Source organism: Rutidosis leptorrhynchoides, chromosome 7 (genome assembly GCF_046630445.1).
Source record: "Rutidosis leptorrhynchoides isolate AG116_Rl617_1_P2 chromosome 7, CSIRO_AGI_Rlap_v1, whole genome shotgun sequence".
In the NCBI taxonomy this organism is placed as follows: Eukaryota; Viridiplantae; Streptophyta; class Magnoliopsida; order Asterales; family Asteraceae; genus Rutidosis; species Rutidosis leptorrhynchoides.
Genome location: NC_092339.1, coordinates 85014203 through 85086291, shown reverse-complemented (window position 1 = coordinate 85086291; position 72089 = coordinate 85014203). Strand labels below are relative to the sequence as shown.

The following is a 72089-nucleotide window of genomic DNA, read 5'->3' as shown; positions in this document are numbered from 1 at the left end:
AGTAGTGGAGATCGAACATGGTGGTTTGTGGGTTGGTGATCCGTTATGGTTTAAATTTTGTCTCGGTTGAGCTTCGATTAACATAATATGAAACACGTAGTAGTAGCTAAAAGTCGAATAAGATGGTGATCGAGTAGTAGGTTTAGAGTTCTTGGTGATGGCTGGTGGTGAATTATGGGGCGGTGTCGGATGGATCGAGAAAGATGATGGAACATATATTTATATCCTATGCTTATGTAATACTCCATGTATATATTTATGTTAGATAAGTTTACAGGAAATCAATAGTGGCAAGCATACTCAACATATAGATCTTAATAATGTCTAAAAAGGAAACAGTAATTTATAATATAAAAGTGTAAAGAAAATAAACGTGTAGTAATTAAAGAAATCCTCAAATTATTCTGCCGACACTATTTTAGGGACTAGTATTTTGTACTCTGTTGATAATTAGTGGCGGACAAAAGTCTTCGAAAAAATCTCAAAATTTTAAATTAAATGTCTTTATTTATTTTGGTCATTATGGTATAGAATTCAGTCACTAACTATTAAATAAAAAATTACATTAATTATTCACTCCCAACCCTAAGTAAAATATAAAAAAAAAAAAAAATTCAATAAATAGTTTCTAAATATATTTTAAATAAGCCTATAATTTATTTAACTCATTTTCGGATCACCGTTTATTTTAAAATCACATAAGTTCGAATTTAACTTGCTTAATATCGATCAAATGACAATTGAGTGTTGCTGTCGTTTACTAGATAGATTGGAAATCACAAAATATTTATTTAATATACTTTATTTATATATAAATATGTTTTAAATAATAACTATCATAATATTATATTTTTATTTAATTTAACAACATATAATATTTCAAATTATATTTTCAATTATTATTTATATATATATATATATATATATATATATATATATATATATATATATATATATATATATATATATATATATATATATATATATATATATATATATATATGTATATATACACACATATTTATTTACAATTAAATGTTCGTGAATCGTCGGAAATGGTCGAAGTCAAATGAATGTACGAAAATAGTTCAAAATTTATGAGACTCAACCTAACAGACTTTGCATATCGTGTCAAAATCATTTAAAGATTAAGTTAAATTTGATCGAAAATTTTCGGGTCGTCACATTTTTCTCATATAGACTCAGTTCTTCAAGCTCCGCCCCTTATTGACCCTTATAATATTAAAACACACGCACTTGAATGTCGTTTATTTAAGTACCATAAACGACAACTAGTGAACAATGTCAACTAAATTCTTTTATTACTATTGAGATTTTTAGGTATTCTTTTACTTTTCATTTTTATTTCAACAATTAAATATATATTATTTATTAATAGTTTGTGATTAATATATACCTACGGTTGAACTGGACTATTTTTTTTATTTCATTACATTTACTACGAGCAAAATAGTCCAATGAAAATCATATCATATATTTTTTATTATTCATTGATTTCTTTATTATATTTATAAATTATTAAAATAGCGATTCATATTTAGTACTCCAACAGTTGAAAGTTGAAACAGAGTATTGTTTTTTGGTTCCTTTACTCCGTTAGGTTCACTATATGTAAAATAATCAAATAGAATCATACTCCGTATTGTTTTGTTTGGATCATTGATGTGTATTATAATTATAAACTAGAATTTTTTTTAAAAATGGTAATGTTTTTTACAAACTTTACAGAACTAGAAATTAGAAACCAAAGTTTACAAATCTAGTATAACTGGTGTTTCAAACGCCGGGTTTACATGTGTCACTTCCAAGCCGGTGTTTCAAACACCGATTTCGACCTTTTTCTGCCACATCTTCACATGACCGAGCACTATTTGCCACCAGAGCCCTAAACCGGTGTTCAAAACACCGGTTTGCAGAGGAATCTTCACCTTTTCTGAAACCGGTCTTTGAAAGGCCGATTTCGCTTTTTCTGTATATTTTCCCTTATCACTTTGATGTATCACTGTATGCTTACTATATCCTTACTGTATCACATTGAAGTATCAAGCAAACGTAGGATTTTTTTTTCTCTATTTATACTATCATAATCTTCAATCAAATAACATCACAAAAACAACACAACTGCAATTCAAAAACAACAAAATGTCTAATTCTGAAAATGATGGATGGGAATACCTTCTTGATATCGATGATTCCGACATAACCTATATTGGTTCGCAACGAACTCAACCTGTACCCCTTACTAGTCACGCTCAAACCACTTTGGTGTCGACCCCGTTTCCGACTGGTTCAACGACCCGGTCGCCACTTCACCCCAACCTACTCGTAAAAAACAAAAGCAACCAGAACCTTTTACACCACCACGACCTATGTTGCACGGTTCTGGGTCTAACAAAATGAACAAACTATCGTAGCGTATTCCCGGACCGGCTGGTGTTTTCCAAGATGCGTACGAACTTCGCAATAATGAGAATAACGTTGTGGATGAGAAGTCCACGCAAGATTTTATAAGGGAAGTGATAAACAAAGCTGAATTTGATGATTCCTTTACAACAGCTTCGTGGATTAACGCCATGGAGTTTGCATATCCATACGGAGGTAAACAATAATATTGTGTTTTGTTATATAAAAAACCTAGAAAAATCTGTGACATTTTATTTAATTTTTGTGACTGCAGGGAGGTCTAATATAGCAGACATTCTGTCACAACGTAAGTGTTACTGGGTCGATCAGGTTGTTGGTGTTATCAAGACTTATGCTCCAAATGTTGTAGGCGATCTATCTATAACGCTAAAAGTGAGTTTAAACGATCCATTTATATTTTTTCAAAAATTGTATGGGTTTCACTAGAATGTACTAATGTAAGCGTTTATCTTTTATTAGTAGGACACTACTGGTACAATCAAGGCATTAATTAGTAGCAAGATCATTGATGGTGTGCAAGGAAAGTATGAAGGTGTTAAAGGCATACGCGAGGGAGTGTTTTGGTGATACAAAATTGTAGCATTTTTTGTCCATCGAGTTATGTCCACTACCTTAACATTATGCGAAGGAGATTAGTGAAAGTGTTCTTGAGAGACGGCGGATCTGCGTAGAAATTTGTTATCTTTATGTTTATGTTGTTGTTAAAAATAAAGCTTTTAGCTGTGTTTTGTGGTTTGAAATTTGTCGTTTAAAATAAAATTAAGTTGTTGTATTAGTTGTTAATACTATAATTAATTGTGTACTTTAATAATATAATTAATACGATTTTAGAACTTTATATAAGACATATGAATTTAAAATACATTTTCAAACATAAAAATTACATTGTTTCTGGAAATTAAAATTAAAATACAAACAATCAGTGCCCATGACGTCCTCGTCCCCGTCCAGGTGGAACGCGTAGGTGTCCACCGGTTCCACACAATGTTGGTCTTCTATTCCTCTCACCCCTCCGGACTTGTTGTTCTGGGGTGGTATCGTCATCAGCTCCTATATCCGCTATGTGGTCATCGTCAACTCCTACCTGTGATGTACCTCCAAAATCTCGCTGTATGATCGGACTATGACTACGGGTACCCATGTTGTAGTTGAAAAATTCATCCATGTTCGAATTATGAGGGGAATTACCTTGATTTGTTTGGTGAAGGTTATACTGAGAGGATTCACCCTGATTTGTTTGGTAAGGGGTATTTTGAGTTTACGAAGGATAATAGTTAACATTATCCAGAAAATTGAAGTTTTGTGATGAATAAAAATGATAGGGATGTTGCGGGTCATTAAATTGTGTGTAGTTGAAAATTTGATTTGGAATGTCAAGAAATGGTTGTGGGTTTGGTTGACTGTCCGGTTGCATTTGAGTTAATGCGTGTCCCCGTATCCTCATAAGCCCCTCCTCCTGCATATTAGTTAAAAGTAATTGAATATTAGAACCAATATAGTTAATTTAAATATTACAATTTAGTTACTTACATAAACATTAGTAGTTCCTGCCCATCTAGGATATGTGTTGGCTGGTGGTACGTTTCCAGGATTTGTAATGTGTGTAACCGTGCGCGCATTATACCACTGAAAGTAGTCAGCAACCGTGCCCAACCCGTCCACACCACGATGCAGATGCTGATGTCGGTCCCTCCAATGGGGAATGAAATTGACTTGTGGGAAACTTTTCATCAAATCGGCGTTTTGTTTGGACTTTAGGCTTGTGTTGTGAACTATACGATGCATCTCCTGAGTGAACAACATGTCCGAATTTGGAATATCTTGAATCTAACCGAACTGTCTGTTGACCCTATCTGGTAGATGCAACTCAATAGTAGACCAAAATATAATTGGACCACGGTATGACCACAACTCCCTATCAGCTAGACATTCATCGGGAAGTGGGCTCTGTAAGTTATCATCATATGGACACCAGCAAAACTGCAAAAACATTCCACATACTATAAAAATCAACTAATTTATAGAATATATATATATATATATATATATATATATATATATATATATATATATATATATATATATATACCTCTCTGCCTCTTAATGCCGCAAGTGCCGACCGACACGTTTCTAATACATGTGCGGGCGTATCTCTGTGTGTCCTTTTTCTATGCCACCTACATACCAATTATATTTATTGATATATGTATATATAACTATATTATAGTTGTTGATATATTAAGAGAATAGTGTATATTTAATATACCTCGAACCATACGGTCCTTCAATGGGCGGCTGTCCCATACCGTTTGGTAGCGGGGGCTCCAAGAGTACATCGTGTCTGAGTTTTGGCGCGAGGGTTTGTATTCTTTCATACGCCCAATGTTGTAGTAAAAGCGACACACCATTGATGCCCTTTGCATCTTCAGATTGAGCGGCACGACACAAATTTCTATAAAGGTGTGCTAGAACCGCACTACCCCAACTCAAACGAGGCTCGGGACTCAAGTCTATGATGTTCCAAATATAGTTCAACGGGAAATCGTGGGCATTAGCGTCAGAGAATAGAACGCCACCCATTAGTGCCAACATGTAGACTCTAGCCCGTTGTTGGATACGTTCCTCAATCTCTACAACTTCTCTATTCAATTCATTGATTAAACAAGATATTTTGATCTTTCCTGTCTGTATATCTGCTTCAGCAATATGGTTATTGGCAATCCCTAAATATTGAGTAACTAATTGTCGCCATTGGGCATCTTCCATAGAATGCCATATTCTGGTAACAGGGGGGCCGTCTATGGGTAAACCCCATAGAATTTGAATATCTTGCAACGTTATAGTTGCTTCTCCTACGTAAGTTAAATAAATAATACGTATACATTTATGTAATATATAAAAACCTAATACGTAATATAGAAATGATTATTATCTAACTTTTTATCTAATACGTAACATTTTATCTAACTTTTTATTTAACAATATAAAATCCAAATGATTATTATCTAACAATTATATCCAACATTTTATCAATAACATTTTATCTAACAATTATGTATCCAAATGATTATTATCTAACTATTATATTCAACATTTCATCAATAACATTTTATCTAACAATATTATATCTAAATGATTATTATCTAACAATTATATTCAACATTTTATCAATAACAATATTATAATGCTTAACGATTTATAATCACAATTTATCTAACAATATTATATTCAAATGATTTATCTAACAATTATATTCATATGATTTTTCTAACAATTATATCCATAATTTATCTAGCAATATTATATCTAACAATTTATCTAACATTATAATCATAATTATATCTAACAAAATATATGAAACAAATTATATCTATAATTAACTCTAACAATATAAACATAATTAAAAACATCAAAAAATACCTATTGGGAAATGGAAAGTATGCGTCTCCGGGCGCCATCTTTCAACCAAAGCTGTAATTAGAGCGTGATCCAATCTTTGTTTACCGAGTTTGCACACTAAACCCAAACCCTTTGCATTAAGATAACCTTCAACCCGTGCATTTATTCGTTCATTTGGAAGATCACTAATATGTTGCCAAAATGTTAAATCACATCTTTTTGGCTTTATAAGTGCATCACTAGAAATCTTTTCGGTAAATATCGAATACGATCTATGTGAGTTTAGTGATTGTAAAAATAATAGATCCGGATTAAGAGGGATAGATCTACCACGCACTTGATTATCCATATTTATTTGTATTAAGGAACACAAATTTTAACGAAATTGAACAGAAAATCGTTTGAAAATCGTTTAAGTGGAGTAGTTTATGCAGACCGATGGTTGATTGATCGGTTATTTAAAATCTTCGAAACCGGTGTTTCAAACACCAGCTTGCTACGTGTCATTAAACCAATACGTCTGTAAAAAGTTGGCAGGTCTTTGAAGTTAATGGAGCATTTACTGTTTTTTTATTGAAACCGGTGTTTCAAATACCGGTTTGGTTGGTACATGTTTTTTTTTTAATATACTTATTTGCTATTTTTCCCTATAAATATTAGTAAGTGTATGATCATCATTCATTATAAACTACAAATCTATCATGACTTCAAATATGGTGTCAATTGAAGTTCATCACGGGTGTGATCTTGATTACGAAAATAATGAAATTCGTTTAACAGAAGGGGAGATATCTACGTTTGAAAACGTAGATATATGTGGCTTTGGTATGGAGAAGTTGGAAGAGTTTCTTCGAAGTAAGTTACCGGAAGATGAACGTTCGATGGACATCTACTATTATAAAGAAGGAATTACTGAACCCGAGGTAATGATGTCTGATGAAGAATGGTACACAATAGCGGGGAAAGCATGTATACGCCGTGAAAAAATTATTTTGTATATTGTATTTGGAGTTTTTGAAGACGCCATTGAATTCGACACGCTCTATGATCGTGATGGTGAATACTATCACGCACCTAGGCCTTATTGTACTTTAAGATAATTGTTTTATATAAGTAGTTCGTGTGGTGTTCATTAATAAATGTTGTATTGTTAATAAATGTGTCTTGTTTATTAATAAAATTATTGTAAAACTAAAAATGTCTAAATGGTATCAGTTGGTACGACTTGCTTAAGTCGATTTAGGTTCTAAATATTTTTGTGTACTATCATTGTGGTAACTACTAACACTTGCCTTTGGTCATTTGTTAAACAGACACTCACATATTTTTCTATAAAATGGCGAAGTGGACAGTTTAGTCATTTAATAAATGTTGTATTAGTTTTGTTTATTATTTCCTAGATTTATAATAAATAATACTTAAGTTGAATAATAATTTTTGAACAACACTTTTATTCATAGACATAAACACGGTTACATTTTATTGGTAACAAAATACATAATTAAAAACGTAATCAAATCACACATAAACATAAATAAACTAAATAAACCATTACGTGAAATAACTATGGAAACCTAGTAGGACATGTATTTCTGTTGTGGCCTTCTTCTCTGCAGATACCACACTTTGGTTTCTGCTTTTCACGTTCATCCATCTGGCCCGGAAAACGTTTCGATTTCTTCCTTCCCCTGTGCTTGATCAATCTTGTTGGATCAGCCTTAATTTTCCTGTCAACCGTTGCCCAATAACTCATGTCTCTGAGTAGATTAAAGAAATGGCTATATTGTTGTCTCCATACAGTAGTTGTGTACTTTTTACTACCCAACACGGTTGCATCTTCATGTAGATGGCTACAAACAGAAATGGCATGAGAGTAAGGTAATCTTTGGTGTTGCCATCTTCCACATGAACACTTTCTAGCAGCAAACCTTACGGTGTAATCGGTGCCACCTTCACCGCTTCTTTGATAAGTTGACTGGACCTTGTACACACGTCTCTGGTAATCGTAACATGTTGTTTTGTATGTTTGGGATCTTATTTCTCGTTCGCGATAGATTTTCCAAATGTTCTTGGAAAGTGGTGAATTCCATTGAAAAGCTTCTCGATATTGATCGTAAAAGTGTTGCCTAGTGTAGTCAAACATATATTCAATACACGCTCTAATCGGCATCATTCGGGCATGACGCAACACGTTGTTGAGGGATTCAGCAATGTTTGTCATTGTGTTACCCCAACGACTCTTTTCACTATCCCTATAGACAGTCCACATTCCTAAATCCGCATCTACCAAATAATCCCAAGCCTCTTGACTAACCCCCCTAAGTGCTGATACAGCATTCTTGAACAGTATCTGATTGGCTGTCGAACCGACTGTCCAACACAACTTTTTGATCGCTTAAATTTTATAGTGTTTCATTATGTTGCTACGAATATGGCGCAAACAATACCTATGTTCCCAACCATATGTCTGTAAACTCATGGCATGTAGGATACCCTGGTGGCGATCAGATATAACACACAGCTTCCTATTGCCAACAACATGGAGTTGCAACAAACCCAAAAACCAAGTACAACTCTCGTTACTTTCATTGTCAACAATTGCGAAAGCAACTGGCAGAATTTGATTGTTAGCATTTTTGCCAACTGCGGTAAGCACCTTATGAAAGGACCCGTTCATATACATTATAAACGATTCACAATAGTTGATTACATTGCTAGGTATTTGACTTTATATGATACATCTTACAAACATTGCATTCGTTTTTAAAAGACAGACTTTCTTTACATCGAAAATTGACAGGCATGCATACCATTTCATAATATCCACTATCTAACTATAAATTGATTTAATAATAATCTTTGATGAACTCAATGACTCGAATGCAACGTTTTTCGAAATATGCTATGAAAGACTCCAAGTAATATCTTTAAAATGAGCAAATGCACAGCGGAAGATTTCTTTAACACCTGAGAATAAACATGCTTTAAAGTGTCAACCAAAAGGTTGGTGAGTTCATTAGTTTATCATAATCATTTATTTCCATCATTTTAATAGACCAAAAGAATTTCATTTCCAGTTCTCATAAATATACGTCCCATGCATAGAGACAAAAATAATCATTCATATGGTGAACACCTGGTAACCGACATTAACTAGATACATATAAGAATATCCCCTATCATTCCGGGATCCTCCTTCGGACATGATATAAATTTCGAAGTACTAAAGCATCCGGTACTTTGGATGGGGTTTGTTAGGCCCAATAGATCTATCTTTAGGATTCGCGTCAATTAGGGTGCCTGTTCCCTAATTCTTAGATTACCAGACTTTAATAAAAAAGGGCATATTCGATTTCGATAATTCAACCATAGAATGTAGTTTCAATTACTTGTGTCTATTTCGTCAAACATTTATAAAAGCGCATGTATTCTCAGTCCCAAAAATATAAAGGGTAAAAAGGCAAATGAAACTCACCATACTGTATTTCGTAGTAAAAATACATATAACGTCATTGAACAAGTGCAAGGTTGGCCTCGGATTCACGAACCTAAATTAATTATATATATTTATGTGTTGGTCAATATTTGTCTTACAAATTAGGTCAAGTCATAGTGTACCACAATCCTAATGCTCGAGACTAATATGCAAAAGTCAACAAAAGTAAATTTGACTCAAAATAATTTCCAAAAATCTATACATGATTAATATATAGTTTAAATATCGTCATTTTATATTTTTAAATATTTTTTAAAAGATTTATTAGAGTAAATAATATAATTTATTTATTAATAAATAAAATTTTATATTAAATTTATATAATAAAATATACTTTTATATATATTAAGTAATAAAATTTATAGGATTCATTTAATATCATAAAGATAATATGATAGGTATTATTAAAGTAAGTTATTACACGTAGTAAAATATGTTTGTATCACATATTTATTTGATAAAATAATATCTATAATGATAGTAAGTGATAGTGCTCTAAATGAACATATATTTAGTAGCAATATCCTCCCAATATGTAAATTATTTAGTTGTAATTGTCCTATTTTAAGTTGTAATCGTTTATATTAAATAAGTGCGAAGACAAAAGGCGAAAATGACGATTTGAAGACGCAAATGACCAAAAAGCTCAAATGTACAAGATACAATCCAAGTGGTTCAATTTATTGATGAAAAACGTCTAAAAATGACAAAAGTACAAGTTGCGGAACGCAAAGTACAAAATATTAAATTGTACGCAAGGACGTTCGAAAATCCGGAACCGGGACATGAGTCAACTATCAATGCCCGACGCAACGGACAAAAAATTACAAGTCAGTTATGCACAAGAATATAATATAATATATAAATAATTATATTAATTATTTATATTTTATATTTATATATTTATTATGTCGACAAGCTAGGAGCCAAAAGTTTTTGAGCTGGATTTTCAAACTCTACGACTCGGGAGTTTGAAGGCCAAAAACTCCACGACTCGCGGAGCTGCCAAATTCCAAAATGCCTATAAAAGGTCACGAATTCTGCGAGTAAAAAATAACATAATAATAATAATACTCCCTAGTATAATATAAATAAATATATATAATATATATATATATAGTATAGGGTAGTTTTATATTAGATTAGTTCGGGTTATGTAAAGGTTATTTTACGGGTTTTTGAAGTCGAAATTCTGTTCGTGTAACACTACGCGATAAATACTCAATGTAAGTTATGTTCTCCTTTTTAAATTAATGTCTCGTACTTAAGTTATTATTATGCTTATTTGAGCCAAAGTAATCATGATGTTAGACTAAATATTAAAGACGGGGTAATTGAGCTTTGTACCATAATTGGGGTTTGGACAAAAGAACGACACTTGTGGAAATTAGACTATGGGCTATTAATGGGCTTTATATTTGTTTAACTAAATGATAGTTTGTTAATTTTAATATAAAGATTTACAATTGGACGTCCCTATAAATAACAATATACACTCGATCGGACACGATGGGCGGGGTATTTATATGTACGAATAATAGTTCATTTAACCGGACACGGGAATGGATTAATAGTCACTAGAATTATTAAAACAGGGGTGAAATTATGTACAAGGACACTTGGCATAATTGATAACAAAGTATTAAAACCTTGGGTTACACGCAGTCGATAACCTGGTGTAATTATTAAACAAAGTATTAAAATCTTGTTACAGTTTAAGTCCCCAATTAGTTGGAATATTTGACTTCGGACATAAGGATAATTTGACGAGGACACTCGCACTTTATATTTATGACTGATGGACCGTTATGGACAAAAACCAGATGGACTTATCAAATAATCCAGGACAAAGGACAATTAACCCAGGATAATAAATAATCAAAACGTCAAACATCATGGTTACGGAAGCTTAAATAAGCATAATATATTTTATTTCATATTTCCTCGTACTTTTATTTATTGTCATTTTAATTATTGTTATTTATTTTATATTGTTATTTAAATATCGTCATTTACTATACGCTTCGCTTAAAATATAAAATCGACAAACCGGTCATTAAACGGTAAACTCCCCTTTTATATATTATTATATATAATTGTATATATTTTGTACAAATATAGTTGTTTAAAAATATAGTGTGCAATAAGCCCGCTCCCTGTGGAACGAACCGGACTTACTAAAAACTATACTACTCTACGATTAGGTGCACTGCCTATAGTGTTGTAGCAAGGTTTAGGTATATCCCATTTGTAAATAAATAATTAAAACTTGTGTAATTTGTAACGTATTTCGTAGTAAAATATAGTACTATCACGTACCCCCACGCTACGACATCAAGTTTTTGGCGCCGCTGCCGGGGACTCGGCGAAACGCTATATTTTTAATTTACTTTTGTATAAATATATTTTTATATATTTTTAGAAAAACAATATAAAATTTAAAAAAAAAACAAAAAAAACAAAAAAAAACGTTTTTTTCAAACTCCACGACTCGCGGAGTTTGCAGGCTTAAAACTCCACGACTCGCGGAGCCGACCTGACCAGCCTGACCAGAAACCCTATTTCACATTAATTACGGGGTATTATTAATTATTATTATTATTTAACCCTAATTACTTTATTATTATTATTATTTAGTTTAAGTTTTTAAATTAATTAGTTATAATTAATTGTATTTAGTTTTAATATATAAAAAATTAATACATTTATAAAATATAAAAATAATATTTTTTATAAAAATAAGTAATTTTATCACTTTTTATAATTTGTATCCTTTTATTTAGTGTAATCATAATATTTTATATATTTTTCGTTCGCAATTAGTTTTAAAATTAGTTTTTCCGTAGTTATTTTATATGTATAGATTCTTAGGCTCTGCCGTAAAATCCCTTAAGTGCTATTTCTTTAGACTAAGATTTAGGTGCTTTAGAATTTTGCGACGATTTTAAAATTTTAGTGCCTTTTAAGTCACGACTCGCTACTTTCTTATTTTTATTTTTCGACGTTTTTCGACACGCATTCTTTTTCTTTCTTATTTCTCGACGCTTTAGTTTTTAGGACTTAGAAATTTTCTCTATTTCTTATCTACTATCTCAAACGGAAAGAAAAATTATTTAAGTGGTTAATTTAATGGACGTTGACAATTTTCTGCTTCGTAGTAATAGTTGGATTTGTTAGTGGCTGAGTTGTGAGCTTCCGATTTAAAGGGTTCTGGCTCCCTGCTGCATCTTTTGGCTATTCGAAACGTGGGCAAAAGCAGAAAAGTCTATTAATTGGACAACTTATATAAGTTTTTCTATTTTTATAACTAATAGGATAATTAGTAAATGCACCACATTGTAGCTAAAATTTGGCCATCGCAATAAAATAGAAAATTTTGAAAACAAGGCTATGGAAACCCTTTTTGATATCCAAAATCAATTAAATCAATACTCTCAAACGAGTGTTGATGACAATTCGTTCGGTCAATCTTGGATCACGAATGACGAAACAATAACTGGTTGTGAAATCTGTGGAGATTATCACTCAACATGGGAATGTTATTATTACGTTCCTATGGAAAATTACGCACCCACGGAACCTGAATGGAATGATTATGAAGAATACAATTCAAATTGGGATTATTCCCAAGAATATTTCCAAACTCAACAACCAGTAGACGAGGAAAATTACATGTCTGAAAATTTATTAGACAATATGAAAATCAAACTCGAAGAACTCGATGCTCAAAATGAACAAATGAGAGAGTTTGTAAATCGGCAAGCTGAAACTCTATCAGATTACACACCTGTTGATCTGAGGAGTATTGTGCAAGAAAATCTCATATCATCGAATTTTGATGAATTCGAGAGCTCCGAAATCACCAACTATCCCGATGATACTTTTTATTCAGTTTTACCAATTTCACAACATATCGACACATTAGCCTCTACCGACAAAATCATCGATCCATCAATGAATGAAGAAGAAGTAAGGGTGACAAATTGGTACTCTTGGGAATACGATAACGTTGAAAATTTTACCCCCGAGGCCAAACCGAACTTCACCATTCCACAACCTTCCAACCCAATATTCTCAATAGACGAGTCATCCACCGGAAATGAACTACGAGCTATAATAGATAATGACACCTCGAATTTCACCCAATTGGGTAATAGAGGTGAAAACTTTGATCCTGAGAATAAAAAGAAGGAAATATTAGGAATTGTCCACCCTATAGAAATAAGTATGTCGGTGTATATCGATCCATTTGACCAAGAACCAGAAAAGAGACATATCCATTTACTAAAAGCTACACTTAAAAAGGAATTAAGTAGTGACGATCTGGTGAGTCTAAACTTTAAACCCATTGATATATTATACACCACCCGAAATGTAAATAACTGACTCACTACTCTAATTCGTGGAACTCATTCTACCGACTTCACATGTCGTCAGCTAAGTGTGGGGAAGTCTAACCCCACTTAACGTTAAATTAGGGGTTCGGGTTAGTGCATAACTCGTTAATAAAAATGCACGATTATGGTAAAACACGCATTTTCAAATATTAGCAAACAGTTCAGAAAAGCAACCGTTTTTGAAGAAAAACATGTGTGATAAAACAAGAAGGAATGAACGATGAGGCGCGCCATCTATCATTCGACGAGCTTTGTAATTACAAACTGGGTATTTTTAATTACTTTTCTACACTAATCACCCTCATGAATTTATAATTATAGTCTGATTTCATGTGAATGAGGGCATTGCATGATCTCAAGTGTGGGGAAGGGTTATAAATTCTCTCGGGTTTATACTTGGTTTATTTGCCAAATTTTATGAAAATTTGAAAATTTTTCAACTAAATGAATTTAAAATCATGTTTATACATATTTATGAACGATGAAAATTAGGTATTAATACCGAAATTATCGTTACCTCGGAAAGGACATAAATTGAGAAACAACTAAAACGCTTGAATTTATTTATTAGGATATAAAAAGAAGCATGAAAAAAGCCAAGTGTGGGGAGAATGTACCAAGTTGTTCAATTAAAAACTATCTATCACATGTTTCTGTAAAGTTTATTGCAGGTGCTTTTGTTTTGGACTAAATTAACTGTTTTACCCGATTTACTGTAATGAAAGATGGATCTACACGATGAATCAATTCCATCATTAAAAGGAAGTAAAGTCTTCCGAAAAAGACACGCGCTTCTTGACTTAGGTCAAGAAGTTGTCGTCCAGACCAGCTGTAGGTTGACGAAAAATCTTGAAAAGTCATCACTAAAATCAGCAGGAAATCCACGGACCTCAGCATCAAACAGGGTCGCCAAGTGGTCAGACTTATCCTAACCATGAGAGGATCTGTCTTGTAAAATGGGGAGGGCGCCGTGCAAATTAGCTTGATAAGACTAATGAATCAGATCCCCAGAAAGGATAATCTCCTTAAAGATTAAAAATCAGCTTTTAAGACTGATATTACTCAATCCTTGAGATTGACCTTAAAGATTGAGAATTACAAACTCATGGAATTCGATGATATCTAAACTCGAGCTTGAACGAGAAAATATTTTAATCAAAATTTCAAACCGATTCGTTTTCTAAAAACCCATTTTCAATGCGTTCATTACCATTGAACGTAAAATCCTAGGAATTCACCTGGAATTCATTAGGTCACCTGAACCAAATCGGGTGTCAACCGTAAGAACGGTGGTTGCATAGCATGGTCGAAGACAGGACCTTGTGCCAGACCGAAAAATTATAAGGGTGAGCTTTACTATTGCTCCTACAAAGGATAGTAATTACGTCCGACACATTATAGACCATAATTAAAAGCATGTCAGGGGACATTGCCTTTACAGTTTCTTGTTCATCGCTTTCCTTTACAACCGGACGGTAGTTTGCCGAAAGGTAATATACGGGACAAGTAAACTGGACGTGTTGCTTTCCTAATATAAGGTTAGCAAGTGGGTGACACAAAACCATAAGTTTTGAGCTAAAATTTTCAAATCTGAAACCCACAAATCTCACAAAAATATTTTGCAACACCGGTGAAGGGTTATTCTGGAAAACTTATCTAGGGTAAAAGCTAGATTGAATTTTCAAAAGATCAAATATTTTCATAAAGATCCAATTTCCTTAAGGATCTACATTTTCATAGTCATGTGGGACTGTAAACCGCCTTTCAAATGTGCACTTTGCTTTGGAAACCGAAAGTAAATCGGCTATTTGATTGCAAGTGTCGTTGACCTAAACCCGAGGCAACTGTGGATGACACACCCACCTTTAACCATGGTTCTATCGTTACTATCATTATTTATACCGCCATATCAAAATCACTGATGTACAAAGTGTGAAGAATAAAAAAGTGATTCGTGTGATGTATTATATTATTTCAAGTTATGTATTGCTTGAGGACAAGCAACGCTCAAGTGTGGGGATATTTGATAGTGCTCTAAATGAACATATATTTAGTAGCAATATCCTCCCAATATGTAAATTATTTAGTTGTAATTGTCCTATTTTAAGTTGTAATCGTTTATATTAAATAAGTGCGAAGACAAAAGGCGAAAATGACGATTTGAAGACGCAAATGACCAAAAAGCTCAAATGTACAAGATACAATCCAAGTGGTTCAATTTATTGATGAAAAACGTCTAAAAATGACAAAAGTACAAGTTGCGGAACGCAAAGTACAAAATATTAAATTGTACGCAAGGACGTTCGAAAATCCGGAACCGGGACATGAGTCAACTATCAACGCCCGACGCAACGGACAAAAAATTACAAGTCAGTTATGCACAAGAATATAATATAATATATAAATAATTATATTAATTATTTATATTTTATATTTATATATTTATTATGTCGAAAAGCTAGGAGCCAAAAGTTTTTGAGCTGGATTTTCAAACTCCACGACTCGCGGAGTTTGAAGGCCAAAAACTCCACGACTCGCGGAGCTGCCAAATTCCAAAATGCCTATAAAAGGTCACGAATTCTGCGAGTAAAAAATAACATAATAATAATAATACTCCCTAGTATAATATAAATAAATATATATAATATATATATATATATATAGTATAGGGTAGTTTTATATTAGATTAGTTCGGGTTATGTAAAGGTTATTTTACGGGTTTTTGAAGTCGAAATTCTGTTCGTGTAACACTACGCGATAAATACTCAATGTAAGTTATGTTCTCCTTTTTAAATTAATGTCTCGTACTTAAGTTATTATTATGCTTATTTGAGCCAAAGTAATCATGATGTTAGACTAAATATTAAAGACGGGGTAATTGAGCTTTGTACCATAATTGGGGTTTGGACAAAAGAACGACACTTGTGGAAATTAGACTATGGGCTATTAATGGGCTTTATATTTGTTTAACTAAATGATAGTTTGTTAATTTTAATATAAAGATTTACAATTGGACGTCCCTATAAATAACAATATACACTCGATCGGACACGATGGGCGGGGTATTTATATGTACGAATAATAGTTCATTTAACCGGACACGGGAATGGATTAATAGTCACTAGAATTATTAAAACAGGGGTGAAATTATGTACAAGGACACTTGGCATAATTGATAACAAAATATTAAAACCTTGGGTTACACGCAGTCGATAACCTGGTGTAATTATTAAACAAAGTATTAAAATCTTGTTACAGTTTAAGTCCCCAATTAGTTGGAATATTTGACTTTGGACATAAGGATAATTTGACGAGGACACTCGCACTTTATATTTATGACTGATGGACCGTTATGGACAAAAACCAGATGGACTTATCAAATAATCCAGGACAAAGGACAATTAACCCAGGATAATAAATAATCAAAACGTCAAACATCATGGTTACGGAAGCTTAAATAAGCATAATATATTTTATTTCATATTTCCTCGTACTTTTATTTATTGTCATTTTAATTATTGTTAATTATTTTATATTTTTATTTAAATATCATCATTTACTATACGCTTCGCTTAAAATATAAAATCGACAAACCGGTCATTAAACAGTAAACTCCCCTTTTATATATTATTATATATAATTGTATATATTTTGTACAAATATAGTTGTTTAAAAATATAGTGTGCAATAAGCCCGCTCCCTGTGGAACGAACCGGACTTACTAAAAACTATACTACTCTACGATTAGGTGCACTGCCTATAGTGTTGTAGCAAGGTTTAGGTATATCCCATTTGTAAATAAATAATTAAAACTTGTGTAATTTGTAACGTATTTCGTAGTAAAATATAGTACTATCACGTACCCCCACGCTACGACATCAGTAAGTAAAAGTTGTATTATTTTGTAATAATAATTATTATTATAAAAATATCAATATTTATAATCACTAAGATGATATTATGATAAAACGATAATTCTAATTATGATAGCTTTAATATTTACGATAATTTTTAATATTATCTTTAAAATAATAATTCTATTTAAAATAATAATAATAATAATAATATTTTATAGTAACAATGACATTTCTATTAAAATGATAATTTTTGTTAAAATGATAGTTTTAATACTAACGATACTTTTAATAATAATAGTAATGATAAAAATAATAAGAACGATAATTTTATCTAAATCAATATCTTATAATATTTTAATTTCATCATGATACTCTTACTCATTATTTCCTAATCGTTTCGTTTAATAGCTTTTAATCATCTTTTATATCGTGTTCATAATAATGATAATAATAGTAATCAAAATAATTAGGTGTTACAAATATTTGTTTTAATTACACTAATATTAATAATGATAGTTACTATAACATTATTAACGATAATACTAATAATTATCTTAATGATAATATAGTAATAATAATAATAACAATAATAATAATAACCATTTTTAAATAATGATATATATATTAATAATGATAATGATAATAATAATAATAATAATAATAATAATAATAATAATAATAATAATAATAATAATAATAATAATAATAATAATAATAATTGGATAATAATAATACTAATTATAACTTTAACGATAATAACGATAGTAATAATAAAAAAAATAACAATTTTTAATGATAAATTCCTTTTATTGATAAAGATAATAATAATCATAACAATAAGATAAAACTAGAACGACGATAAAAACGACGATAATAATAATCATTTTTAATAAAAATATCGAAAATTCAATTGATTATAACTTCTAATCCGTTCATCAAAACCATTCGATATCTAAAGGAAAAGTTCTTAATTTTTCGCTAGCTTTCCAAGGACATGCATATCTTATACCTTATCTCAACCGCAAGTGTAACTAATTCAAGATTCAACCTAACCTGTCTAAGGGCAATATCAAAAGTACAAGCATGCATAATCCTAAATACTCGAGCACTAGTCAGGGATACACTATTAGTATGTAAAAGTTAAATTATGAGTACTCACGTATCAATATTTAGATTCAATATTGCAGGAAAGGTACGTAGACGCAACGGAAATGATAAACACTATATTGACCTCACGAGCATACCCATGAACCATACTCAATCACCTCCATAGCTATAACCCATAATTTCCTTAATCCTATCCTACTCGAAAAACAATTTCGAAACCACTCGGACAGCACTCCGTCGTAATATTTTATGTATACTAATAATATCTTGAAATAATACGGAGTAAATATATATATGTAAATCGATTGAGATAGTTTAGAGAAAAATATTTTCAAGTTTCTATGAAATAATGAAACCTATTGAATTCTATTTATAATAGATTTTTGAATTATTAAAGTGAATTATTAAAGTATGAATTATTAAAGTGAATTATTAAAGTATGAATTATTAAAGTGAATTATTAAAGTATGAATTATTAAAGTGAATTATTAAAGTATGAATTATTAAAGTGAATTATTAAAGTTAAAGTAAAGTAAAAATAAAGTAAAGGTAAAGTTTAAGTATAGTAAAAGTATAAAACTATGTACGTATAATACGCGTATAAATATATATAATATTAATTTAAATCGTTATATATATTTAATAAAATAAAATATAAATATCGTTATCTTTATCATACTAGTTAAGTAATGAGTTGTCAAAAGTGGTTCTAGATATTTATAAAAGTTATATACGTTTTAATAATAAAGTTCTTTTTAAACTAAAAACGTTTTTGTACGTTTGAAACTAAATAGATCAATCGAGTCTTTATGAGATTCAATCTTCCACTATCCTTTGTCTAGTTCTCAATGATTGACAATTTGTTCTTATTTATAAATCACTTTACCATTTTCCAAATATTGTTAAAATGGAAAGATTTCTCAAATCAACGTGGGCCTTTCAACAGAGACTTGTAATCATAATTCAATATATCTGATAATTCAATTATTTGATCTTATCTTCTAATTCCATTGATAAACATTTTGAAACAGATACAATCATATAAAGTATTTAATCTAATATTTTGTTTACGTTTCAAGTTATAATATATATACACATATACATATATAATCATATTCGTTTAATGGTTCGTGAATCGTTGGAACTTGGTCGAGGTTGAATGAATGTATGAAGATAGTTTAAAATTCTTGAAATTTAACTTAACAAATATTGCTTATCGTGTCGGAAACATATAAAGATTAAAGTTTAAATTTGGTTGGAAATTTTCGGGTTGTCACAGTACCTACCCGTTAAAGAAATTTCGTCCCGAAATTTGAGTGGAAAGGTCGTGAATGATAATAAGTATGTTTTCATGATGCATACGGGCTGAAAATTAGAGTTTTATCATCAGCGAATAATTTGGATAAACAATCCATTTATATGAAGAGTACGAATGAAGCTAACATAGAAGAGTGAAATGAGTAAGTGTAGATTCATCTTATCATTAGACGTAGATATGATTGATTCCCAGATTTCAAGGGATTTGAAGAAAATCTTCTTAATAAAATTTGACTCTCCGGTAATCAAGGGAATTAGGATCCGCTTTAAATGCGATCGTCCATTTTAATTGTTCTGTCGGAGATTTTCTTATAAATTTATATCCTTCATTTCCTTACAACTCACACCTTCTGTTGATGCATTTTATGCAAGTCCCTAGACATGTACCCACGTCCATTGCAGGTACAACAGTTTACAGGCCACCATGATTGCTCATTATTATCCTATCCGTGTTTGTATGTGGTTACAGGAACTGCAGGAACGAGATTTGGATGTTTGACTATGTTAGACTTAGTCAGACGTACGAGTGAAGCCTCACTAGTACGGCTGACAGGCTCATACGCACGGTTGATGCTGAGCTAAGTCACAATTACAACCTAAATGAGAAGACACGAGTGAGTGATCACCCGTACGGCTGATGAAGCCAACTCGTACGTGTGATGGATGAATCGTACGGGTGAGTCAACAGCAGGGGTATATAAAGTCTTATATTCTTCATTTTTAGGTTAAGCCTCTCATTTGTTACACACACTCAGATCTGGTGAGCTCCTTCGATTCTCTCTCAGTCCAAATCACCCAGGTGATTAATAATAGCTCTAGGTGTTGATCTAATCACACTTGATTTAGTTGTGATTTGACTAAATTAATCAAAAAAAAAAAAAAACTTAACCTATTCACTAGAGGGTTTGATTCACTTATTCCGCCATTGTGTGAGTTAAATCTGTTGATTTCTAAGTTCCTAGTCATGTTTCATCACCTTCTATTCTTTCCCCCTCAACTCATATTTTAAAGTATTCATCAATATGCTCCATCCAGTTCTGATTCTCGATATACTTCTAACTTTCATATTGGTCATTCTTCTTTTTCATCTACAGCCGGAAGAATCTATTTACTTCTACTATACTCTTGGGTTTATAGTGTTTCTAGTTCTCCCGTGTCTTTATATTGCTATATGCATCGATATATATATGGTTTATAATTTCTGGTTTGTTGTTGGGCTTTATATGTTCCCTTATATTTCAAAGTCTCTGCTTCTGTCTTCTATAATCATTATTATTCACAGTTAATACTCTCTTTTATTTGCTGCAATTTATACCCCAATTTCTATTTTAAAGTTTTGTCCTTTTGTTTCTTCTTCTTGCGATTAAGCACCACTTGTAATGGTCCAGAATTCACAGATATGAATTTCGGAATGAACATTATTAATGTTCTAGGAAGAAAATTGTGATGGCACGATCTTGACTTGTCAAATTACTAGAATACCTTGGAAAAGGCCGAATCATCAAGAAATATTTTCTTGATATTTTAGAGGTTAAATAGAATACAAGAGTCGTATAACATGGCACATGATGATGTTATGATCTGTGAATCATCACGTTCCATTTAGAAACTCAGCATGACTTACTGTAATATAATCACATTGATTAAGTGTCATTATATTATACTAATTCATGCTTCAGTTCCCAACACTACTTCAAAATATTCCTATTTTAAACTTAAATGTTTCAGAATTTAGAAACTAAAATAGTTTCTTTTATGATGTAATACAGATAGCGCGAAGAGGTAAATGATTTCAAATAAGAAAAATTAAGAAAATATCTTCAGAAATATGGAGGATATTTATAATGAAAGATATGATGATATTTTAGAATTTCTAATATCAGAGGATGATGAAGAATATTGTCCGCAGGGGTTTAGAGTCAGGAGCAAGGTATTCGTTAATGACTTCAGCAGGTACTGAATCATTTGGATCCTTTGAAGTCAGGTTTAGTCTTTGTAATTTGTTCACAGCCTCCTTCCTACTTTGCTCAATCCGTTTTCCAGTTCTAAAACTTCTCTTTTTCTGCGCTTTGCCAGCACACTTCATCATTATCATCCAGCTTTTACCGTTTAAAGTCGTTTATAGTTTTTGCTGCTTCATCAGCATTTTTTTTTCGGAGAACCAATTCGTAGTTCGGAGTGTTTTTCAGAAACTTCACATTCAAATTAAGTCCAGAAGATAGACGTTATATATACACACATAACTGTTGGCGTAGACATGCTGCGAGATTTCAAAATACTGATTGCTAATTCCCAATGATTCGTATGGCAATTCTCATTACAAGATGCGAATGAGTAAATGATGGGGTTTCAATGAATAATTATAATGACTTTGTTTGGAGAGGCTAAAGTCAAAAGGGTAATGAAGTTGTTGGTACATCTGCTAATAATGTGGTGGAATGTAAAAGGTTCCCTGGTAATGATGGTGTATATCTCAAGGTTATAATAAGGTTAGTCTGACTGAAAAGTCAAAGTTGACTTGCTGGAGCTGTGACAAAACTGGCTACTTTGAATCGGAGTCGCAAAGTTATTTTTGCTAATAAATGCCAAAGAATCTGACGCGGATACGTTGTTTAAACTTTTACTTTGGTTTCAAGAGTTTTTCGGGTACATAACTGTGGGTAACATGTGGTTGGATCATCATCTCGATTGCTCATCATTCGAAGTGTCTTCAGAAATTTTCGAAGGGTTTGAACACAGATTGTAATCGTTAACATACATTTGATGTTCTAACACAGTTTTGAAGTCAAAATATAGCTTGTGAAAGATGTAAGGATCTAAGAGTGATGATTTTGGTCATATCTCAAGTTGAATTTTGAGATTTCAAAATCAGAATATGTAATTAAATTTTGAATGAGTATGGTTGTTTTGATTTCTATAAAAGAATGTATATTGTTGTGAAAGTATAGAGTATAATGGATGATTTGCTGAATCAGATTCGAAGAATGTAACATATTAATTGTGAATTTATATATCTCTCGGGTATTACCTACCCGTTAAAAAAAATTTCACAATTAATATTTTGTACAAAAGAATTTTATTACAGTCTTTATGAAAATATATATATGTATATTTTCTTCAGATGTAACATAGATTTAATGAGTTAATGTTAAATTAAACTCATTTGATTTACGGTTGAAACTAGAATTGAATAATCCCTAAAGGTTTTAAAAAGTATATAACTTTTACGCAGTATTTCTTTAATGACATTGAAATTATGAATCAATACTTCGTTATTTGTTGATGTATGATGTTCGGTTCGTGGAATTCTTGTGAATTTCTCAAAGTACGAATGATGTTATCTGAAAAGTTTCGGGTACATCGATGATGAAAGTGTAAAATCAAATATATACTTGTTTTATTATGAATTGGAATTTGTTGAATTGCGACAGAGATTGTAGTTAACGCTGGTTAAGTTGCGGCCGAAGGACGTACATTATTGCATATTTGTAATATGAATTAACCGAGTAGTTAAGATTCACACACAATAGCTTAGCACGGAAAGATTTATTTCAATATATATATATATATATATATATATATATATATATATATATATATATATATATATATATATATATATATAATATACATATAATTTCTTCAGAGGGAATGAGTTAATTCTTCATAACTCGTTGATACAATATACACGTTATTGATTCGTAATGATGTCCACAGTGATTCTTGAACTGACGGAGTTTGTGATGTTATCTGTGTTATTGATTCGGATGTTGACTGTACTGACGATGCTGGTAACGCTGACGGTACTGTTGATGCTGTTGGTAAAGCAAGTTTAGCTTGTTAATCACACACCATTTTTGTCAGGGTTTCTTCTCTTCCTTCTATCATTTTGGTTCGCTTAACTGATTTATGGTTATGGCTAGATTAGATAATCTCTAAGACTTTAGATATTACATAATCGCCGTGGAATGTTTCTCCAATGAAGTTATGAATTAATACTTCGTCAGTTATTGTTGTTGGTACTCCTTGGTATCTATGGTGCGTATGACGTTGATGCTCGTGGGACAGATTGTGAAGTTGAGGTTTACGACGCGGTTGTGGTTGGAGGTGGTAATGGTACTGTTGGCGTTGATGATGGTGGTACTGGTTATGCTGCTGATGCTGCTGCTGGTGTTTGTAATCTCTGCACCATATTCTCCAAAGCCACTACCCGAGTGCGAAGCTCGTTGACTTCTTCTATTACACCGGGGTGATTGTCGGTTCGGACGAGCGGATAAATAAAATCTAAAATTTGATGTAATATATAATCGTAACGAGATACTCTGGAAATGAGCGAGAAAATGGTGTTTCGGACAGGTTTGCCGGTAAGTGCTTCAGGTTCTTCGTCAAGAGGGCAATGTAGTGGATGGAAGGGATCACCTTCTTCTTGTCTCCAATGATTGAGGAGGCTACGAACCCATCCCCAATTCATCCAGAATAGGTGATGACTGATTGGTTGATCCATTCCGGTCACACTGCTTTCGGAGCTTGAGTGAGATTCCATTTCGGAATCCGAGTGACTTGAACTAACGACGAATTCCATTTCGTACGATTTGATAAAGGATTTTTCGATATAAAATGATTTTTTCGGTTATCGGGTGATATTCTATTTACATAGGATATCTATATATATAGATCAAAAGATTTCGTAGATTACGGAGGAATTTGCGGGATATGTCAGGCAAAGTTTAAAGTAATAGATACGATAAGATATGATTTAGCAGATACGCTAAGATATGAATTTTGTCTATACACTACTCATGCAATTAATGTAGCAAGACGTGTCTAGACTAATAATGATAAGTAGGTAATTTCATAAGGATGAAAAGCAGATGATTTCCGACTAGAATGATAAGCAAAACTTTTGACATGCAGACACGGTCGAAGTCCAGACTCACTAATGCATCCTAACGACTTATAAGTTAGACCCATTAATGCAGACCTGGTTCGCTAAGACCAGTGCTCTGATACCAACTGAAAGGACCTGTTCATATACATTATAAACGATTCACAATAGTTGATTACATTGCGAGGTATTTGACCTCTATATGATACATTTTACAAACATTGCATTCGTTTTTAAAAGACAAACTTTCTTTACATCGAAAATTGACAGGCATGCATACCATTTCATAATATCCACTATCCAACTATAAATTGATTTAATAATAATCTTTGATGAACTCAATGACTCGAATGCAACGTTCTTCGAAATATGCTATGAAAGACTCCAAGTAATATCTTTAAAATGAGCAAATACACAGCGGAAGATTTCTTTAACACCTGAGAATAAACATGCTTTAAAGTGTCAACCAAAAGGTTGGTGAGTTCATTAGTTTATCATAATCATTTATTTCCATCATTTTAATAGACCACAAGAATTTCATTTCCAGTTCTCATAAATATACGTCCCATGCATAGAGACAAAAATAATCATTCATATGGTGAACACCTGGTAACCGACATTAACTAGATACATATAAGAATATCCCCTATCATTCCGGGATCCTCCTTCGGACATGATATAAATTTTGAAGTACTAAAGCATCCGGTACTTTGGATGGGGTTTGTTAGGCCCAATAGATCTATCTTTAGGATTCACGTCAATTAGGGTGTCTGTTCCCTAATTCTTAGATTACCAGACTTTAATAAAAAGGGGCATATTCGATTTCGATAATTCAACCATAGAATTTAGTTTCAATTACTTGTGTCTATTTCATCAAACATTTATAAAAGCGCATGTATTCTCAGTCCCAAAAATATAAAGGGTAAAAAGGCAAATGAAACTCACCATACTGTATTTCGTAGTAAAAATACATATAACGTCATTGAACAAGTGCAAGGTTGGCCTCGGATTCACGAACCTAAATTAATTATATATATTTATGTGTTGGTCAATATTTGTCTTACAAATTAGGTCAAATCATAGTGTACCACAATCCTAATGCTCGAGACTAATATGCAAAAGTCAACAAAAGTAAATTTGACTCAAAATAATTTCTAAAAATCTATACATGATTAATATATAGTTTAAATATCGTCGTTTTATATTTTTAAATATTTTTTAAAAGATTTATTAGAGTAAATAATATAATTTATTTATTAATAAATAAAATTTTATATTAAATTTATATAATAAAATATACTTTTATATATATTAAGTAATAAAATTTATAGGGTTTATTTAATATCATAAAGATAATATGATAGGTATTATTAAAGTAAGTTATTACACGTAGTAAAATATGTTTGTATCACATATTTATTTGATAAAATAATATCTATAATGATAGTAAGTAAAAGTTGTATTATTTTGTAATAATAATTATTATTATAAAAATATCAATATTTATAATCACTAAGATGACATTATGATAAAACGATAATTCTAATTATGATAACTTTAATATTTACGATAATTTTTAATATTATCTTTAAAATAATAATTCTATTTAAAATAATAATAATAATGATATTTTATAGTAACAATGACATTTCTATTAAAATGATAATTTTTGTTAAAATGATAGTTTTAATACTAACGATACTTTTAATAATAATAGTAATGATAAAAATAATAAGAACGATAATTTTATCTAAATCAATATCTTATAATATTTTAATTTCATCATGATACTCTTACTCATTATTTCCTAATCGTTTCGTTTAATAACTTTTAATCGTCTTTTATATCGTGTTCATAATAATGATAATAATAGTAATCAAAATAATTAGGTGTTACAAATATTTGTTTTAATTACACTAATATTAATAATGATAGTTACTATAACATTATTAACGATAATACTAATAATTATCTTAATGATAATATAGTAATAATAATAATAACAATAACAATAACCATTTTTAAATAATGATATATATATTAATAATGATAATAATAATAATAATACTAATAATAATAATAATAATAATAATAATAATAATAATAATAATAATAATAATAATAATAATAATAATAATAATAATAATAATAATAATAATAATTGGATAATAATAATAATACTAAGTATAACTTTAACGATAATAACGATAGTAATAATAAAAAAAATAACAAATTTTAATGATAAATCCCTTTTATTGATAAAGATAATAATAATCATAATAATAAGATAAAACTAGAACGACGATAAAAATGACGATAATAATAATCATTTTTAATAAAAATATCGAAAATTCAATTGATTATAACTTCTAATCCGTTCATCAAAACCATTCGATATCTAAAGGAAAAGTTTTTAATTTTTCGCTAGCTTTCCAAGGACATGCATATCTTATACCTTATCTCAACCGCAAGTGTAACTAATTCAAGATTCAACCTAACCTGTCTAAGGGCAATATCAAAAGTACAAGCATGCATAATCCTAAATACTCGAGCACTAGTCAGGGATACACTATTAGTATGTAAAAGTTAAATTATGAGTACTCACGTATCAATATTGAGATTCAATATTGCAGGAAAGGTACGTAGACGCAACGGAAATGATAAACACTATATTGACCTCACGAGCATACCCATGAACCATACTCAATCACCTCCATAGCTATAACCCATAATTTCCTTAATCCTATCCTACTCAAAAAACAATTTCAAAACCACTCGGACAGCACTCCGTCGTAATATTTTATGTATACTAATAATATCTTGAAATAATACGGAGTAAATATATATATGTAAATCGATTGAGAGAGTTTAGAGAAAAATATTTTCAAGTTTCTATGAAATAATGAAACCTATTGAATTCTATTTATAATAGATTTTTGAATTATTAAAGTGAATTATTAAAGTATGAATTATTAAAGTGAATTATTAAAGTATGAATTATTAAAGTGAATTATTAAAGTATGAATTATTAAAGTGAATTATTAAAGTATGAATTATTAAAGTGAATTATTAAAGTTAAAGTAAAGTAAAAATAAAGTAAAGGTAAAGTTTAAGTATAGTAAAAATATAAAACTATGTACGTATAATACGCGTATAAATATATATAATATTAATTTAAATTGTTATATATATTTAATAAAATAAAATATAAATATCGTTATCTTTATCATACTAGTTAAGTAATGAGTTGTCAAAAGTGGTTCTAGATATTTATAAAAGTTATATACGTTTTAATAATAAAGTTCTTTTTAAACTGAAAACGTTTTTGTACGTTTGAAACTAAATAGATCAATCGAGTCTTTATGAGATTCAATCTTCCACTATCCTTTGTCTAGTTCTCAATGATTGACAATTTGTTCTTATCTATAAATCACTTTACCATTTTTCGAATATTGTTAAAATGGAAAGATTTCTCAAATCAACGTGGGCCTTTCAACAGAGACTTGTAATCATAATTCAATATATCTGATAATTCAATCAGTTGATTTTTTCTTCTAATTCCATTGATAAACATTTTGAAACAGATACAATCATATAAAGTATTTAATCTAATATTTTGTTTACGTTTCAAGTTATAATATATATACACATATACATATATAATCATATTCGTTTAATGGTTCGTGAATCGTTGGAACTTGGTCGAGGTTGAATGAATGTATGAACATAGTTTAAAATTCTTGAAATTTAACTTAACAAATATTGCTTATCGTGTCGGAAACATATAAAGATTAAAGTTTAAATTTGGTTGGAAATTTCCGGGTTGTCAAACCTTACCATTGTAAGCCCCTTTCAAATGGGTTCCGTCAATGAAAATTATCGGAATACACTGGCTATATGCTCTAATAGCTGGACCAAAGGCCCAAAATACATACTTGAATGTGTCTACACCGTTCTCAACTCGTGGGCCATATAAGAATTCTACAATTGTATCGGGATTGGTATGTTGTAATTCATTTACATACCTTGGCAGATCTGCAAAATTACTTTCCCAACTTCCATACATTCATTCAATGGCAATACGCCTAGCATTCCATGCCTTAGCGTAATTAACATCCACCCGCCATATGTGTTTTATGTATGCTTGGATGTTCTGAACCGAAAAAGCAATGTCTTTACTCACTTGATGAGCAATGTCAGTAGCAATCAAGCTAGATGTTAAACAATGATTGTTGTTTTCCTGGACATTTCCATAACAATTATGTTGATCTTTCCATTCAACAATTCTCCATACCTTGTATCTATTATGAACTGAACCACTTACAGACCATGAACAATGTCTTCTTTCTTGTGGACCCTTGTAATTTGAGCTAGTTGTACAGCAATTTGCTTTGAAATAACCCGGTCTACTATCTTGAACAATGAGCTCCCTATTATTTCGTATATTCCATCTACGAACAGCATACAATAGTTCAGCTTTGTTCTTGAACACCATTCCTTTTGTAATAACATCGGGTTGATCACAATTCCAAACAACCCATGATTCCTCGTCGTCATCATCGAATGCAATAGGATTACTAGCCTCACCTTCATTAACACAATGGAAACGTGAAACAGGTGCAATTTGTTGAACTTGCACTTCATCCTCTCTACCGGAGTCATCTGAAACATTTTCTTCAACACTATAGTGATCAACTGTATTGTCAGTGTCGGTTGACATATCATTGAAATGTTCCGTTCTTATTGATTAAAAACGTTCCATATTAATTGATTTCGTTGCGAGGTTTTGACCTCTATATGAGACGTTTTTCAAAGACTGCATTCATTTTTAAAACAAACCATAACCTTTATTTCATAAATAAAGGTTTAAAAAGCTTTACGTAGATTATCAAATAATGATAATCTAAAATATCCTGTTTACACACGACCATTACATAATGGTTTACAATACAAATATGTTACATCGAAATCAGTTTTTTGAATGCAGTTTTTACACAATATCATACAAACATGGACTCCAAATCTTGTCCTTATTTTAGTATGCAACAACGGAAGCTCTTAGTATTCACCTGAGAATAAACATGCTTTAAACGTCAACAAAAATGTTGGTGAGTTATAGGTTTAACCTATATATATCAAATCGTAACAATAGACCACAAGATTTCATATTTCAATACACATCCCATACATAGAGATAAAAATCATTCATATGGTGAACACCTGGTAACCGACATTAACAAGATGCATATATAAGAATATCCCCATCATTCTGGGACACCCTTCGGATATGATATAAATTTCGAAGTACTAAAGCATCCGGTACTTTGGATGGGGTTTGTTAGGCCCAATAGATCTATCTTTAGGATTCGCGTCAATTAGGGTGTCTGTTCCCTAATTCTTAGATTACCAGACTTAATAAAAAGGGGCATATTCGATTTCGATAATTCAACCATAGAATGTAGTTTCACGTACTTGTGTCTATTTTGTAAATCATTTATAAAACCTGCATGTATTCTCATCCCAAAAATATTAGATTTTAAAAGTGGGACTATAACTCACTTTCACAGATTTTTACTTCGTCGGGAAGTAAGACTTGGCCACTGATTGATTCACGAACCTATAACAATATATACATATATATCAAAGTATGTTCAAAATATATTTACAATACTTTTAATACATTTTGATGTTTTAAGTTTATTAAGTCAGCTGTCCTCGTTAGTAATCTACAACTAGTTGTCCACAGTTAGATGTACATAAATAAATCGATAAATATTATCTTGAATCAATCCACGACCCAGTGTATACGTATCTCAGTATTGATCACAACTCAAACTATATATATTTTGGAATCAACCTCAACCCTGTATAGCTAACTCCAACATTCACATATAGAGTGTCTATGGTTGTTCCGAAATACATATAGATGTGTCGACATGATAGGTCGAAACATTGTATACGTGTCTATGGTATCTCAAGATTACATAATATACAATACAAGTTGATTAAGTTATGATTGGAATAGATTTGTTACCAATTTTCACGTAGCTAAAATGAGAAAAATTATCCAATCTTGTTTTACCCATAACTTCTTCATTTTAAATCCGTTTTGAGTGAATCAAATTGCTATGGTTTCATATTGAACTCTATTTTATGAATCTAAACAGAAAAAGTATAGGTTTATAGTTGGAAAAATAAGTTACAAGTTGTTTTTGTAAAGGTAGTCATTTCAGTCGAAAGAACGACGTCTAGATGACCATTTTAGAAAACATATTTCCACTTTGAGTTTAACCATGATTTTTGGATATAGTTTCATGTTCATAATAAAAATCATTTTCCCAGAATAAAAACTTTTAAATCAAAGTTTATCATAGTTTTTAATTAACTAACCCAAAACAGCCCGCGGTGTTACTACGACGGCGTAAATCCGATTTTACGGTGTTTTTCGTGTTTTCAGGTTTTAAATCATTAAGTTAGCATATCATATAGATATAGAACATGTGTTTAGTTAATTTTAAAAGTCAAGTTAGAAGGATTAACTTTTATTTGCGAACAAGTTTAGAATTAACTAAACTATGTTCTAGTGATTACAAGTTTAAACCTTTGAATAAGATAGCTTTATATGTATGAATCGAATGATGTTATGAACATCATTACTACCTCAAGTTCCTTGGATAAACCTACTGAAAATGAGAAAAATAGATCTAGCTTCAAAGGATCCTTGGATGGCTTGAAAGTTTTTGAAGCAGAATCATGACACGAAAATAATTTCAAGTAAGATTTCCACTCGAAGTAAGATTGTTATAGTTATAGAAATTGAATTAAAGTTTGAATATGATTATTACCTTGTATTAGAAAGATAACCTACTGTAAGTAACAAAGGTTTCTTGATCTTGGATGATTACTTGGAATGGATTTAGAAAACTTGGAAGTAAACTTATCTTGAAAGTATTCTTGATTTTATGAAACTAGAACTTTTGGAATTTATGAAGAACACTTAGAACTTGAAGATAGAACTTGAGAGAGATCAATTAGATGAAGAAAATTGAAGAATGAAAGTGTTTGTAGGTGTTTTTGGTCGTTGGTGTATGGATTAGATATAAAGGATATGTAATTTTGTTTTCATGTAAATAAGTCATGAATGATTACTCATATTTTTGTAATTTTATGAGATATTTCATGCTAGTTGCCAAATGATGGTTCCCACATGTGTTAGGTGACTCACATGGGCTTCTAAGAGCTGATCATTGGAGTGTATATACCAATAGTACATACATCTAAAAGCTGTGTATTGTACGAGTACGAATACGGGTGCATACGAGTAGAATTGTTGATGAAACTGAACGAGGATGTAATTGTAAGCATTTTTGTTAAGTAGAAGTATTTTGATAAGTGTCTTAAAGTCTTTCAAAAGTGTATGAATACATATTAAAACACTACATGTATATACATTTTAACTGAGTCGTTAAGTCATCGTTAGTCGTTACATGTAAATGTTGTTTTGAAACCTTTAGGTTAACGATCTTGTTGAATGTTGTTAACCCATTGTTTATTATAACAAATGAGATGTTAAATTGTTATATTATCATGATATTATGATATATAATATATCTTAGTATGATATATATACAGTTAAATGTCGTTACAACGATAATCGTTACATATATGTCTCGTTTCGAAATCATTAAGTTAGTAGTCTTATTTTTACATATGTATTTCATTGTTAATACACTTAATAATATATTTACTTATCATTTAACATAATTAACCAAGTGTATCAATATCTTAATATGATTCATATGTACCTAGTAAGACGTTGTTATAACGATAATCGTTATATATATCGTTTTCGAGTTTCTTAAATTAATAGTCTCATTTTTATGTATATAACTCATTGTTAAAATACCTAATGAGATACATACTTATAATAAAATCATGTTAACTATATATATAACCATATATATGTCATCGTATAGTTTTTACAAGTTTTAACGTTCGTGAATCACCGGTCAACTTGGGTGGTCAATTGTCTATATGAAACCTATTTCAATTAATCAAGTCTTAACAAGTTTGATTGCTTAACATGTTGGAAACACTTAATCATGTAAATAACAATTTCGTTTAATATATATATAAACATGGAAAAGTTCGGGTCACTACAATCATCACCAGCATCTTCATGTTCTTCTTGAACTTCATCATCAACTACTGATGGACCAGCTTCCATTTCTGCAATCAGATTCATAAAACCTGAATCTTGTGCGTTTGAAAAGACTTGCTCATACTGAATTTCAATTTGAGCCTGATATTCCGGATCATTCTGAGAGAAAAAATAAATACTTTCCAAAGTATGATCGTCAGTGAGTTCATTTCTACAAACATTTCCATTGAAAACAAACCACAAGAACATTCTCAACGAATGTGTTCTTTGATCGGCCCCTACATAGTTGTATGCCATTTGGTTTAACTGCATACAGTTAATCTTCTTAGACAACACAAAAGTCCTTCTAACTGTTGCTTGATCACCGGTTAGCCAACCATTTTCGAAAGCAAGTTGGCCACCCCAAACAAAATGAATCATAAACGGACGAATTGTAGTCATTTTTTGGTGTGAGATAAGTGTTTTTAGTAGTTTTCAAGCTGTGATTTTATGATGAAAAAAAGCTCATTTTGATGTGTTTGGTTTTGTATTCACTAGTTTGTGATGTTGTTAATAAATTACAGATGATGGTGATTTAAATAAACATACAAAGCTCTGAATACTGATCACGAAAAGATAGGGTTTCATGGTGATACAGTAAAAGGGGAACACGAAAAGATAGGGTTTGATGGAGTTACAGTAAAAGGGAAACTGGTCTTTGGAAGGCCGGTTTCAGAAAAGGTGTCAGATTCCCTGCAACCCGGTGTTTCAAACACCGGTTTAGGGCACGGGTGGCTACTAGTGCTCGGTCATGTGACGATGTAGCAGAAAAAGGTAGAAACCGGTGTTTGAAACACCGGCTTGGAAGTGACACATGAAAACCCGGTGTTTAAAACACCGGTTATACTAGATATGTAAACTCCGGTTTCTGATTTCTAGTTCTGTAAACTTTGAAAAAAAGGTTACTATTTTGAAAAAAAATTCTTATAAACTATTGATACAATTTTAATGTATTAATAAAATCATATTTCACAATAACGCACCGATTATCCTCCCATATTATAACAACAATTTAAATTAATTAAAAATTATAAGTTTCTAACATGAATAACAGCACTAGTAACGATCTGTCATTGACACATTTTTTTTACAAATCATAATTACGATGAATCTATCCAATATTATAGTAGAAACTAGAAAAAGGAGCCCGCGCGATGCCGCGGGGCCTTTGGGTTGCGTATTCAAAGTTAACGGAGCGTATTATAGGTGTGTATATGTATTGAATATAATCCGAGTTATTGAGCGTTTTTTTTTTTTTTGAAGTGTCCGTTTCGCGTATAGTTAGTCCCGTTGTGTTCGTAAGATTTTTTTGAGTTGAATGGTGGGCTCGGAAAAATTTAACTCGCACCGAGCGAGAAGATAGGGCCCGTTAAAAATTCGGGTGGGTTTAGTTTTTTTTATTTTAATAAAATTGTATATTTACAATTTTTACCCCTAAAAAAATGTGAATTTGAGGGGTCATTGTGTAAACTGAGGTAAAGATGAGGGAGCAAACAAAGTGTGAACATATATATAATCAACACAAATTTTGGCGGGTAGTAGCATATAGGGGTAATGTCAACGTCAATTCTCACTTTTTTTTACAAAGTTTTAGAAAAATTCTTAAAAAAAAAAAAATTAGACAAAAGGATGTGTGTGGCAAGTATTGCCAAATCCTCCGATGACATCAACTAACGGTTTATCCACTTCCATAATCCAAACCCCAAACGCTCTCCGTCGTCTATCCGTCGTATCACCACCGTGCCGCAACGGCGATGGGCTGACGAAACCAAAATCACATACTACTCATACTTCCGATTACCGTACCGAAGAAGACCGAATTTTGAAGCCTGAGGACAGAGCTTGGAGTCACTGGAGGAAATTAAATCAACCGAAACTTATAGTAGCCCCAATGTACGACGGTTCAGAGCTTCCGTTTCGAATGCTTTGCCGGAAGTACGGCGCCGAAGCTGCTTACACACCGATGCTCCATTCTCGTACTTTTGCACAGAGCAAAAAATTTCGAAAAAGAGAATTCACCACCTGTAAGGTACACGGAGTACTACTTAATACTCACAAATTCACAATTACTCGTTAATTAAACCTAATATTCGTTTTGAAAATTATCGTTTTTGTGTGATTTCATCTCATGAGCTGTATTTGCCCTAACGTTGAACTGTAGGTGAAATGAATTAATACTCTAATTAAACGTAGGTTTGTTATGAATTGATGATTTACAACTTTTATACGCCTAGGGTTTTATGCTATGCATTGGAGTACATTATGATATACATGATTATAGAGATAAAATGTACTGAGTATTGGCATCGAATACTCTCATTTGCCACACACACACAGACACGCACTTTTGGGTATCGCATTGCATGAATCCGATTTGTAAACCATCTCGAGGGGCAGGCGGACCGGATTTGAATCCCGAATGGATCTGGGAGAAAACCCCCGAGGTCAATCTGGAGCTCCATATTTCAGGCACATTGATTAATAGGATGGGTTGAGCGAGTCTCGAACCCATGACCTAACCCTCCCTCGCCCCAACACACAAGGTGTTGGGGATACCGTTGAAGCGAAGCTTCGTTGGTAAGTAAATCTGTTATGTGGTTATGCTATTTTTTTAATATCCTTCTTAGGAAGAAATTTGATAGCTGGATCAAAGTATTATGACATATACTGCAAACTGAAGATAATTGTGTTGGTTATGTAAGTAGAAGTCAATATTGGTTTGTATTTAGAAAGCATTGATTTTGACATATAAGCATGATTTTCAGAAAATGAGAGTCTTATGAAAGCTTCAGCTTAAGATATATTTTGCTTCATGTATATCCGACTTCCATGACAGGAAGATCGTCCGCTATTTGTTCAATTCTGTGGAAATGATCCAGAAATCTTACTAGAGGCAGCATACCATGTGGAACCCTATTGTGATTACGTTGACATTAATTTGGGGTAAGCCTTTTTTTTCTTCCTAATATATCTAATTCTCTCTCTTAAAATTGTAAGAGCATTAATATTTATACCATTTTGATAAAAAAGAGACCAAACAATTCCTTGCATGACACATTGTGTTGTGTCTTTTCAGGTGTCCACAACGTATTGCCAGGACTGGAAACTATGGTTCATTCCTTATGAACGATCTTCCTCTTGTTAACTCTCTTGTAGAAAAACTAGCCAGCAACCTTACTGTCCCTGTATCCTGCAAAATCCGCACATTTCCAGTACTGCAAGACACTATAAATTACGCCAAGCTACTTGAAGATTCAGGCTGTTCGTTAATAGCTGTTCATGGCCGAACAAGAGAAGAAAGAACCCGGGAAAGAGCCAGTTGGGATGTCATTAAGTCAGTCAAAGATGCAGTCAACATCCCAGTTCTTGCAAATGGGAATATCCGTCACTTGGATGATGTTCAGAGCTGTTTGAAAACTACAGGTATGCAAAAATGGGTAGTTTTGGTAACAGGTTTGGGTCAAAACGGGTAGTAAGATTATTAGAATGGGTCGAATTTGGGTTTAATGTCTCCTCTATTTTGATTTATATAATTAGTTAACCATTCAGCTCTTTTTCAGATTATCTACTTTATTTACTTTTACCCATATGACCCGTTAGAGATAAATATAACCCAAATAAACCTATAATCACCCATGCTGACTAGGCTGAAATTTGCCACATGTAACTACAGGAGTTGAAGGAGTGATGTCAGCAGAGTCTCTTCTAGATAATCCAGCACTATTTGCTGGATTTCGAAGTGGTGATTGGGTGTCAGATGGTGATAATGGGTTTGAAGTTGGAAACCTGGATCATGGGACCTTAGTGGTGGAGTACTTGAAGCTTTGTGAGAAGTACCCTGTTCGGTGGAAGATTATAATTGCTCATGTTTATGGATTGTTGGAAAAATGGTTTGAGGCGCATCCGGATATAAGGGATGATTTTAATATTAAAAGAGATCTCAGTTTTGAGTATCTTTATAGTGTGGTTGAGCGACTTCAGGCTCGTGGTGTTCAATTTCCTCTTTACGTGAAGAAAACTCGACTGTAGACCAAATCTTTCCATTTTGAATGTTTATACGTAGATATGGCTTAGCAAGTTATCAGAAAACGATGATTATTAGGTTCATGTTGTATAAATAACTGTGTAGTAGTCATTTATCTTTTTTCAATTTGCATTTGATATTCTTTATCTACTGACGATAAGGTCTTCATGATTTGGCTGCAACCAACTCATGTGGCCAGAATATACTTATATGACCGGTTTCGTCAGGTTAAACTGTTAGTTACGTGACACGAGCCGGGTTTTATCAAACCAATGTGTGTGGTTTGGGTGATCATTTTATTTTGTAACCATTAAATCAAATTGGTAAACCCATTAGCCTTGAAATCATTGTAAATGGCCTCAAATTCAAATTTTACGGTGATCAGTCAGAGGCGAATCCTGGATGAAAACGTTATGGGGTCCTAATTTTTTTTTTCCAAAGATAATTATATTTGAAGAGCACTTTAGTAGTTGTTTACTTCCAAAAACACCATAAATTCCAAAAATATATGGTGTCCTATAGTTAAATTTTGTAGTGTTCAATACAATTTAAAGTGTACATAGTATAAAAAATTTCCATAATAGTGGAATCATGAGACCCCACCCCAATGCTCTAAGTTCGCCCCTGATCAGGTTAAGAATTGGTTACATATTAATCTCCACGCTTAACAATTAAGTTGTGCATACTAAAGTAAAAACACTCATACCAAAGTAAAAATATTCACCTTTTAAGGTAACCAGAATAGAGAAAAACTCATCAAATCAAATTGGTAAACCTTCTGTTATTATTTTATCGTCAGCAAAAATAATCCGACCAAGGTCTAAGATTACTGATCTAACTAAAAAGCTTAAGACGTAGTTGGGATTATCACCTTTTTACCTATTTTCTTAAACTTTTTTGTGTCATAGCCTAAAAAAAACTTGACGATTTGCCCTCGCAAGGAGCAAGTTGTCTTGAGTTCTTGCTCCTGGTATAAATAGGTCAAACGAGTTTTTCTACTAGGTGGATTGCGACCTTACTTCCACATGGTAGAAATCTCATTTTGACCTATTTATTCCATGGCCCATGTGCAAGGACGCAAAGCGCAAGGGCGCAATGCTCCTTGCGAGGGCAAATCGTCAACTTTTTTTTGAGCTATGACGCAAAAAAAGAAAAAAAAATGGGTAAAAAGGTGATAATCCCGACATATATCTATTAAAACCAAGATGATTGGGCTGTACCGGCCCATTAAGACTACCCCGAGTCCCCAATACGATACCCTTCATTCTTCGTTAACCACATCTAGCGGTTATTTCGCACCCATTTTTGCCTCCAAAAAATCGTTAACAGCTGCGGCGGCGATGGGCGTCGTTCCACTACCCGTTGCCACCTCATGAGATTCAAACCCCCCGTCTTCAACTTCCACATCATCACCAAACACAAACACAACCGCCACGTCACCACCCGAATCATGGCCTTATCTACTCTCACTGAAACCCTAACTTCAAACCTAACTGAATCCACCACCGTAACTAACTCAGACACCGCCGACGACAACCTCTGCTCCGACATCACCGAAACCTTATCTCCGGATCAATCATTAAGTCACAAACCATCATTATCATCATTTTTAAGTTGTCCAAATGGATACTTGACCCGAGAAGCTAGAATCGAAAAGGCTTGGTCTCACTGGAGAAGCCTCGGTGAGCCTAAACTCATTGTCGCACCGATGGTTGATAATTCGGAGCTCCCATTTCGGATCCTGTGTAGGAAATACGGAGCGGAAGCTGCTTATACTCCTATGCTTCACTCTCGCATATTCTCCGAGAATGAAAAGTATCGATTGCAAGAATTCACTACCTGCAAGGTGAATTTATGTATTGAATTTTGTTAAGAATGTGTTTTTTTGATAACTTGATGTGATGAACTTATTAGGATTTAAATTTCAGGAAGATCGTCCATTGTTTGTTCAATTTTGTGCCAATGATCCGGATACTTTGCTCGAAGCTGCACGAAGAGTGGAGGCTTATTGCGATTACGTTGACATTAACTTGGGGTTAGTTACAAGTTTCAATAGTTTTTATTTTGCTGTTTGAGTATAAAAGTTTCAATTGAACTTGTTTTAATCTAAGTATGGAGGGCACTTCAGTTTAAAAAGATAGTTTTTGTAGTATGAGTTAAGCTGTGTTGACCAGAAGGCAGAACACCTTTTTTTCTTTCTTTTAATCTTTTCATGTTTATAGTTCTTGTGTTAAACGTTATTATTATATTACTATATTAATAGTATTTCAGTAATTTGAATAAAGGAATTTAGGAGGTAGTCTTCATTTGGGATACAATTTAGAGACCTTTTAACCTGTTCCCTTTTTAGTTTTAGTTATTATTTCACCTATTTGACCCGTTAGATGTAAAACATAACTTAAAATTTAACCTTTAATATGAGGTACCCCTATCATTTGCAAGTGAAAGTAGTATGCATCTTAAATGATTCCTTTTTTTTTTGGTATGCATATTTCTGTTTCAATCCACAAGGTACCTTATTTTCTTCTTTCATTCTGTATGTATATTCTTCTTCCTTGTACTGTTTACTCTATAAATCTGAAACGGACATTAATTTACACTTTGAGTGTGACCTACAAATGATAACTTCATATATACCTTGACCTTATATGCAGGTGCCCTCAACGTATAGCCAGGCGGGGAAACTATGGAGCCTTCCTAATGGACAAACTTCCTCTTATCAAGTCCTTAGTCGAAAAACTAGCCTTTAACCTCCATGTACCCGTTTCATGCAAAATTCGTATCTTCCCAGACTTACAAGACACCTTAAACTATGCAAAAATGCTAGAAGATGCCGGTTGCTCTCTCCTTGCAGTACACGGACGCACTAGAGACGAAAAAGACGGGAAAAAAATTAGGGCAAATTGGGACGCCATACGGGCGGTTAAAACCGCTCTTAAAATACCAGTTCTTGCAAATGGGAACATTCGTCATATGGATGATGTCCAAAATTGCTTGGACCAAACTGGTGCTGACGGGGTACTTTCAGCTGAGTCACTTCTTGAAAATCCCGCTTTATTTGCGGGATTTAAGAGCGTTGATCAGGGTGATTTAGTGGTTGAATATTTGAAGCTTTGTGAGAAATATCCTGTTCCATGGAGGATGATTAGATCTCATGTTCATAAGATGTTGGGGGAATGGTTTAGGGTTTATCCACATGTAAGGGAAGATCTTAATAAGCAATCGAAATTGAGCTTTGAGTTTATGTATGATATGGTGAATCGGCTTCGTGATCTTCGTGTTGCTACGCCTTGTTATGAGGAAACTTGTTTATCCGAGAACAAAGATGGAGTCCTGGTTCATTGCTTAGAGAGTTAAGCAATGTACGTGTTCCAACTACAAAGCATTTTTATAATTTTATTATATAAAAGCTGGTTATTATTTTTTATTTTAGGTAGTAAGATGAATTTTCAGCATTTCTTCACGATTAAAACGGATAAGGTTAGTGGTCTTAGTGTATACTATTTTTGAAATCAGTGAATGTGTGTTCGGTAATCACATATCACTGATCGTGTACCGTTTGAGGTGTTTTTGAGATATTTGATCAATAGTGATCTGCCTGTTTAGATTAAAGTTTAGGTGCAATTAATTTTATGTTTAGTTAATATCACATTTGGTGCAATAAATTCATATTATAAATTGAGGTGGCAAAATAGACCGTTTTAACATGGTTTAATCTGCTGTACAGAGGTGGGAAGATGGATGGGTTGTATATTGTAATGGATCATTGACTAGTACAGTTTGAAAAGGGTTGGATGGGCTGACCCAGACTCTAATTGTCCATTGTTAAAAAGAAAGAAATATCATAGTTAAAGATAAATCCTTTAATTATTATTACAAATTGTATCAGATTAATTTCAGGAGACTTTCAGTCTTTCTGACCCATTTACTCATTTCCCTCTAGATGATCTGTAAATGGGTCTTGATAGCCACCTTTGCTGTTGTATATACCTGAAGGACAGTTTTGTCATCATCTTGGTTAAGCAATGTCAATCGACCTGCATTGTCCAAATAATTTTCACTTGATCAACAGATGATTTTTATTCTGAATTTGAGAAACTTACCGTAATCAGTGTGAGCCCCACTGGATTTATTTGTACAAGAGATGAAAACATAGTAAGAAAATGAAAAAACTCAAGTGAAAACCAGCAATAACTAAAGGCATACCTGATAGACATAAATTGCCATAACATAAACTACCAAATGGGCAGGTTTATACTAACAGCTCAAATGGCAGTTTATATCTATCAGGTATCCTTTAGTTATATTTTCACTAACACTGACATTTCAATATCTCAAATGACCAGACATTTTTATCTATAAATTTCATCATGTTAATATAACTAGATGAAAACCTGTATCCGCAAAGTTTGATCTTTGAGTTTCTCTTCGTAAGGTAGATCAAAAAACTTATGTGTTAGTTCGAAAAACTTATAGAATGTTTAACAGTTTAAGTGTGTAATTACTTACCACATAAAATAATCAAGCTTCTCTACAAGCTTGATCTAAATGTTTAACTTGTGCAACATCTTTGTCCTCATTAACATTTGGATTATCACACTTGGCTACTAAAGCACTAAATTTAACATAAAACACACTTATATATAATAATTCACACTAGTGTGATTTATATTATTAGATATAAGTGCTTTAATAGCCAAGTGCTAATACCTTTTGGATCTTTACACTAACTGTAACTAATCTGAATCAAGCAAATAAATTTTCATATATAAATAGTATATGAATTTTATCATGGAACCCTAGTGTTGGAATGGTGGTTTTATAGAGGGAAAGTGAGGTTTGTTGGAGGTGGGTTCGGAAAGATGGGCAGGTAGTGGTTCAAAGTTTCAAATTAGATGACTTTTAGTATTTGTTAGAATTATTAGGTAAAATGACTCTTTTGTATGTTTTATAAATTTGGTACAAGGACAATTTTGTTTTTAATAAATTAGGTACAAGGACAATTCTGTTAGCCAAATACTGGGAACATGGAGCCCCTTTCTTTTTTCTTTTTTTTGGCCAAAAATAGACTACCTTCTTTTATGTTATCAAAACAGCACCAAGAAAACAAACTTTGAAATCTCGTGATAATGAAAGTGTACATAATTTGAGCTACTAGTGCGTTTTATTCTTTTCTTTATGGCCGAAATATTAGGTGGGGTTGATGAATGAATTAGGAACTTTATTAGTGGATGACCTTTGCATTTTTTTTCTGTATTGCCGACACCTTAACCAAATAACCCCACCACTCATGACTACATAATGCTATCTAATTTGGTTCTTTTCTGTTGGATTTAAAAACGAATGGATGAGGAACGGTTAATACAAATGATGCTTGTTAATAATAAATAAGCTTAGTGATAAAAGCAATAATAATAAGTGAGGTTATGAAGATGACTAGGTGCTTGTGGAGCTAAATACAATTATGTTGGCTAACAAATGCAATGAACCCCACGTCCACTTTATTAACAATTGTTATGTTTAATCAAAATACCGAATTATTGGTGGGACTAGATACAAAGAAGTGGCGGACACATGATGTTGGAGTTTTCTCATTTTTACCGAAAGGATTGTATGAGGTGGGGTATACAATTACACGCGTGTTCCAAGTTCACCACGTATATAGTTTTTTTTATTTATATAAACCGAGCCATGATTAAAGATATCAAAAAGAATCAGATGAGCTGGTGACCTGATTGAGTTAGTAACAGGCCATAGTTGGGCCATAAATCCCTTGTGATTTGGGCCAAACAGTTTTATTCATTGGGATGTGACCCAATAGTGTTAGGAAAATGAGATGATGATCTTGAGGAAGATGAAGGATGATATGTATGAGTTTATGTATTAAGATGTTAAACCGTTAAAAGTAATGATGATGATGGCGAGTAAGGTTAACAAAAAAATAATATGGGGGTTAACAAAAATGATATGGGTGATGAAGATTGATATCGTGATATATAAATGATACGGGTTTACGATGATTATAATAATGATAAGATCATGATGATAATTAGGGTTGATAAAGATAGAATGACGATGATGATTATGATTATGATTAAGTTTGAATGATGATATGCGTATGTTATAGTTCGGATGATGATGAGCAAAGAAGAAAATGATGATGAAGAGATTAAATGAGTTTTGTTTTGAAGAAGAAGAGGAAAACAAGAAAAAACGGGTTAGATAAATTTAAGATATAGAATGTAATAGAAAAACAAGGACAGTTGAATGGTTAAAGGCATTGTCGGGTTAGCGGGACGTCACGGGTTCAAACCCGGACTTGGGCAGTTTTAACGGCTATTTCTTTGAGGTAGTTTACTTATTACTTTATTATTATTATTATTATTATTATTATTATTATTATTATTATTATTTTCATAACAAATAAATATTTTGTATATAAAAGTATACTTATATTAATACTACATATAATTATTTATTGAACATATTTGTATAACAAAGTATTGATTTTTGATAAAATACTAATTATATAAATATATATATATATATATATATATATATATATATATATATATATATATATATATATATATATATATATATATATAACCATATGTATAAATATTAATTACTTTAAATATATATACAGAATAAATATAGATAACATATAATCTAAGATATAAAATATACATAAAATATAGGTATTAATTAGGATTTATAATAAATTTCATATAACTACAACACTTAATATATAAATATTATAAGATTAATAAATGAAATTATTTGATGACTATCATATGTGTTAATATACATAATTGATATAGGTTCGTGAATCTGAGGTCAACCATGCATTGTTTAGTATCGTCGTATGCATATTTTTACAACAAAATATCGTATGGTGAGTTCATTTGCTCCCTTTTACTCTTTACATTTTTGGGACTGAGAATACATGCGCTGTTTTTACAGCTGCTTTATTAAATGCCTTTGAAATCTATATTTTTGAACTGAAATGCTTTTATAAATGTTTGACGAGATAGACACAAGCAAAACATTCCTCGAATGAATTATTATGCAGACAGAAGTTCTGTGGATTATTATTGAATTAGTTGGACGTGATAATTGCCACTAATTGATGTGAATATTTTCCCTGATTATTATTGCCTGGTAACCTAAGAATTAGAATCGGGTATGGCCCTAATTCACGCGAATCCTAAAGGTAGCTACCGGGTTTAACACCCCCACCCAGAATGTTCACTAGAAGGAAGAGATAGTGGGCGTGGTGTTTAGTACTTCGAAGTTTATATATTATACAGACGAGATGTTCTGTTTTGGGGATATTATTGATGCGCATTATATGTTAAGGTCGGTTACCAAGCCAAGCAATGAATGAAAAGTGAATGTTATGTATCGAGAGAATGATTTTATACACAGGTTATGTGTATGATATTTTGTACACGGGATATGTGTACGGTTACTAAGATTTATGAAAAATGGTTGCGTACACGAGAAATGTGTACTGTATTTAAAAGATATCGCATGTACATTACAGGTGGGTATAGGATTCGGGCCCATTTGTAACATGCACATTTAAATCTTGTGGTCTATCAAAATGATGAATTTTACTGTTTACGATAAACCTATGAACTCACCAACCTTTGGTTGACACTTTAAAGCATGTTTATTTTCAGGTATGAAAGAAATCTTCCGCTGTGCATTTGCTCATTCTAGGAATATACTTGGAGTCATGCATGACATATTTCAAAAGACGTTGCATTCGAGTCGTTGAGTTCATCAAGAATATTATTAAGTCATTTATAGTTGGATATATTATGAAATGGTATGCATGTCTGTCAACTTTTGATGAATTGAAAGTTTGTCTTTTAAAAACGAATGCAATGTTTGTAAAATGTATCATTTAGAGGTCAAATACCTCGCAATGAAATCAACTATTGTGAATCGTTTATAATGTATATGAACGGATCCCTTCAGTTGGTATCAGAGCGGTGGTCTTAGCGAACCAGGTCTTGCATTAGTGTGTCTAACTAGTAGTTGTTAGGATGCATTAATGAGTCTGGACTTCGACCTATTAGTTGTTAGGATATATTAATAAGTCTGGACTTGAACCTGGTCTGCATTTTAAAAATTCTGCTTACCATTCTTTGTCGAAAAATACCTACTTAGCATTTTTGGTCTCGACACGTCATATTGCAATTATTGCATAGATGGTTTAACAGTATTTTCTCTTTCCATCATATTAAACCTTGTCTGACACGTTTCCTTAATTTCCTCCGTAATCTACGGAATCCCCTGTACTATATATAGGTATTCTATGTAATTAGAATATCATCCGATATCTGAAAATTTTCTCATATCGAAAATCCTTTATCTAACCGTGCAAGATGAACTCTGCAACCAGTTCAAGTTCCTCGGATTCGAAAGCTATTCCGATATGGATTACCATTTGAGCTCCGAAAGCAGTGTAACCAGAATAGATCAACCAATCAGCCATCATCAATTCTGGATGAATTGGGGCTGAGTTCGTAGTCGACTTAATCAATGGAGACGAGAAGAAGTCGATCCTTTCCATCAACCAAATTCACCTCTTGGCGAAGAATCTGAAGCACTTACCGGTTAACTAGTCCGAAAACACCATTTTCACTCTCATTTACAGGATAGCTCGCAACGATTACATAATATCTTCAATTCTAAACCTTATTCATCCGTTCGTCCCAACCGACAATCATTTCGGTGTGATAGAAGAAGTCAACGAACTTCGCGCTCGAGTAATCAATTTGGAGAATATGGTGCAAAACTTACCAGCTTCAGCAACATCACCAGCACCAACAGTACCACCAACAACCCAAGTTTCAACATCACATGCCTCAACATCACAACCTAGACCTCGAACCTAATCATCGTTATACCTATCGTTCAACGTCATTTATCTTCATTCTACCTGACGATTATGTAATTTCTAATATTTTTTAGAGATTATATACTCTAGTTTTAACCGTAATCAGATGAGTTTAATACCATATTAACTCATTAAATCCACGAATACATCTGAAGAAAATATATATGTATATATATTTTCGTTAAGATTGTTGTTGGTCCCTTAATAACGACGGGAGTATTGTAGGGGGGGTGAATACAATTACTTTTCAATTAACTAAACAGTTAAACTCGATTATGTATTCAAGCATGCAAATTAGATAGAGTCACAGGTAATTTTCAACGGTTATTCTTTATTGATTGAATCACAAAGAATTACAACTATCCTTGGCGGAATGATAGTTGGTTGATACAGATTACCTAGATTATAGCTAAGAGGTAAACTAAAAGCTATTACATGTTTAGGACTCTAAATAATGAAACCCACACCACTAGTTGATACGACAGTGAATACAGCAATATATAGTAGTCCTATTGTCCGTGTAATTAATCTATTGTCCACTAGTACATTGGATGCCTTGTACTTGTGGGGACAATTGTGTCAGAAGGCGTACTCTCCTTCTTTCCTCTTAGGTAGCTATTTGCAGGAACACACCAATTCGGTTTGGCACTACCATTTGATTTAAACAAATGGAATGTTGTGTTCCCTAGGTATGAATAAAGTATAACACATGTCTGCACATGCGTTCCACTTCTGCATTCCCACGTGGTCTTGTAAGGTCACTTGTCAGCCGCCGACTCCTGTCCTTTTCTGTTCAACTTTGTCTTCGACTTCTGTTGAATAGTGCATTGATGTAGACCACTCTGGGAAACTACCATGCTTGTAATGGAGCATGGCTGTCTTGTGTTGTATGCTGCTATCCAGATCTACTGGTTCTTCATATGCTGAGTCACTTGATATTCTTAATTAGCTGAGTACTCATCCTGTGCTGATTCGAAGAATACATTCTACCTTGTGCTGGTAGATCAGCCAGCATACTACACACTCGACACAGCTATATTAACTGACTGTACATAAACAACATAAACAAACTTGTGCTGGCTGCACATAACATTTTAGTGTAAATAAATTACAGTTTTGTCATAATTAAATCCTTAATTATTTTGGGGACTCAACAATCTCCCCCTATTTGATGATGACAAAACCTATGACATATAGAGAAAACACTAAAGCCAGCAACAAGGGAACAAATAAGAATATGCAGTGAATTGTCCCTTTTTAAGTTTGTTTTGGGATCTTTTGCTGAGTTATCTATATCTTATAATTCGATATGATTTTGAAGATAAACTCATTTCACTTTCATTACAACAGGATATATACATTAAATACAGTGATAATAGATTGAAAAGTGAGTTAGACAAAAGATTCAATTTAAGCATATAGGAGACTATCTATCTTTATCTTTGTCCCGTTCTTCTTCAGATAGCTCCTCTTGTTTGATTCTCCAGGATTCATAGAACATAATAGGTATCTCAGCTGGGTCAAAAACAGGGATAGAAGGAGGTAGAATGATGGGACCTCTTCCGGTTAGTCCTTCACCAGTAGATTGATGTCTTTTAAATTTTTAAGAAAGAACCTGTTCTACATCTACTGCTGGTGCATTCCCAAACTTCGTGGCTTTGTTGAAGAGCTGTTGGAGTTCAGATTTAATTGTCTTTTTGATGGCACTATCACTTTTGCCAATAAAATACTCCAGTATCTCCATCCATTCACTAAATCCAAGGGATCTTAACTCATCATAGTTAATCCTTTCTTGAACATTATTCTCCCTCATAACGTTGAAGGCTCTTTTTGACCCTCTGTTCACTTTGATGATCTGGCTGAGATTTGATCTTCTATTCATTACATCACCATATCTGCTCCTGTAATAATGATCAGGAACTTCAATAGTACTGACAGGTTTTATAGGAGCAGTAGCAGGTGCTTTCTCAGCAGCTTCCTTCTCATCAAGTGCCTTATCCTGTTCTTTGACAATGGCTTGAATTAGTTTGAGGGACTCAGCCTCTTCCTTTTCATCAGCAGCCAACTTGTCTTCTATTTCCTGAAGCCTTAATCTCTCAGTAAGTTCAGCATTAGCAGCCTCTCTTCTTTGCTGTTCTGCCACTAAGCCTATCAGATAATCAGTGTGGCTAATTTTTAGAGATCTGACTACTTCAATCATTTTTCTTCCATCTTTAGTTCTTAGAGCAACCTGATACTCTTTCAGATCCATACCCAGCTGATGAGCTTCATGAAATTGAGCTTTCTCCTTATCAGTGGAGAGCCTTCGACCACTGTTATTCAAATATACACCAATATCAACGCCAAAGGTCAAGGCAGCGATGTAGAGTGGCTGATTAAGAGGATGATGCAGCAATCTGACTTGGCGTATTCTTTCATTAAGCTCTGCTTGTCTTTGCTCAAGCAATTCTGGAATAGTGATCTCCAGCCTGTAAGCTTCTCTTTCATCTGGATTCATTCTGAAAAGATTCGGCTCACTATGGTCAACTGAATCATCTTCCCAGGTTCTGTGTTTACCATGACGTTTAGGGGAAGATGGAGGATACATGTTTGATTCATCTATGCCAGATGAACTTACTGAGAATTGATTGACACGGTTATCCTTTGTTCTATTAAAATAAGTGAGAGTCCGAGGAGAGATAGGAGATTGAACAAATAAGTGATCTTCTCTACCCCAGGCAGTAAAGTCAGCAGGATCAACCGTATCATCATCTGGTTTTGCACCCAGCTCAACCACCTTGGCTGGGTCTTCAACGCTTGTGTCACCCAGCAGCACACTTCCGGCTGGGTCTTCTTTCTCAGCACTCCTTGCTGAGTCTTCAGTACCAGCTGATTGATTAGTATCAGCTGGCACAACTGTCACAGTATCTTTATCAGCTGCCTCAAATAGGGGTCCTTTCCTGAGGGGCTGGTTATCCCTTGGAGTGGATTTCACCCTTTGTTTGTCAATAGGCTTGGGTTCATCTGATGGTTCTTGTGTTGATACTGGTTCTTGTGGAGACAGATAGGGAACAATAGCAAGATGCTCCCACTGAGTATCATCAACGTCAAGATTGATTGTTTCTGCTGGTTGTTGCTGTGTAGCTGGCTGAGCAGTGGATGTTGGTCGAGGAGATGAGCTGGTTTCTAACACAGCATCTAAATACCCAATTAGCTCAAAATCCTGGTCTTTGGGATACCAAAGACCACGTTTAGCAGTAGCCTTCAGATACCTAAATATCCTTTTGACTGCTAGCAAGTGTGACTCTTTAGGATCAGCTTGATATCTGGCACACAGACATGTGGAAAACATAATATCTGGTCTGCTAGCTGTGAGATAAAGTAGGGATCCAATCATACCTCTATACTCAGTGATATTGACTGGTTCACCATTGGGATCAGCATCTATTTTAATAGATGCTGCCATTGGAGTCCCTATATCTTTTAAACAGGTCAGACCAAATTTATTTAGCATATCTTTGATATATTTATCCTGACTTATAAAAATTCCATCATCAAGTTGTTTAATTTGCAATCCCAAAAAGTATTGCAAGTCTCTTTGTAAGCTCATTTCATATGTCTTTGACATAAGTTTTGAAAAATCTTGACAATGTTTCTCATTTTTAGATCCATAAATAATATCATCCACATATATCTGTACCAGCAAGAGATCACCATCTGTCTCTTTTGAGAACAGAGTGGTGTCAATTGTTCCAACTTTAAAGCCTATACCAGTGAGATACACATGAAGTGTATCATACCATGCTCTTGGAGCCTGTTTGAGGCCATAAAGAGCTTTGTCTAACTTGTAGACATGGTCTAGATACTTACTGCTTACAAAACCAGGAGGCTGTTTGACATAAACTTCTTCTTGCAGCTTCCCATTTAGAAATGCAGATTTAACATCCATCTGGAATACCCTAAAATTCATCTTAGCAGCATACGCCAAGAACAGTCTGATAGCTTCCATCCTAGCCACTGAAGCATAAGTCTCTCCATAATCCAATCCTTCTTCCTGTTTGAAACCTTGAGCTACCAATCTAGCTTTGTTTCTGATCACAATCCCATCTTCATCCATCTTATTCTTGAAAACCCACTTGGTACCAATGATTTTCTTAGTTTCATCATCAGGTTTAGGTACCAATGTCCAAACCTTATTCCTATCAAACTAGGAGATCTCTTCTTGCATAGCTCCAGCCCAGCTTGGATCTTTAATTGCTTCATCAGGACATGTAGGTTCAATGGTAGACACAAAGTTAACATGCATACAAAAATTGCTGGTTGCATGTCTTCTAGTTTTAACACCACTAGCCAGATTACCAATAACTTGCTCGATGGGATGCTCTTTTGTCCATCTAGTGTTATGAACAGGTGAGCATGTCGTGGAACAGACAGCATCTTGATCATCAGCTGGTTCGGAAGTATGAACAGCAGTTGGAGACAGCTGTTCATTATTGGTATAACCAGTATCAGCTTGTGATCCTTCAGAACCAGTAGACCTATGCTCAAGTTGTAAGACTTCAGTAGAGCCAGTAGGTCCACCTGGTTTTGACACAGATGGAACAGAGTGTTCCATCTCATCATCAGAGAACCCAGCAGCATGAATAGGTGAGGGTTGTGCTGCTGGTTCTTCATCATCTAGAGCTGGCTGAGTAGGCTCTTCAAATAATAGCTCTTCATCTTCACGATCAGAAGATGAAGAAGGAGCAGTTTCATCAAATGTAACATTAATGGATTCTTCAAAACAACCCCTTCTCTTATTGAAAACCCTATATGCCTTTAACATGTTGGAATATCCTAAGAATATACCTTCATCAGCCTTGGCATCAAATTTGCCCAGCTGATCCCTATTATTGAGAATGTAACAGGGACTGCCAAATACATGAAGAAATGAAATTGAGGGTCTTCTACCTTTGAGAACTTCATAAGCAGTTTTCTGATGTCTTTTCACTATAAGAGATCTATTCTGGGTAAAGCAAGCAGTATTCACAGCTTCTGCCCAATATGAGTTTTTCAACCCAGACTCAGCTAACATAGATCTTGCTGCTTCAATGAGAGTTCTGTTTCTTCTTTCTGCAACACCATTTTGCTGAGGTGTTCTCACAGCAGAAAAGTTTTGTGAAATACCTTTGTCAGCACAAAATTCTTCTAAAGTTGCATTTCTGAATTCTGTACCATGATCACTTCTTAGCTGTTTCACCAGCTGCCCATTCAAAAGCTCCATTCGTTTGATAAAATTGATAATTTCATCAGCAACTTCACTCTTTTGCTTCAAAAAGAATACCCAGGTGTATCTGGAATATTCATCAACAATAACCAGTGTATACTTCTTCCCACTACAGCTGGCCACATTAACAGGACCAAAAAGATCCATATGAAGTAAATGAAATGGTTTCTCAATAGATGAGATTTGCTTTGATTTGAATGAGGCATGGTGATGTTTCCCTTTTTCACAACCAGGACACAGTCTGTCCTTTACATAAGACATGGTGGGTAGCCCAGACACCAAACTTCTACTGGATAATTTGTGAATATCTTTGAAGTTGAGATGTGAGAGTCTCTTGTGCCATAACCATTTCAGGTTGTCTGCAGCCTTCGAATAGAAACAAGTATCAGTTGTTGTGACAGCTGTGTTCATGTCAATCTGATACATGTTTTCATGACGTTTTGCAGTCAGCAGTGGCTTCCCTGTCTTATCAAAAATAGTGCCAATTTTCTTTCTGAATTGGACTATCTTGTTCTTGCTTGTCAGTTAGCTTATGCTGAGTAAATTATGTTTAAGCCCAACTACCTTATGCTGAGTAAATTATGTTTAAGCCCAACTACATATGCAACATTTGAGAATGTGACATTCCCATTAGTTAAAGTACCAAAACTCTTTGTGTAACCCAATGAATTATCTCCATACGAAACAACTGGACCATATTTTTCTTGATAGTCCATTAGCAGGGACTTACATCCGGTCATATGTCTCGAACATCCACTATCGAGATACCAGATTTGCTTGTTTTAAATGCCCTTATACATCAATTCAGTTTTCCATTGAGGAGAATCTCTTTTCTGATCAGCTTCCCTCATATCAGCCAAAAACTTGCTACCACTATCATCCTCATCAGACTCCTTGACCTCCTTGGCCATTAAACACAGCTTCTTTTCTTGAGCATAACCATCACCATCATCATCAGTATCACTATCAGAGGAAGACGATGAGCTGGTTTCATCCCAATCATGATGCTCAGCAACTAAAACCTTTTCTGGCTTTTTACCCTTCTTATCAGTCTTAGCACTTTCCTTCATCTGAGCTTTCATAGCTTTGTAATTGTTCTTGTACTTATAAGCTTTAGAGAAAGAGTTAGCATGTGAAGTTGGAGGTTTCCTGGACATGCATTCAGCTGCAAAGTATCCAACCTTCCCACAATTATAACACTCAGATTTAGGACCTTTGACTGATTTGCTGCTAAACCTAGCACTTGGTTTCTTACTCCCTTTGTATGACTTGCTGGTTCTATTACGATTGAACCTTTTGAACTGCCTAGCCAGCAAGGCCATACCTTCAGCAAACCCTTCTACATCACTTTCATCATCACTGCTTTCTTCAGACCCAGTACCACTATCCACATCACTCTCAGCTGTCTCTTCTTCTGCCAGCAGCTTTTGAACCAGTAAAGCCTTTTGAGCTTTCTTTTTAGCATTAGCAATAAGAGCAGTATCATCAGTTTTAGACGATTTTGAAGTGGTGGGGGCAGACCTAAAGTTTTCTTTCAAGTTAAGTTCAAATTTAGCTTCTGCCTTCTCATGGTTCCATAAGGAGCTATAGAGAGAAGACAAGTTAAAGTTTTTTAAGGTCTGAGTGGTTCTTAATGGGTCAGTTACAGGTTTCCATTTAGCAGGCAGTGAGTCAATGAATTTGTTTACTTGTTCAAATTCTGTATACGTGACATTCAAGGTATTCAGGTCAGCAATTAGGGAGTTAAACCTAATGAAGGTTTGCTTAAGGGTTTCATTCTTGTAGGCAAAGAACATTTCATATTCTCTTTTCAAAGCTATCATTCTGTTCTGTCTTACCTCACCCATACCCTCATAGGTAACATCTAAATAATCCAACATAAGCTTAGCATTTTCTTTTCCCTTAATCAGTTTGAACAATGTGTTAGGTAAAGTTATAGCTAACAAGGTTCTGATCTTAGGGTCAAGTCCAACACGACGTTTATCCTCAGCATCCCATCTAGAAGGAGTGAGAATAACCTCTCTGCCAGGAACAGCAGGAGTGTCAGCAGTCGCTGGTACACTGCCAATAGTCTCAGTAGGAATGAATGGACCATTTGTGGCAATATCAGGCATGAGTGGATCAATAGACTCAAGGTGAAGCATGAATCTTGCTTTCCAAGTTTCATACTCTTCTTCATCAAATTTGGGTGGTCTATTGGATGAGCCATTTTCAAGGTAAGCTGAATTGGAATAAGCAGCCATGGGAGAATTCAGATCCAAGATATTAATTATCAAGACTGAAGCTCTGATACCAGTTGTTGGTCCCTTAATAACGACAGGAGTATTGTAGAGGGGGGGTGAATACAATTACTTTTCAATTAACTAAACAGTTAAACTCGACTATGTATTCAAGCATGCAAATTAGATAGAGTCACAGGTAATTTTCAACGGTTATTCTTTATTGATTGAATCACAAAGAATTACAACTATCCTTGACGGAATGATAGTTGGTTGATACAGATTACCTAGATTATAGCTAAGAGGTAAACTAAAAGCTATTACACGTTTAGGACTCTAAATAATGAAACCCACACCACTAGTTGATACAACAGTGAATACAGCAATATATAGTAGTCCTATTGTCCGTGTAATTAATCTATTGTCCACTAGTACATTGGATGCCTTGTACTTGTGGGGACAATTGTGTCAGAAGGCGTACTCTCCTTCTTTCCTCTTAGGTAGCTATTTGCAGGAACACACCAATTCGGTTTGGCACTACCATTTGATTTAAACAAATGGAATGTTGTGTTCCCTAGGTATGAATAAAGTATAACACATGTCTGCACATGCGTTCCACTTCTGCATTCCCACGTGGTCTTGTAAGGTCACTTGTCAGCCGCCGACTCCTGTCCTTTTCTGTTCAACTTTGTCTTCGACTTCTGTTGAATAGTGCGTTGATGTAGACCACTCTGGGAAACTACCATGCTGGTAATGGAGCATGGCTGTCTTGTGTTGTATGCTGCTATCCAGATCTACTGGTTCTTCATATGCTGAGTCACTTGATATTCTTAATTAGCTGAGTACTCATCCTGTGCTGATTCGAAGAATACATTCTACCTTGTGCTGGTAGATCAGCCAGCATACTACACACTCGACACAGCTATATTAGCTAACTGTACATAAACAACATAAACAAACTTGTGCTGGCTGCACATAACATTTTAGTGTAAATAAATTACAGTTTTGTCATAATTAAATCCTTAATTATTTTGGGGACTCAACAATTGTAAATAAAAGTTCTTTTGTACAAACTGTTAATGGTGAAAATATTTTAACGGGTAGGTAATACCCGAGGAATATTTAGTTTTACATTAATAAGTTACATTGTACATTCTTCAAATCTGATTCAACAGTCATCTACTATCCTACTTACATCCACATATATACGTATCCGTTCACCGCAAAATAACCATTTTCATTCCAATTCAATTTCATATTTGGATTTTGACCGATCAGAATCCAAGTCAAGATTTGACAAGTGGCATAGTGAAGAAAATAATGGACAAAATAAAATTGATTAGTAACCAATTAATTAACTACGTAAAACTTTAAACCTATACTAACCTTGGACTATTGAACTACTAACTTTGGACAATTAAAAAGTATTAAAAGAGTAGGAAATATTAATTACAACACATTTTAATTTAAAATATCATTAATAAGTTATATCTTCTATAGTTAAACATTTCTTCAAGTTGCCACTTGATTTTATCTTAAACATCATATATATCATGACAATTACAATCTTCATTCAAAATCCTTGAAAACACCTCGGATCGATGACCAATAATTCAGATATGAGAATGCTGATGAAGCAACAAAAGCCGTAGATGGTCTTAATGACCAAAAGCTTGATAACAAAAGAATTGTACGTTGGAAAAGCTCGGAAAAAGATCAAAATCTTCTTTCCTCATTATAAATATCTTCAATATTCCTCGATATCGTTATATTTTCCTTCATTATAAATATCCTCAACATCGTGAAGGAATCCTTATATCATTCATATTTGTAAATTACCTTAGCCGTCATTCTATCCTTGATATATCATATCGAAAAACTGCTTTGACTTCTAAATTTTTTTTGAAACCCTAGAAGCTTTAAATCCTTGGATATTTTCGAGTAATATTGGAATGAAAGCATGAGTTAATGTAATATAATGACACTTGATCAACGTAATTATATTATAGTAAGTCATGCCGAAGTTCTAATGGAACGTGATGATGGTAATACTTGATCAACATTACCATCACCACGAACCGTGTTACTTGACTTGTATTCATAATGAACCATGTTACTTGATTCGAATTCATTATGAACCCGAACTCAACCCGAGTAGGGCATTCATAAAACTATCTGCGTATCTATCTCGAAGAAATCTCTACATTTCCTTCGATGAAACATTCTTAGACAACGAAATTCTTTCTATTAATAATCTGAATTCAAATCTGGTGCTAAAAAATTTTCGATTTCAATTCCAACTATCACCACTCAAATTTCGGGACGAAATTTCTTTAACGGGTAGGTACTGTAACAACCCGGAAATTTCCGACCAAATTTAAACTTGATATTTATATGATTTCGACAAGATAAGTAAAGCCTGTAATGTTGAGTCTCAAAAATTTTGAACTATTTTCACATATGCAATTACCATTCGACCATTTCCAATGATTAACGAACAATTGTATGTAAATAAATAAATATAGATATATATGTATAAATAAAAATATAAGTAAATATAATGATTTGAAATAATAAAAACGCAATTTAATCATTTGAATTAAAATGAATCTATATATATACATGTATATGAATTTTATATACAGTTAATATTATATATATAATGTAATGCATATAAAATATGTAAATATTAAATTGTCAATATATGTTATTATATATGTATCAAATATTACATAATTAATAATAGGTAATATTAATGTAATAAATTTAATTACAAGAAAAATATAAATGTCATATTTTTTTTGCTTTCAATATTATTATTAACATCAATATTATTAATATGATTATCATAGACAATAATACAAATTATTATCATTATCATTAATAATATTATTATTACCATTATTTTTATTACTCTTATTATTCTTAGTATTATTTTGATATTATTATTATTATTATTTCTATTATTATTATTACTAAATTATTAACAGTATTTTATTTATAAACTAGTAGTAATACAGATATATAAATACAGATATATATATATATATATATATATATATATATATATATATAAAGATGTATGAATCAGTATCATTATAGTAATAATATAACTATTAATTAGATTAATAAATAAGGATTACAATATCAGCTTCAATTATACAGAATTAAAATCTGTTCCCTCTCACAATCAAACTTTAGTGAATTACATTTCCTGTTTGATCGAATCTTTTACTACATTCATTTAATTGTACAAATCAATTGAAATTAAACAATCTGTATCTATTTTATTCTTCTTCTTTTGTTCTGTCCTTCTTTTTCTTCTGACACAAATTGATTCTCTGTCGACCACCTTCCTCGCTGCAAAATAATCAAGATCAAAATTGTTAGCTGTCAATAACAGTTAAAGCGTACGAATCCGTTGCAAGTCTCTATCTATTTCTGCTTTCTTATTTCCTTCTCCTGCTCAAGATTCTTCACCGATCTCAATTAAACACTACAAAACAAACAGATACAAAATTGTGAGATATTGATATCAAATGTAGTACGAATCTATTAGCCATCACTTTCTACTTTCTATTCTTTTTCTTCTTGATTGATTCTTTTGGTCGATTACTTCTAAGCTATATAACAAAATCTGTCAGAAATAAATATCAAATAAGTGTATGAATTTGTTACATGTCACTATCTGATTTGTTTTTCTTCCTGACTTATCTTGCTGGAATATCATGTTGACACCTTCTTGAATATGAAACAATCGATTGTACATTTGAGTTCTATTACAATCATTCAAATGCACAATATATATATATATATATATATATATATATATATATATATATATATATATATATATATATATATATATATATATATATATATATATATATATATATATATATCCGCTACTGCAATTGTAAAAATAAAGGAGAGATATTAAAAATACATAAACATATACATATATTACTTACACACATATATATACACGGACCTCGGGTATCACCTTCTACCACCTCTAACCTCTAAGTTTGTCTTCCTATTTCTATTTGAACCCAACAATCAACCATCGAACTCCCCAAACCTTCATCACCATCGACACCACTATTACCATAACCTTATTTTTTTTCTTCCATTTCTTCTTCATGTTTCGATTGAGTAACCTGCAAAAACCACCACCTTATTTCCTTCTTCTTCTTCTTCTTCGTGAAACATCAAACTAACCAACCGACTACCTTCTTCTATGTTATCAAAACAGCACCAACAAAACAAACTTTGAAATCTCGTGATAATGAAAGTGTACATAATTTGAGCTACTAGTGCGTTTTATTCTTTTCTTTATGGCCAAAATATTAGGTGGGGTTGATGAATGAATTAGGAACTTTATTAGGGATGACCTTTGCGTTTTTTTTTTCTGTATTGCCGACACCTTAACTAAATAACCCCACCACTCATGACTACATAATGCTATCTAATTTGGCTCTTTTCTGTTGGATTCAAAAACGAATAGATGAGGAACGGTTAATACAAATGATGCTTGTTAATAATAAATAAGCTTAGTGATAAAAGCAATAATAATAAGTGAGGTTATGAAGATGACTAGGTGCTTGTGGAGCTAAATACAATTATGTTGGCCAATAAATGCAATGAACCCCACGTCCGCTTTATTAATAATTGTTATGTTTAATTAAAATACCGAATTATTGGTGGGACTAGATACAAATAAGTAGCGGACACATGATGTTGGAGTTTTCTCATTTTTACCGAAAGGATTGTATGAGGTGGGGTATACAAGTACACGCGTGTTCCAAGTTCACCACGTATAAAGTTTTTTTTATTTATATAAACCGAGCCATGATTAAAGATATCAAATTGAATCAGATGAGCTGGTGACCTGATCGAGTTAGTAACAGGCCATAGTTGGTCCATAAATCCCTTGTGATTTGGGCCAAACAGTTTTATTCATTGGGCTGTGACCCAATAGTGTTAGGAAAATGAGATGATGATCTTGAGGAAGATGAAGGATGATATGTATGAGTTTATGTATTAAGATGTTAAACTGTTAGAAGTAATGATGATGATGGCGAGTAAGGTTAACAAAAATGATTTGGAGGTTAACAAAATGATATGGGTGATGAAGATTGATATCGTGATATATAAATGATACGGGTTTACGATGATTATAATAATGATAAGATCATGATGATAATTAGGGTTGATAAAGATAGAATGACGATGATGATTATGATTATGATTAAGTTTGAATGATGATATGCGTATGTTATAGTTCGGATGATGATGAGCAAATAAGAAAATGATGATGAAGAGATTAAATGAGTTTTGTTTTGAAGAAGAAGAGGAAACAAGAAAAAACGGGTTAGATAAATTTAAGATATAGAATGTAATAGAAAAACAAGGACAGCTGAATGGTTAAAGGCATTGTCGGGTTAGCGGGACATCACGGGTTCAAACCCGGATTTGGGCAGTTTTAAGGGCTATTTCTTTGAGGTAGTTTATTTATTACTCTATTATTATTATTATTATTATTATTATTATTATTATTATTATTAGCATTATTTTCATAACAAATAAATATTTTGTATATAAAAGTATACTTATATTAATACTACATATAACTATATATTGAACATATTTGTATAACAAAGTATTGATTTTTGATAAAATACTAATTATATATAATATATATATATATATATATATATATATATATATATATATATATATATATATATATATATATATATATATATATATATATATATATATATATATATATATATTACTTTAAATATATATACAAAATAAATATAGATAACATATAATCTAAGATATAAAATATACATAAAATATAGGTATTAATTAGGATTTATAATAAATTTCATATAACTACAACACTTAATATATAAATATTATAAGATTAATAAATGAAATTATTTGATGACTATCATATGTGTTAATATACATAATTGATATAGGTTCGTGAATCTGAGGTCAACCCTGCATTGTTCAGTATCGTCGTATGCATATTTTTACTACAAAATATCGTATGGTGAGTTCATTTGCTCCCTTTTACTCTTTACATTTTTGGGACTGAGAATACATGCGCTGTTTTTACAACTGCTTTATTAAATGCCTTTGAAATCTATATTTTAGAACTGAAATGCTTTTATAAATGTTTGACGAGATAGACACAAGCAAAACATTCCTCGAATGAATTATTATGTAGGCAGAAGTTCTGTAGATTATTATTGAATTAGTTGGACGTGATAATTGCCACTAATTGATGTGAATATTTCCCCTGATTATTATTGCTTGATAACCTAAGAATTAGAATTGGGTATGGCCCTAATTCACGCGAATCCTAAAGGTAGCTACCGGGTTTAATACCCCCACCCAGAATGCACACTAGAAGGAAGAGCTAATGGGCGTGGTGTTTAGTACTTCGAAGTTTATTTATTATACAGACGAGATGTTCTGTTTTGGGGATATTATTGATGTGCATTATATGTTAAGGTCGGTTACCAAGCCAAGCAATGAATGAAAAGTGAATGTTATATATCGGGAGAATGATTTTATACACAGGTTATGTGTATGATATTTTGTACACGGGATATGTGTACGGTTACTAAGATTTATGAAAAATGGTTGCGTACACGAGAAATGTGTACTGTATTTAAAAGATATCGCATGTACATTACAGGTGGGTATAGGATTCGGGCCCATTTGTACCATGCACATTTAAATCTTGTGGTCTATCAAAATGATGAATTTTACTGTTTACGATAAACCTATGAACTCACCAACCTTTGGTTGACACTTTAAAGCATGTTTATTTTCAGGTATGAAAGAAATCTTCCGCTGTGCATTTGCTCATTCTAGGAATATACTTGGAGTCATGCATGATATATTTCAAAAGACGTTGCATTCGAGTCATTGAGTTCATCAAGAATATTATTAAGTCATTTATAGTTGGATATATTATGAAATGGTATGCATGCCTGTCAACTTTCGATGAAATGAAAGTTTGTCTTTTAAAAACGAATGCAATGTTTGTAAAATGTATCATTTAGAGGTCAAATATCTCGTAATGAAATCAACTATTATGAATCGTTTATAATGTATATAAACGGGTCCCTTCAATCATGGTAGTTGCAGAAGTATAGAGGATTTGGGGGATATTTTTTCTAACAAGCTTACTAGTGAAGAAGCAAAGCAGATGGTTAGTCCTGTTACAGATGATGAAATTAGGTCTGCCATGTTTGATACTGATGATAATAAAACATCAGGCCCTGATGGTTATACCTCTTTTTTTCAAAAAGGCATGGGATATAATAGGCAATGATGTTTGTGATGCTATCAAAGAGTTCTTCTCTAATGGCAGACTGTTGGGAGAGATAAATGCTACCATAATTTCACTTATTCCAAAGATTGATTCTCCTCAAAAGGTGTCGAATTTCAGACCTATAGCCTGTTGTAATGTCCTCTATAAGTGTATTAGTAAAGTTCTTACTAATAGGCTTAAAAGTGGACTGAATAAGCTTGTCAGCTGCACCCAAAGTGCATTCATTCCTAATAGGTCTATACATGATAACCTATTAGTTGCTCATGAACTCTTTAAAGGTTATAATAGATCTAGAGGGACAAAGAGGTGTGCTATGAAGATAGACATACAAAAGGCTTATGATACTATCAATTGGAAGTTTTTAGAACACATATTGTGCTGTTTTGGTGTGCATAGTAAGATGATTCATTGGATAATGGCCTGCATTACTAATCCCTCCTTCTCAATTTGCATTAATGGTGAGATCAAGGGCTTCTTTAAGGGGGAGAGGTTTAAGACAAAGAGACCCTATCTCTCCTTATCTTTTTACCTTAGTTATGGAAGTTTTCTCACTCATTCTAGCTAAGAATATAAGTAAGGAGCCTAGTTTCAAATATCATATCAGATGTAAACATATGAAGCTTACACATATATGTTTTGCTGATGATCTTGTGGTTTTCTGTCATGGGGATGATAAATCAGTCAGAGTTATCAAGAAGTCATTGGATGAATTTGGTCAGGTATCTGGTTTATTACCTAATATAAGCAAGAGCACTGTTTTCTTTGGAAGTGTTCCTATTGCCACTCAGATTAAGATTACTCAGATTTTATCTTTCTCAGTAGGTAAGCTGCCTGTCAAATACTTAGGTGTCCCTTTATTATCCAAGAAATTAAATATTAAGGACTGTAAGTGTTTAATTAATAAGGTTAGAAGTAAGGTGAGCAATTGGAGGCATAGAAAGCTTTCTTATGCAGGTAGGTTGCAGTTAGTTACTTCCGTGTTATCTTCTATGCAATTATATTGGGCTTCTGTGTATAGAATTCCCCATGGAGTTATTGTTGAAATTGATAGACTGCTCAAAGGGTTTTTGTGGTGCCAAGGTGATAATAGTAAAGGTAATGCAAAGGTTGCCTGAAAAGATATTTGTGTGCCTAAAGATCAAGGGGGATTAGGGGTAAAGCCTCTTAGGGAATGGAATGAAACATTATTGGTTAAAAACTTGTGGAGGGTGTTTGCCCATAAAGACACTCTTTGGAGTAAATGGGTCAATCTTGAGAAATTAAAAAGGTGGTAGCATCTGGGATGCTGTTTACAAATGCAATGATAGTTGGGGTTTGAAATGCATCTTAGATATCAGGCACAAGATTCAGGATCATGTGATTGTTGTTAATGGTGGTTACAAGTGGAAAACCAATAATGGTAGTGTTGTTAATTACTCTACTCAGTAGGTTTGGAGGGATTTAAAGAGTAATAGAGCTAGAGTTGAGTGGCATCATGTTATATGATTTAAGGGTTTAGAGCCAAAGCATGCATTCATTATGTGGTTGGCTACTCTCCATAGGCTTAACACTCAAGATAGAATGCAATCCTGGATGCCTCAAGTGCAGCTGTTATGTCCCTTATGTGAAAAAACTAATGATTCAGTTAATCATCTGTTTTTTCAATGTGAATTTAGTGGTTGTGTATGGAAAAATGTTAAGGCCAAACTGATTTTTAGAGGCCTGCCAAATAACTTGGACATCATTGTGCAGAGGATGGCAGTTTATCCTTTTACTAAGAACATATGGAATGTTCTCAATAGGCTTGTGCTAGCTGCTTGTGTATATTTTATATGGTATGAAAGGAATGCAAGGTTATTTCGATTCCAGAAGAAGGATGCATCAAAGTTGGGCTCTTTGGGTATCTCCTGGCCCTTGATAAATAAAATATTTCTTTTGCTAAAAAAAAAAGTTACATTAAACTTATTCGAGATATAACACAACCCAAATTCATTAGATGATCTGTAAATGGGTCTATATAGCCACCTTTGCTGTTGTATATACCTTTTACATGTCGCCTCTGTTGCACACAAATGTTCCCGGAATGGGAATTGCTGATATCCATTCGCCTGAAAGGTTTCTCACCTTCACAAATCCTGTTACGTAATCGCAAAATTAGCGTATAAAACCATAATAGAACAATCAAATTACAATCCTGACCATCAGTATCCAAATATTTTTCACTTGATCAAAAGTATAATCCACTAGATCTTTATTATGAATTTGAGAAACTTACCATTATCAGTGTGACTGGGTGAGCCCCACTAGAATTATTTGGACATGAGAAGAAAACAAGCGTAGAATGGAAATTTATGTCTATCAGGTATGCCTTTAGTTGTATTTTCACAAACTTTGTGATATCCCCTGCATTTCAAAATATCAAATGATCATGCATTTTTATCTATAAATTTTATCATGTTAATATAACTAAATAAAAACCTGTATCCGATGACATCAGAGTGTTTAATCTTGAGTTTCTCTGCGTAAGGTTGATCGAAAAACTTATGTGTTATATCTCTAACCTCTTTAATAAGAGAATTAGGAATACCATTCCCTTTTTGTTCATATGATAATACGTTTGAGGACAAAGAAGTTGCACAAGTTGTTAAACTTTCAGATGAAGCTTGTAGGGAATAATTAGCATACCCAATCTTTGTCCTCATTAACATTTGGATCATCACACTTTTTGTAACTTAAAGGTGTTTAAATGGTGATGATTTAAAGGTGTTTGAATGGTGGTTATATAGAGATTTTTTTTTTTTTTAAAATAGTAATTTTTCTAAAGAGATTTGCAAAAATGGAAAAATTATCAAAATCGTTTCGAAAATGGTAAAACCGAAGTTCCAAAGTTCGGTTTTGGTCAAACCCGAAGTTTGGAACTTCGGATTTTTCTTTTTACAAAAAAATAATAAAAAAAGAAAAATATTATTATTATTATTATTATTATTTTTTTTTTCTTTTTCATTTTAGTTGCATTCTATCTCCCAATGGATTGAATGGGTAATCTTTAATACTTAACTTAAACTAAGAACAAATTAAAGAGCTTTTTAATCTATTGTAACGAAGTCTTAAAATATTACTACTGTATATGATTTTAAATGTTATTCCATGTTTAAATCCCACAAATTTGAAGGTTATAATAATAAATATAACATATAAATATAAATATAAATATAATTAATAATAGGAGCTATCGTACTCATCATCATCGGAACAATAATAGGAGCTATCGTATTCAGATATTATTTTAACTTAAATTTTAAAATAAATAAATAAAGTCTGACACGTAGAGAGTTTATTTTGTAAGTTGGCATTTGGGGCATGAAATGAAAATGGTCAAAGAAGACGGCTAGTTTGGTTTGACAAAAAAAAATAAATAATAAAAAAAGCAAAACCGAAGTTTGAAACTTCGGTTTTGCTTTTTTTATTTACTTTTTATTTTTTTGTAAAAAAAAGAATAAAACAAATCCGAAGTTTGAAACTTCGGATTTGGCAAAACCGAAGTTTCAAACTTCGGTTTTACTATTTTTGTAATAAAAAATCCGATTTTTCCATTTTTGCAAGTCTCTTTAAAAAAATTACTATTTTTTTAAAAAAAAATCGTTATATAGAGGGGAAGTAAGAGTGTTGTTGGAGGTAGGTTAGGAAACGGTTCAAGGTTTTAAATTAAATGACTTTTATTTGTTAGAAATTAGGTAAAAGGACAATTTTGTATTTAATAAATTAGGTACAAGTACAATTTTGTATTAATAAATGAACTTTTCTAATGAAAACCCTAAGGGTTGTCATTAAGAAATAAATATATGCATAAATAAGTAGTACATGGAGGTAGTTTTCTGCAGGAAGTGGGTAGTTATATTGAATGTACAATTGTTTGATGCATGTCTGAATGGCTTAAAGACAGCCCTTAGGGCTGTCATTAGAAATTTTCTTAATAAATTTAGGTACAAGTACAATTATGTTAGGGATGTATCGCATGTAGCAAACTAGGAACATGGAGGAGCCCTTTTCTTTTCTCCGAGTCTCGACGTAGATAAAACAATTTCACAAACCTACGAACTGGATGAATATAAAAACACTACTAAAACCGTAGAAACGGAAATACAAACAATAAAAACATCAACGACAGTAAAAACACTAACAACAATCTCTATCGATCCGCTTTCTTCATATTACGATATTCTATAAGTTATGAGTTATGACTAAGACTATGATAGTTATATTTTTTGTCTTGGTTATCGATTTTTTTTTTTATTTTCTTGATATAATATATATATATATATATATATATATATATATATATATATATATATATATATATATATATATATATATATATACTAGTTAAAGACCCGCGATTTCGCGGGGTTTATGAAATGATCGAATTTGATAGAGTATTTGTTAGTTTGATTAAAAAGCAAACAATATTAAATAAACCACAAAAGGTTGTGATATATTCAATAACATAAATAGACCCATAATACGTTGCACATATGTAACTATCAAAGGATTCTAATAAGAAATGAATATGAGTAAAAGTACATACGAAGCTGAGATTAAATGATTTACTTCATCATGGATGGAAATACTAAATAGATACATATATAACTATTTCATTAGCATGAGCGTCACAAGAATTGACCCATTATATAGATCCACGAATTCGCGGAAATTTTTGAGGGATGAATCACCATTGATTTGTATGAATCACTATATCTTGTATAATATTTGTTAGATTTATAATAAATTGATTCAGTTGCAATATTAGTGTTACCTGACTTATAATCAATGTAGGTTTTTTGAATCTAAAAACAATACATATAAAATAAAATTGAAAGTCTCACACTATAAAAAAAGCTAACATCCATTTCTCTAAGAAAAGACCCGCGAATTCGCGGGATTGGTTAAAATAAATTGTTGCCATAAAGTAAACAGATCACATATGATAATATTAGGTAATCATAACCTAAGCCCTAAACACTATAATCTAAATCATAAAATCTAAACCTTACACCCTAAAATTTAAACTCTACACCTTAAACCCTAAACTCTTCTAAATCCTTTGATTTAAAAACTAAATCTAAACTCTAACCCTAAACCCTAAACCCTAAATCCTAAACTCTAAAATCTAAACCCTGGAATCTAAACCCTAAGCCCTAACCTAAACCCTAAATCTAAACTTAAAACCCTAAACCTAAACTAAACCCTAAACCCCAAATCTAAACCCTAAACCCTAACCTAAACCCTAAATCTAAACCCAAAATCGTAAACCTAAACTCTAAACCCTATACCCTAAACCCTAAATCTAAACTCTAAACCCTAAATCTAAACCCAAAACCCTAAACCCTAAATCTAAACCCTAAACCCTAACCTAACTCCGAAAAACTCTAAACCCTAACCCTAAACCTTAAGCCCTAAAATATAAACCTTAGAATCTAAACCCTAAAATATAAACCCTAAACCTAAACCTAAACCTAAAACCTAAACCCAAAACCCTACACCCTATAATCTAAACCCTAAACCCTAAATCTAAACCCAAAACCCAAAACCGAAACTCTAAACCCTAAAATGTAAACCCTAAACCCTAAATCTAACCCCTAAACCCTAACCTAAACCCTAAACGCTAAATCTAAACCCTAAACCTAAACTCTAAACCCTACACCCTAAATCTAAACCCTAAACCTTGAACCCTACCCTAAACCCTAAAAACTCTAAACCCTAACCCTAAACCATAAGCCCTAAAATATAAACCCTAAACCTAAGAATCTAAACCCTAAACCCTAAATCTAAACCCAAAAACTTACATATTGTAATAAATTACTTTCAATGATAACACAAATAAATAATATAACATTTCAAACGTTTAAAAATATAAATAAAAAAAAACACCCATATTGACACATATAATAAGAATCTTAACGTAATATATTACCCACTTGACTAATTATAAAAGCCGCCCATATTGACAAATATAGTGAGAATTTTAACGTAATCCTTGAATGCATGTAAAATCTCCGAAACCAAATTAATACCTACATGTAAAAGCATGTCTATTTATATTTTACAATATGATGTTATCAAAGTAAATGTTACACAGACAAACAGCTCTTTTTAAATTGATTATAGCGGGAAGCAGCTAGATCATAGGAACTACCAACAGCCATATTTAAAAGGTTTAATAAGAGACGCGGACATCAATTATGAAACAAGAGGTAGCAATCTCAACCCATTTTCATTTCTACTGATAATGTTTATATTTTAATCTAAACGGATCAAAGAGTGAAACAAGTTAGATTAAAGAAAATAAGTCAATGGGTCAAAATGTGTGCAAACTGTACTTTTATGAGTTATATGATAATACCCGAAACTCTTACTGGCTATAGAAAATATTGTGAAGCAAGCTTTTAGGTTCAACCACTTCGTACCATACCAACAAGTTCCCATATGGGGCTAAATTCATCACATATGTTTCTAAGCTTCTTATTTTTGTCTTCGAGGTGGCACTTGAATGGCTCAAAGTGTAGTTTCAAATTTACCCCAAAAGCCATGTTAATGAAGAATTTTCAGACAAGTAATTGAACATTTAGCTGTTAGGTTCATCTAACAACCATTAAATATTTCCCAACATATTCTCCTCTTAGTTACAACCAGTGTTGCAAAAGTCGGTCGAGTGTTGTTAAAATCTATACGTGTTGATTACTTACTCATATTGCTGCAGATTTTTGAAAAAATGATTCCTGGCAGAGTGTTATTTAAGATGGTTGATGAAGAACCGTTACCCACTTTTGCAGCTGCTACAACAGAATCCGACAAACTATCAGGTAAATCCATAGTCTCAAAGAACATATGTTATTATGCTATCTATTTAAACAAAAAAGTCTAAAATCCTTTCAACTTTCAATATCGATACTTCACGTGCAAAGGAATCGTTGGGCCCATACTAACGAACAAAGTTTTTTCTTCTACGGATGCAAAGAATGCAGACAAAAACTAACCAGAAGGCCCCCATTATCCTGCTAACATAGAGATTAATAACTTTAATTGTGTTGCAAAATTACACGTGTTTGTTTCCTTGATGAAGTAAATTACACGGGTTTAGCAAATAACCCGCGATTTCGAGGGACTGAGACATAAATTATTATAAATTTGATAGTTTGATAGATAATTAAAACATATACGTGTCTAAAAATACATACAATGTTAAAATCAAAAGATATCTAGATGGGAATTGATATTTCCACCTTTAAGTTTACTTGTTCCACTTCAATTGACTGTAATACCCTTAATGAAAAGCTTACATAATCTTTTTAAAACATTTTATAATAATTTATTGAGGGTTATTTTGGAAAGAAAACATAACATTACGGTGGAAGAAGTAAAAAACATGTTGGAAATATCATCTCCCTACTATCTAGGTTTGAAATTGACTAAAAAAAAAAAAAAAAAAAAAAAAAAAATTAGTCAAATGAGTTAAATACTCATTTTGTTAGGTTTCAACCCATACTTAAAAATCTCCCAGTTTGACCGGTTTCAACCATACCAAAAAATTAACACTTTTTCCTTTTACCCAACTTGTCTTTAAAATTGTGAGTTCTGCTTTCCTGATGAACAATTTAAAACTGGATGTGTATGTTTGCCGTAATACGAAAAAGTTCAGGCATATCAGTTAAACAAAATAACCATTAATGAAGAATATTGAAGTGTCTCAAACTTCCAAATACATGGTTCTAAACAACTTGTTATTGACAGTATCCACATTATTAACAACCGTTTGTATCTTTGACTTATTTTTGTCCAAAACATCCTGGTAAAATAACATATACGTTTATGTACAATACTATTCTCAAATATTAAATTATTGAAACAGATTAAAACCAACAAAACACGTAAATAACTTAAGCAATACACGTGACCCACTTACTTATACCATCTACTAAATTAAATTGGGTCTAATGATCTCCAAACGACATGTAAGCCCAAAAATATTAAAACCAAGATGACATTCAAACCTTTTGTTGTAGTTGCCCATCCCGCTCATGTTGTGTAAACCATGATAGTAATGCAAGTCTTTCCGCCTCCTCAAAAGCTGTCAACGCTCAAGTGATCTGTATGAAAACTTCCCAAAATTAACCACATAAGAAATTAGATACAACACAAAAACTTATGAGTTATATTGGTTATTTGAAAAAGAAAAGGCACTAAACAAAAAAAGAACTTGGACATGACAGTAAACTATCATAGATAAATTTGTTAAAAGAAACCAACCAACCAACCAGCTTTAATCAGTGCACATTAGGACCATGTGCCATCCATTTTTTTGGAAAACCTGCAATAAGATTGCAGTTTGTTCAGTCAAGTCATTCGAGGCAAAACTGAACAACCAAAATGTTATGGACGCTGGAAATAAATAATACAAGCATATTCCTTTTTTTATGCATCCAAATCACCGCAGATAAATTGTGGATCAAATTATCACTCCAATTTTGGTCAAGTTCTTCAGCCTCCTCGAAATTGGCATAATAAGAAGATCCACAAATATTATAAACCAAACAAGGCATACATAAAATATACAATCCGTAATCAATGGTTATTTTTTGTTGAGGTGTCTTGTGGCTTGTTTTTTGAAGGCTAGTGTTGCTAATGTGAGTATGTGACTGCCAATGGTTACTCGTTCCAGCTATACACCCACCTGACCAAGCATTAGGTATGGATTCAAGTAGAAGGGTTAACTTCTAAATGGGTCAAGGCGGGTTATGCTCTATTTTTAACGGGTCGAAGAGGTGCATAAGTTGATAAAGATAGTTGTCTATATCTGGTCAAATGGGGTGAAGTTACCAACATTGCATTCTGAATGCGAATAGTTTCATGATTCTATACATTCTAAAAGTCACCTATGTTTTTTAGTAAATAACACATAATTCAATCGAAACATTACCCCACCCATACCTACCAGTTTTTACTAATTACCCAACCCACCCATTTTGCCACCAATAATCACAAGCATACAATTTTTATCATCAGTTGATCAAATCATAATTTACTTGAGTGTTCATAGCACAAATTGATTGGATTAGTTAGAATGAAATAATAAATGCTTCAGTCACTATATATAGAAACTATTCTGTGTAGTCGTACATCAATAATATATGTAACAAAATTACATGAATACGTACCTCTAACTCGACCATTTTCATCAGATGTTGTTACCCTTCTTCATTGTCTTTACACCCTTATTAAGTCCATCTATAACTTGAGTAACTTGTTATCTTATAAGAAAAAGTCGAGACAATTGACATTAGGGGTGTGTTTGGGTGACGAGCTTGTTGGAGCTTATGAGAGCTTATAAGAGCTTAAGCTTATGATTTTAATAAGCTCCAAGTCATAAGCTTCGTTTGGTAGATCAAAAAAGTAGAGCTTATGAAAATCATAAGCTCTGAAAAAATAAGCTACTTCTAGTAGCTTATGAAAAAAAGTAGAGCTTATGAATTGGAAAATAAGCTCCAGCTAGTTTACCTAACACTTATGAAAAATAATAAGCTCCAGCTAGTTTACCTAACACTTATGAAAAATAATACGTAGGTATGTCTGGTGTGTATGTAGGTTTAGGTATGTGTGTATGTATGTACGTATGTATGCATGTATGTATGATCAAGTGATTCGCATCGCTCGGTGCATCTTGGGACCATTATGGCTGAGGACGACTTCCCTTGCTCTAGAGCTTGGTTGGTTCCTTTTAGTTGGGTGGTTTCGGGGGTGTCTACCGTAAAGGTGCATGAGTGGTTTTTGGTTTGCTAAGGGTGGTTGGCTCTTTGCTTGCGCAACAACTTCCACCCGGCATGCCCTCGAGTTGCTGTCCACAAGGTCTTTTGGCTCTATTTATTGAGGCAACGACAAGCGTCATTTTAGTGGTGTCTTGACTGCCGCTCAGAGCCTAAATTGATTCTTAGGCATGCTTTAAACCCCATGAAAATCTGATTCTACCATTTTCATGGCGTCCCCCCTATATTTTATTATTATTATTATTATTACTATTATTATTATTATTATTATTATTATTATTATTATTATTATTATTATTATTATTTTTATTATTATTTTTTATTTATCTTTGTATGTTTTAATTTATTTTTTAATTTCTATTTTCTAGTTTTAAATAAATAAATAAAAAAAAAAAAAAAAGTCTTTTTTTAGCCGGAGGTCCTCACGGAAGCAATCTCTCTACCCTGGAGTAGAGAGGGGGATGAATTTCCTTTACCGTGGGTGGAGAATTCTCTCGACTCGTGGTAACAGAAACGACTTCTCTTCTAGTTTAGGGTAGAGGAAGGATTGTCTACACCTTACCTCCCCCATACCTCGCAGGCGCGGGATTGGGTATTGTTGTTGTTGTTGTTGTATCAATTTTAAGGATAAGCTCCAGCTTCCATAAGCTCCAGCTCCAACTACAGCTACAAGCTCCAGCTAGTTTCATCCAAACACACCCTAGAATCAAAAAAGACCATTAGTTTAACGAAAAAAAGGCACCAACTTCATGTATTTTTAACTCAAAGGGTATCTCATTGGGATCTTTTTCTCACAAAAACAGTCGCATCTGGGGGTTTTCCGACCAGTTTCACCAACTTTAACAAATCCACTTCTTAAAGAATGTAAGTTGTGACAAATTCGACCTGCAATGAAGTATTACTGAGCATGTGAACTATTTATTCTGCCTTGAACCCGTAGGAAAAAAATGGATAATCACCGAATATAACACCAACAACATACATAGAGATGAAGAGATATAATTTTAATAGTTACTAATCAACTAAATTAAAGTCAGAGATTTGTGACTGGCCTCAAAGCATTCCAAATGAATATTTGAGCAATCCCTAGGCAAGGTAGCTCTTTACACATACATGTGCAAACGCTCGCCTATATTGCAACCGCTCCTTAATGATGTGGCAACATTAAGATATAGAATAAAATACAAATATTGTGTAATTCTAATAGATGAATAATAGTTCAATTGTAGATGAAACATAAGGGAACCTTGATAACTCAAATTTAAATGTAAGGTTTGAAACGGTCTTTTATTTCACATATCCAAAACGTGTACGCAATTTCTGAATTGTTGGAATCAGAATAGGTCACATAAATCGTCGTGGGCAAGCTATCAAAGGTAGATTCATATAGATTCTACAAAGAGAAAGAAACTAACAAAGAATTGAAT

At 32.7% G+C, this 72089-nt stretch overlaps 4 protein-coding genes across 4 annotated transcripts; 2 read left to right on the top strand and 2 right to left on the bottom strand.

Annotated features, from left to right (window-relative positions):
* Positions 1 to 4272: 4272 nt before the first annotated feature.
* LOC139859399 (serine/threonine-protein phosphatase 7 long form homolog) lies at positions 4273 to 6193 on the bottom strand. Its single transcript, XM_071848189.1, has 4 exons — positions 5866 to 6193; positions 4712 to 5297; positions 4535 to 4622; positions 4273 to 4425 (listed from the first exon to the last, which is right to left on the bottom strand). Exons 1-4 carry the CDS (start codon positions 6191 to 6193, stop codon positions 4273 to 4275), a joined length of 1155 nt encoding a protein of 384 aa, XP_071704290.1.
* A 1215-nt stretch (positions 6194 to 7408) lies between these two features.
* LOC139859398 (uncharacterized) lies at positions 7409 to 8521 on the bottom strand. Its single transcript, XM_071848188.1, has 2 exons — positions 8338 to 8521; positions 7409 to 8214 (listed from the first exon to the last, which is right to left on the bottom strand). The coding sequence occupies exons 1-2, from the start codon at positions 8519 to 8521 to the stop codon at positions 7409 to 7411; spliced, it is 990 nt and encodes a 329-aa protein (XP_071704289.1).
* A 26171-nt stretch (positions 8522 to 34692) lies between these two features.
* LOC139857896 (uncharacterized) lies at positions 34693 to 37342 on the top strand. The gene is made up of 4 exons (XM_071846746.1): positions 34693 to 35132; positions 35940 to 36046; positions 36180 to 36526; positions 36777 to 37342. Exons 1-4 carry the CDS (start codon positions 34764 to 34766, stop codon positions 37130 to 37132), a joined length of 1179 nt encoding a protein of 392 aa, XP_071702847.1. The 5' UTR covers positions 34693 to 34763; the 3' UTR covers positions 37133 to 37342.
* A 1087-nt stretch (positions 37343 to 38429) lies between these two features.
* LOC139857907 (uncharacterized) lies at positions 38430 to 40768 on the top strand. The gene is made up of 3 exons (XM_071846758.1): positions 38430 to 38973; positions 39056 to 39162; positions 39782 to 40768. The coding sequence occupies exons 1-3, from the start codon at positions 38500 to 38502 to the stop codon at positions 40482 to 40484; spliced, it is 1284 nt and encodes a 427-aa protein (XP_071702859.1). The 5' UTR covers positions 38430 to 38499; the 3' UTR covers positions 40485 to 40768.
* The last annotated feature ends 31321 nt before the right edge of the window (positions 40769 to 72089 follow it).

Coding starts and splice junctions, on each gene's coding strand:
- LOC139859399 (XM_071848189.1), bottom strand. CDS start 6,193: ATGGATAATCAAGTGCGTGGTAGATCTATCCCTCTTAATCCGGATCTA. Junction 4,623..4,711: donor GAAGGACCGTATGGTTCGAG/GTATATTAAATA, acceptor ATTGGTATGTAG/GTGGCATAGAAAAAGGACAC. Junction 4,426..4,534: donor CGGCATTAAGAGGCAGAGAG/GTATATATATAT, acceptor ATGTTTTTGCAG/TTTTGCTGGTGTCCATATGA.
- LOC139859398 (XM_071848188.1), bottom strand. CDS start 8,521: ATGAACGGGTCCTTTCATAAGGTGCTTACCGCAGTTGGCAAAAATGCT. Junction 8,215..8,337: donor TATATCTGATCGCCACCAGG/GTATCCTACATG, acceptor TGTGTTGGACAG/TCGGTTCGACAGCCAATCAG.
- LOC139857896 (XM_071846746.1), top strand. CDS start 34,764: ATGACATCAACTAACGGTTTATCCACTTCCATAATCCAAACCCCAAAC. Junction 36,047..36,179: donor TACGTTGACATTAATTTGGG/GTAAGCCTTTTT, acceptor GTGTCTTTTCAG/GTGTCCACAACGTATTGCCA. Junction 36,527..36,776: donor GAGCTGTTTGAAAACTACAG/GTATGCAAAAAT, acceptor ATGTAACTACAG/GAGTTGAAGGAGTGATGTCA.
- LOC139857907 (XM_071846758.1), top strand. CDS start 38,500: ATGAGATTCAAACCCCCCGTCTTCAACTTCCACATCATCACCAAACAC. Junction 38,974..39,055: donor AAGAATTCACTACCTGCAAG/GTGAATTTATGT, acceptor TTTAAATTTCAG/GAAGATCGTCCATTGTTTGT. Junction 39,163..39,781: donor TACGTTGACATTAACTTGGG/GTTAGTTACAAG, acceptor CCTTATATGCAG/GTGCCCTCAACGTATAGCCA.